General features: G+C 44.9%; 2 protein-coding genes across 2 annotated transcripts; both read right to left on the bottom strand.

Moving 5' to 3' along the window:
* Nucleotides 1–27,704: 27,704 nt before the first annotated feature.
* LOC100415825 (serpin-Z7) lies at nucleotides 27,705–30,385 on the bottom strand. The gene is made up of 2 exons (XM_044587455.1): nucleotides 29,887–30,385; nucleotides 27,705–28,599 (listed from the first exon to the last, which is right to left on the bottom strand). The coding sequence occupies exons 1-2, from the start codon at nucleotides 30,304–30,306 to the stop codon at nucleotides 27,826–27,828; spliced, it is 1,194 nt and encodes a 397-aa protein (XP_044443390.1). The 5' UTR covers nucleotides 30,307–30,385; the 3' UTR covers nucleotides 27,705–27,825.
* A 3,523-nt stretch (nucleotides 30,386–33,908) lies between these two features.
* LOC123168470 (galactoside 2-alpha-L-fucosyltransferase) lies at nucleotides 33,909–36,113 on the bottom strand. Its single transcript, XM_044586356.1, has 2 exons — nucleotides 35,785–36,113; nucleotides 33,909–35,505 (listed from the first exon to the last, which is right to left on the bottom strand). The coding sequence occupies exons 1-2, from the start codon at nucleotides 36,065–36,067 to the stop codon at nucleotides 34,055–34,057; spliced, it is 1,734 nt and encodes a 577-aa protein (XP_044442291.1). The 5' UTR covers nucleotides 36,068–36,113; the 3' UTR covers nucleotides 33,909–34,054.
* Between the last annotated feature and the right edge of the window lie 35,976 nt (nucleotides 36,114–72,089).

Here is a 72,089-nt window from a genome sequence, read left to right as displayed (position 1 = left end):
TATGCATTATTTGGCACAACCCGAACAATTTGGTTTTAATATTTGAAAACTTTTATTGTTTGCCTTTAATTAAATTATAATTTGTTTCGTTTTTGAACTGTCGAGAGTTTATCAACAGTAACCAAGGTGACGTGGCATCATTGGCGGGAGATCACTGTAGCTTAATTATCCGGGCGTCACAGGTATAGTGGACTCATATGGCATAACTTTGGGGTTTAAGGGATTGGATGCACAAGCAGTATTCCGCTTAGTACAAGTGAAGGCTAGCAAAAGACTGGGAAGCGACCAACTAGAGAGCGACAACAGTCATGAACATGCATTAAAATTAATAAACATTGGATGCAAGCATGAGTAGGATATAATCCACCATGAACATAAATATCGTGAAGGCTATGTTGATTTTGTTTCAACTACATGTGTGAACATGTGCCAAGTCAAGTCACTTAAATCATTCAAAGGAGGATACTATCCCACTATACCACATCACAACCATTTTAATAGCATGTTGGCACGCAAGGTAAACCATTATAACTCATAGCTAATCAAGCATGGCACGAGCAACTATGATCTCTAATTGTCATTGCAAACATGTTTATTGATAATATGCTGAATCAGGAACGATGAACTCATCATATTTACAAAAACAAGAGAGGTCGAGTTCATACCAGCTTTTCTCATCTCAGTCAATCCATCATATATCGTCATAATTGCCTTTCACTTGCATGACCGAACGATGTGAATAATAAGAGTGCACGTGCATTGGACTAAGCTGGAATCTGCGAGCATTCAATAAACAGGAGAAGGCAAGGCAATATGGGCTCTTGGTTAAATCAACAATAATGCATATAAGAACCACTTCAACAATTTAATCATGGTCTTCTCCTATCGACCCCCAAAGAAAAGAAAAGAAAATAACTATTTACACGGGAAAGCTCCCAACAAGCAAAAGAAGAACGGGAAATATTTTTGGGTTTTCTTTTTAATTATTACTACTACAGCAAGAAAAGTAAACGAACTAAAAGCTATTACTAAATTTTTTTGGTTTTTCTTAAGGTTTATCAAACACACAAGAAGAAAGCAAGAAAAAGAAAATAAACTAGCATGGATAATACAGTGAAAGAGTATGAGCACCGACATCTAGCAATGAGTGTGTGAGCATAAATGTAATGTCGGTGGGAAATACATACTCCCCCAAGCTTAGGCTTTTGGCCTAAGTTGGTTCATTGCCAAGGATGGCCTGGCGGATACCCGTAGGTGTAGCTGGGGTCGTACTGAGATGCAGAGGCTATCGCCTCCTGAGCTGCAGCGTGGCGGCGAGCTGCCTCCGCCCTCCTCTCGTACTCATCTGCTTCCTCTCTGGTAATAAAATGTCTTCCTTTTGCCTGATAATCAAAGAAGGCAGGAGCAGGGAGAGTAATACAGATAGCATGACGTCTGTCAAAGATTAAGCGATATCGGAGAGGTGATTCATTCCTCTCGACAAACTGGTGGTAGGCCATAGAATTATAGTCTAAATAAGTAGGAGGAAACTCAATATCATCCTCACGAACGTCCACACCAAGAAAATCAGCTAAGCGGGTTGCATAAATTCCTCCAAAGAAATCTCCATTAAATCTATTATTATGCAACCTACGTGCAACAATGGCTCCCAAATTATAAGATTTGTCTCCTAACACAGCACTCCTAAGAATACTAAGGTCAGGCACACACATATGACATGCTTCATCTTTACCATTTATGCACCTACCTATGAGGAGAGCAAAATAATGTATAGCAAGAAAGTGAATGCTCCCTATGGTAGCTTGTGCTATATCTCTAGGTTCCCCCACGGTTATACCAGCAAGAAAGTTTCTAAATTCAGATTTACGGGGTTCACTAACACTACCCCATTGTGGAAGTTTGCAAGCAGAAGTAAAATCCTCTAAGTCCATAGTATAAGATTTTTCATAAAGATCAAACATGACAGTTGGAGAATTACGTGAAGATGAAAATTCAAACCTCCTCACAAATGAACTAGTGATTTGATGGTATTGGCTGCACTTCTCTGCCTCGAAGCTCACAAGATCAGCGTTACGCGAATATGCGTTGAATTCTTCCTTGATTCCCGCTCGATCCATAAAATTTTCTGAAGGCCATTCACAGGGCTACACTGGAGCGTCCCTTGGTGGCTCATCGTGAGCATCACGCATTGCAAGCCTGGGTCCTTGCTTCCTTGAAGAACCACCTTGGTACATTTTCCTAAGCATATTTCTTCCTCTGAAAAATTTCTGAAATTTTTAGTAACTTCAAATAAAAGTGAACCAAGCTCAACAAAATTGATAGCAACTACTCCTACAAGTGCCTAGAGCCTATATCATGCATTAGAACTACTTAGAACCAAATAAATTTGACATGCAAGCTCAAGAACATGGTCACCTAGGCAGCACAAATTTGCAATGAATAGAGCACTAGAACAAAAACTAATTGGACCAATGGAGGAGTCACATACCAAGGAACAATCTCCCCAGGCAGTTTTGTGAGAGGTGCTTTGAGCAAGGAGATCAAAAATCGCAGCAAAATGAGCTAGAACTCGTGCTTGAGCTGGATATTGGTGTTTGTGGGATGAAGAAGGAGTGCATGGGTGCAGGAATAAGTGGAGGAGGGCCACCGTGGGCCCACGAGGCAGGGGGCGCGCCCTGGGGGGTAGGGCGTGCCCTCCACCCTCGTGGCCAGGTGCTTGCCCCTCCTGCTGTGTTCTCAGTGCCAGATATTCTCAAATATTCTAGAAAAAATCATACTTCATTTTCAGGGCATTTGGAGAACTTTTATTTTCGGGGTATTTTTATATTGTACGGATAAATCAGAAAACAGACAGAAAAATACTATTTTTACTTTATTTCAAATTAATAACAAAAAGTAGAGAGGGGGGTACAGAAGGTTGTGCCTTCTAGTTTCATCCATCTCATGCTCATCAAAAGGAATCCACTAACAAGGTTGATCAGGTCTTGTTAATAAACTCATTCCGAATAACATGGAACCGGAGAAATTTTGAATAACACTATGTTACCTCAACGGGGATATGCACATCCCCAATAATAAGAATATCATATTTCTTCTTGACAGTAGGAATAGGAAATTCAAAACCTCCAAATATAATCGATGGAATTTTTCCAATAGAGTTGATACTATGAACTTGAGGTTGTTTCCTCGGAAAGTGTACCGTATGCTCATTACCATTTACATGAAAAGTGACATTGCCTTTGTTGCAATCAATAACAGCCCCTGCAGTATTCAGAAAGGGTCTTCCAAGAATAATAGACATGCTATCGTCCTCGGGAATATCAAGAATAATAAAGTCCGTTAAAATAGTAACGTTTGCAACCACAACAGGCACATCCTCACAAATACCGACAAGTATAGCAGTTGATTTATCAACCATTTGCTAAGATATTTCAGTAGGTGTCAACTTATTCAAATCAAGTCTACGATATAAAGAGAGAGGCATAACACTAACACCGGCTCCAAGATCACATAAAGCAGTTTTAACATAGTTTCTTTTAATAGAGCATGGTATAGTTGGTACTCCTGGATCTCCTAGTTTCTTTGGTATTCCACCCTTAAAAGTATAATTAGCAAGCATGGTGGAAATCTCAGCTTCTGGTATCTTTCTCTTATTTGTAACAATATCCTTCATATGCTTAGCATAAGGATTCATTTTGAGCATATCAGTTAATCGCATACGTAAAAAGATAGGTCTAATCATTTCAGCAAAGCGCTCAAAATCCTCATCATCCTTTTTCTTGGATGGTTTGGGAGGAAAAGGCATGGGTTTCTGAACCCATGGTTATCTTTCTTTACCGTGTTTCCTAGCAACAAAGTCTCTTTTATCATAACGTTGATTCTTTGATTGTGGGTTATCAAGATCAACAGTAGGTTCAAATTCTACATCATTATCATTACTAGGTTGAGCATCATCATGAACATCTTCATTAACATTTTCACTAGGTTCATGTTCATTACCAGATTGTGTTTCAGCATCAGAAATAGAGATATCATTTGGATTCTCAGGTGGTTCAGCAATAGGTTCACTAGAAGCATGCAAAGTCCTATCATTTTACTTTTTCTTCTTTTTAGAAGGACTATGTGCATCTATATTATTTCTCTGAGAATCTTGTTCAATTATCTTAGGGTGGCCTTCAGGATACAAAGGTTCCTGAGTCATTCTACCAGTTCTAGTAGCCACTCTAACAGCATAATCATTTTTCTTACTATTCATTTCATTGAGCAAATCATTTTGAGCCTTAAGTACTTGTTCTACTTGAGTGGTAACCATAGAAGCATGTTTACTAATGAGTTTAAGTTCACCTATAACATTAGCCATATAATTACTCAAGTGTTCAAGTGTATCAGAATTATATTTCAATTGTCTACCAAAATAAGCATTGAAGTTTTCTTGTTTGACAATAAAATAACCAATCTTCTAAGCATTGTCTAGCAGACTTATAGTGAGGAATATCACCTTCATCAAATCTATAGAGAGAATTTACCTTTACTACCTGTGTCGGGTTATCAAGACCATGAGGTTCTTCAATAGGTAGTGGATTAAGGTCATATATTTCTTCAACAGGCGGTAGATTAAGACCATGTATTTCTTCAGTAGGAGGTAAATTCTTAACATCTTCAGCTTTAATACCTTTTCTTTCATAGATTTCTTTGCCTCTTGCATATCTTCAGGACTGAGAAATAGAACACCTCTCTTCTTCGGAGTTGGTTTAGGAATAGGCTCAGGAACTGGCTCAGGAAGTGTCCAATTATTTTCATTTGTCAACATATTATTTAACAGAATTTCAGCTTCATCCGGGGTTCTTTCCCTGAAAACAGAACCAGCACAACTATCCAGGTAATCTCTGGAAGCATCGGTTAGTCCATTATGAAATATATCAAGTAATTCATTTTCTTAAGAGGATGATCAGGCAAAGCATTAAGTAACTTGAGAAGCCTCCCCCAAACTTGTGAGAGACTCTCTTCTTCAATTTGCACAAAGTTGTATATTTCCCTCAAAGCAGCTTGTTTCTTATGAGCAGGGAAATATTTAGCAGAGAAGTAATAAATCATATATTGGGGACTACGCACACAAGCAGGATCAAGAGAATTAAACCATATCTTAGCATCACCCTTTAATGAGAACGGAAATATTTTAAGGATATAAAAGTAGCGAGATCTCTCATCATTAGTGAACAGGGTGGCTATATCATTTAATTTAGTAAGATGTGCCACAACAGTTTTAGATTCATAGCCATGAAAAGGATCAGATTCAACCAAACTAATTATATCAGGATCAACAGAGAATTCATAATCCTTATCGGTAACACAGATAGTTGAAGTTGCAAAAGCAGGGTCAGGTCTCATTCTATCATTAAGAGATTGCTGATTCCATTTAGCTAATAACTTCTTGAGTTCATATCCATCTTTGCAAGCTAAAATAGCTGAAGAAGCTTCTTTATCAAAAACATAACCCTCAGGAATAACAGGCAAGTCTTCATCATCACTTTCATCAATATAATCAGTTTCAATAATTTCTTTCTCTCTAGCCCTAGCAATTTGTTCATCAAGAAATTCACTAAGGGGCACAGTAGTATCAAGCATAGAAGTAGTTTCATCATAAGTATCATGCATAGCAGAAGTGGCATCATCAATAACATGCGACATATCAGAACGAATAGCAAAAGCAGGTTTAGGTGTCGCAAGCTTACTCAAAACAAAAGGTGAATCAAGTGCAGAGCTAGATGGCAGTTCCTTACCTCCCCTCGTAGTTGAGGGATAAATTGTTGTCTTAGCGTCTTTCAAGTTCTTCATGGTGACCAGCAGATATAAATCCCAAGTGACTCAAGGAATAGAGCTATGCTCCCCGGCAACGACGCCAGAAAATAGTCTTGATAACCCACAAGTATAGGGGATCGCAACAGTTTTCGAGGGTAGAGTATTCAACCCAAATTTATTGATTTGACACAAGGGGAGCCAAAGAATATTCTCAAGTATTAGCAGTTGAGTTGTCAATTAACCACACCTGGATAACTTAGTATTTGTAGGCTACAGCAAGGTATTTAGTAGCAAAGTAATATGATAGTGGTGGTAATGGTAACAAAAGTAACGGTAGCAAAAGTAATATTTTTGGTGTTGTGTAGTGATTGTAACAGTAGCAACGGAAAAGTAAATAAGCGAAGAACAATATGTGAAAAGCTCGTAGGCATTGGATCGGTGATGGAGAATTATGTCGGATGCGGTTCATCATGTAACAGTCATAACATAGGGTGACACAGAACTAGCTCCAATTCATCAATGTAATGTAGGCATGTATTCCGAATATAGTCATACGTGCTAATGGAGAAGAACTTGCATGACATCTTTTGTCCTACCCTCCCGTGGCAGCGGGGTCCTAGCGGAAACTAAGGGATATTAAGGCCTCCTTTTAATAGAGTACCGGAACAAAGCATTAGCACATGTTAATACATGAACTCCTCAAACTATGGTCATCACCGGGAGTGGTCCCGATTATTGTCACTTCGGGGTTGCCGGATCATAACACATAGTAGGTGACTATAGACTTGCAAGATAGGATCAAGAACTCACATATATTCATGAAAACATAATAGGTTCAGATATGAAATCACGGCACTCGGGCCCTAGTGACAAGCATTAAGCATAGCAAAGTCATAGCAACATCAATCTCAAAACATAGTGGATCCTAGGGTTCAAACCCTAACAAAACTAACTCGATTACATGATAGATCTCATCCAACCCATCACCGTCCAGCAAGCCTACGATGGAAGTACTCACGCACGGCGGTGAGCATCATGAAATTGGTGATGGAGGATGGTTGATGATGACGACGGCGACGAATCCCCCTCTCCGGAGCCCCGAACGGACTCCAGATCAGCCCTCCCGAGAGGTTTTAGGGCTTGGCGACGGCTCCGTATCGTAAAACGCGATGAATTCTTCTCTCTGGTTTTTTTCTGCTCGAAAGCAAATATATAGAGTTGGAGTTGAGGTCAGAGGAGCTCCAGGGGGCCCACGAGGTAGGGGCGCGCCCTAGGGGGGAGGGCGCGCCCCCCACCCTCGTGGGCAGGGTGTGGACCCCCTGACGTGGATTTTTCTTCCAGTATTTTTCTTATTTTCCAAATAGACATTCCGTGGAGTTTCAGGTCATTCCGAGAACTTTTGTTTTTGCACATAAATAACACCATGGAAAGTCTGCTGAAAACAGCGTCAGTCTGGGTTAGTTCCATTCAAATCATGCAAGTTAGAGTCCAAAACAAGGGCAAAAGTGTTTGGAAAAGTAGATACGACGGAGATGTATCAGCACCCACTGCCGTGTTTTCCCCGGCTCCGCGTCGTCCCCTTCCTAGGCCTCGCCATCGTCCACCGCCCTGGTGCTCTCGCCGCGGCGTGGTCAACGTGGTCAAGGAACGACTTCCATCGGAAGAGTACTGTACGTGGAGAGGCTGATAGCTGGGTCCACGGCCGCAGCAAGGAAGTGCCTCATTATTTTCGCGGAAAATAATGATTCCTCCACCTAATAGCAGGGACCCACCGGATGGGCCACCGTATTTCGCGAAAAAATGTTCCCCCCTGACTGCTGGGACCCACCAGCTACATCTTCGCACACAAGGAAGTGCGTGACAGTCGGGACCCACCCGGTCGAAGCATACGTAGCATTGTCATTCTGGTCGCGAACGTGTACGTACATACTGGTCTATGTAGAGGCGCGCACGTGTGGTAGTAGAGGTGCGCACGTGTGGTAGTAGAGGCGCGCACGTAGCATGTACACGTACGTACAACGGCCAGGGTGCAAGAAAGTAAATACGGCCACGTACGTACATACAGGCGGGGTCTCGAACGCCTACTCGCACATACATACGGCTAGGGCTCGTGTACATGGCTGTGGTTGGGTCGGAACGGAGAAACTGCGTTGTTGTTGTGTTCATGGGGAGGCAACGGAATGCGTCGTGTTCATCGGGAGGCAACGGAACACGTGCTGTTCATCGGGAGCCAACCGGCTTGGACGAAACAGCCGATGGAAACGAGGCCTGGCGTACCGCAGAATGGAGGAAACGGCCTTGTGTTAGACCGGCCACGGTGGAAACGGGATCCTGTTCATCGGGAGGGGTCTGGCGTACCACAAAATGGAGGAAACGGACCTCCTACGATGGAAATGGGGTCCTGTTGATCAGGAGGGGTGTGGCATACCGCAAAAGGGAGGAAATAGACTTGTGTTGGAGCGCTACGGTCGAAACGGGGGTCCTGTTCATCGGGAGAGGTGTGGCGTACCGCAAAATGAGACTCCGCGGGATACTGTTCATCTCCACCGTCGACCTCCTCCAGCCTCCACGGGCTCCTATTCATCCACCGTCGACCTCCTCCAGCCTCCACCTGCGACTGTTCATCCACCGTCGACCTCCTCCAGCCTCCACCTGCGACTGTTCATCCACGGGCTCCTATTCATCCAGCCTCCACCGCGCGCTCCTCCACTGGCTACTGTTCAACCAGCCCTCTCCACGGGGGTCCTGTTCAACCACCCCTCCACGGGCTACTGTTCATCCAGCCCTCCACCGGCTACTCTTCAACCAGCCCTCCACCGGCTACTGTTCAACCAGCCCTCCACGGGGTCCTGTTCATCCAGCCCTCCATGGGGTCTTGTTCATCCACCGGCTCGTTCGACCGGGGTACTGTTCATCCAGTGGCAACGACCTCTACTACCATGGGGTCCTGTTCATCCAACCCCCCACCGGGAAGTGTTCATCCAAACCCCCTCAACAACGCTCACTGTTCATCCAGGGAAGGAGGCAGCAGTGTTCGATCGGCTTCAGTTAGCATCAGTAGCGAAGGAATCACTCGGGTTCAGTTAACAGTAAGGGATCGATCGATCGCTCGGGTTCAGTAATGCGTAGCCTGCAGTGCAATCGCTCGGTTTCAGTTAGAGCCTGCAGTGCAATCGCTCGGGTTGAGTTAGAGCCCAACGCCTCGCACACACGCGCGTACGTACGAGAGAAACGCGCATCGCTCGGCCCCCAACCACCCACCATAACCAGGAACTCCCCGATATTTTCCTCGCCCTCACATCTACCATGTTTTTTCCGTCATGGACGGCCCGAAGAATGTCATGCAGCTGCGTCTCCGGCACGCCCGGGACGAAAAGCCCATTTTCTGTCATGATTTTTTGTCATAGAAGTAGGACCCCACCACATCTATGATGACACCGGGTTTTGTCACAATTATCATCATAGAAGTGTCATAAGTATGACAGAAACAATTTTCGTTCGGCCCAAAATGTCACGGATGTGTCTTTTTTTGTACTGTATCCAAATGAATAGTTTTGATCTGAACAAGATTATTGGCTTGCTGCAATGCTTTTCATGTCTGGAGAAGTTGTATATAAAGGTGATAATTTCACGCACATTGGAAGCCCGCATATAGTGTATTAGAATTAACTGTTCGACTGTTGCTCTTTCGACGCTCTTTTTTTAGACCTTAACTGTTTTCAACTTCATATCTATTTAGGCAACAGGACGGGGTAAGGAAGTTATAACTAATCGGGGGATTCGTAAGCACCAGGATTTTCTCACTTCTCATGACATTCGATTGAAGACAATAACGCTGGAACGATATGTAGCCAACCATGCAAACACTAGATTTGTCACATTCTTCCTGCTGAATGCAAGATTACTATTGTCCATCAAGCTTAAGTTTACTAGTAGCGTGGTTTTGACAGATGGGTATGTTGAAGAGCAAAAAAAGGAGTTTCAGGTGAACAAAAGGGCTTCTGAACGTGTCGGGCTTCTATTTACAACATCTCGTGGTCATAATCCAGTAAATTTTATGACCCAGGATGTTCATTCCATGGACCTGCCCGATCCATTTGACTGTGACTGCCGAAAACAGTGCTGGAGTTAGATGTTGTTGCCCTTTTCAATCTGGATTTTGTCTAAACCTGATGAACAATTAACTCTCATGCTTTTGTACAATTTGTAAGCTGGAGTTAGATGTTGTTTCCCTTTTCAACTCGGCTGTGACTATCATATTTTCTTTGAAACAAGGCAAATGGCTTGCCATTTCTTTAATTAAGAGTGAAATATTGTAACAAATCCCAACCAAGGGAAATAACATCACTCTCGCTGGCTTCTTGAGCTCACTGGGCATTACAGAACCCAAGTGATTAGCCCCCACCAGCACCCACAAACTTATTTTGAACTAGCACACCAAATGGGCTGTAAATTTTCATAAGAAAGGTTGCATGACCGTGACAGATTTGGATTCTGACATTTGGGACCCACGAGGAAAAGGCCTATCCAAGGTGGTGTCGCCTTAATTACTAGTCAAGAAACGATTCTGCCTACCAGCCGTTGGATTGACATCCAACATCTATCGTGTACCTTCTATCTCTTGTCTTCTTCCTCTAGCCGCCCAAACCAAACCACCCCATCGGTTCCGCCTGCTCCCGCCTCCCACGGCCGGATGCGCCTTCGCCGCCCTAACGTACCCTTAAATGTTGGCTAGTCCCTCCCCCTATTTCCCCACACGTCCTGTTATTCTCTGGCGATGTCAGCCGCAACACGCACCCGCACCCGAACCAGTCAACCCTCGTACTGCCCTCTGCCTGCGAATAAACTGGCGCATCTTCCATGGCTCCTGTTTGTTCCGTCCAAGGCCTCATCGTCGTCCTCTGCCTTGGTTCGCTCGCCGTGCGTGCTACCTCTTGAGCACTGCGTTGGTTTCCCCTTGAAGAGGAAAGGGTGATGCAGCAAAGTAGCGTAAGTATTTCCCTCAGTTTTTGAGAACCAAGGTATCAATCCAGTAGGAGGCCACGCTCAAGTCCCTTGCACCTACACAAACAAATAAGAACCTTGCAACCAACGCGATAAAGGGGTTGTCAATCCCTTCACGGCCACTTGCAAAAGTGAGATCTGATAGAGATGATAAGATAATATTTTTGGTATTTTTATGATAAAGATTAAAAGTAAAGATTGCAAAATAAACAAAGATAGAAATAGCTTGTTGACGGAAGATTAATATGATGGAAAATAGACCCCGGGGCCATAAGTTTCACTAGTGGCTTCTCTCAAGATAGCATAAGTATTACGGTGGGTAAACAAATTACTGTCGAGCAATTGATAGAAAAGTGCATAATTATGAGAATATGTAGGTATGATCATGTATATAGGCATCACGTCCGTGACAAGTAGACCGACTCCTTCCTGCATCTACTACTATTACTCCACACATCGACCGCTATCCAGCATGCATCTAGAGTATTAAGTTCATAAGAACGGAGTAACGCTTTAAGCAAGATGACATGATGTAGAGGGATAAACTCATGCAATATGATATAAACCCCATCTTTTTATCCTTGATGGCAACAATACAATACGTGCATTTCCCCTACTGTCACTGGGATCGAGCACCACAAGATTGAACCCAAAGCTAATTACTTCTCGCATTGCAAGAGAGATCAATCTAGTAGGCCAAACCAAACTGATAATTCGCAGAGACTTGCAAAGATAACCAATCATACATAAAAGAATTCAGAGGAGATTCAAATGTTGTTCATAGATAAACTTGATCATAAACCCACAATTCATCGGATCTCGACAAACACACCGCAAAACAAGATTACATCGAATAGATCTCCAAGAGAATCGAGGAGACCTTTGTATTGAGATCCAAAGAGAGAGAAGAAGCCATCTAGCTAATAACTATGGACCCGAAGGTCTGAGGTAAACTACTCACACATCATCGGAGAGGCTATGGTGTTGATGTAGAAGCCCTCCGTGATCAATGCCCCCTCCGACAGGACGCCGGAAAAGGCCCCAATATGGGATCTCACAGGTACAGAAGGTTGCGGCGATGGAATTAGGTTTTTGTGGTGCCCCTCGATGGTTTGGGGGTACGTAGGTATATATATAGGAGGAAGAAGTAGGTCGGTGGAGCCACGAGGGGCCCACGAGGGTGGAGGGCGCGCCCAGGGGGGTAGGCGCGCCCCTGCCTCGTGGCCTCCTCAATGATATCTTGACGTCCACTCCAAGTCCTCTGGATCACGTTTGTTCCAAAAATCACGCTCCCGAAGGTTTCATTCCGTTTGGACTCCGTTTGATATTCCTGTTCTGCGAAACACAGAAATAGGCAAAAGAACAGCAATTTGGGCTGGGCCTCTGGTTAATAGGTTAGTCCCAAAAATAATATAAAAATGTATAAATAAGCCCATTAAACATCCAAAACAGAATATATAATAGCATGGAACAATAAAAAATTATAGATACATTGGAGACGTATCAGTGCGCGGTGCGCCGCCCTCTGGCGTTGTCAACGTCGTCAGCAACCGAGAGGAACAAGGAGATGCCTATACGTGGAGAGGATGACATTAGGGACCCACCAGGGTCATGGCAGTACGCAAGCAAGTGCCTCGTCATTACTAGCCCAAAGAATGGTTCCTCCTAATGGTTGGACATCTGGTCCCATGCCATTGTCAACGTAGTCAATAAACGAGAGAATTACACAATGAGCGGCTCACACCAGGGACCCAGCAGGTCGCGCAGTTGTTATTTACTTTTTTTAGGAACAAGCAGTTGTTATTTATACTAGTTTTAGAGATGGATCAGGGTAGCAACAGGGCTATGCGGTGGCTATGGCCCGTCTAGCCAGGGTATTATTTTATGTTTACCACATGATGAGCCCAGTTGTGTTTTTTCTTGCTGAAAATGGCTAGCCCAGTTCTACTTTTTTAAAAGATATACACAACCGAGGCCTACTTGCTTTGTCAGCCCTGCTGGGCTGCAAATCTTTCAAGACAAGGAGAGTTTCATCCGGCTTGCCCAGAAAAAGGGTGATACGTCCCAAATGTATCTATAATTTTTTATTGTTCCATGCTATTATATTATCTGTTTTGGATGTTTAATGGGCTTTAATATGCTCTTTTATATTATTTTTGGGACTAACCTATTAACCAAGGGCCCAGTGCCAGTTTCTGTTTTTTTGCCTATTTCAGTGTTTTGCAGAAAAGGAATACCAAACGGAATGAAACCTTCGCGATGATCTTTCTTGGAACAAATGCAATCCAGAAGACTTGGAGTTGAAGTCTGGAACTCCGCGAGGCGGCCACGAGGCAGGAGGGCGTGCCCAGGGGGGTAGGCGCGCCCCCACCCTCATGGGCCCCATGGAGCTCCACCGACCTATTTCTTTCGCCTATATATTCTCTTGTACCCTAAAACCATCAGGGAGAGCCACGAAACCACTTTTCCAACGTCGCAACCTTATGTACCCGTGAGATCCCATCTAGGGGCCTTCTCCGGTGATCTGCCGGAGGGGGAATCGATCACGGAGGGCTTCTACATCAACACCATAGCCTCTCCGTTGAAGCGTGAGTAGTTTACCACAGACCTTCGGGTCCATAGTTATTAGCTAGATGGCTTCTTCTCTCTCTTTGGTTCTCAATACAAAGTTCTCCTCGATGTTCTTGGAGATCTATTCGATGTAATACTCTTTTGCGGTGTGTTTGCCAAGATCCGATGAATTGTGGATTTATGAACTTGATTATCTATGAATATTTTTCTTTCTTCTCTGAATTCTTATATGCATGATTTGATATCTTTGCAAGTTTCTTCGAATTATCGGTTTAGTTTGGCCTACTAGATTCATCTTTCTTGCAATGGGAGAAGTGCTTAGCTTTGGGTTCAATCTTGTGGTGTCCTTTCCGAGTGATAGCAGGGGCAGCAAGGCACGTATTGTATTGTTGCCATCGAGGATAAAAAGATGGGGTTTATATCATATTGCTTGAGTTTATCCCTCTACATCATGTCATCTTGCTTAATGTGTTACTCCGTTCTTATGAACTTAATACTCTAGATGCATGCTGGATAGCGGTTGATGTGTGGAGTAATAGTAGTAGATGCAGAATCGTTTCGGTCTACTTGACATAGACGTGATGCCTATATTCATGATCATTGCCTTAGATATCTTCATAACTATGCGCTTTTCTATCAATTGCTTGGCAGTAATTTGTTAACCACCGTAATACATGCTATCTTGAGAGAAGCCACTAGTGAAACCTATGGCCCCCGGGTCTCTTTCTTATTATATTGCATCTCTTTTATTTACATCGCATCTCATTTACTATTTTGCAATCTTTACTTTCCAATCTATACAAAAAAATACCAAAACTATTTATCTTATTATCTTTATCAGATCTCACTTTTGTGAGTGGTCGTGAAGGGATTGACAACCCCTTTATCGCATTGGTTGCAAGGTTCTTGATTGTTTGTGTAGGTACTAGGTGACTTGCGCGTTGTCTCCACTGGATTGATACCTTGGTTCTCAAAAACTGAGGGAAATACTTACGCTACTTTGCTGCATCACCCTTTTCTCTTCAAGGGAAAACCAACGCATGCTCAAGAGGTAGCAAGAAGGATTTCTGGCGCCGCTACGGGGAGATCTACGCCAAGTCAAGAAATACCAAGTACCCATCATAAACTCTTCTCCCTCGCATTACGTTATTTGCTATTCGCCTCTCGTTTTCCTCTCCCCCACTTCTAAAACGATTTTTGAAAACCTTTGCCTTTTCTTCACCTCTCTTCCGTTGGTTTCTTTCCGTTTGCCTCTTGTGTGTTCATCCTTAGTGTGGTTTGTTGCCATCATGTCTAAAACTGGGGAGGTTATCGTTGAAAAAGATAGTAGTAACAATGGGGGAAACTTTGATGCTTTTGTTAATCTTAATGAAAAACTTACTATCTTACACACTAAAAAGCTTCGGATTGGTAGTGGTAATATTATTGGAAAAGGAGTTATTCAAGATTTCTTTACTTTTGCTGGTGCTTTACCCACTATGGGTGGTTCTATTTTTCATAGAACTAGCAGTCTTGCTGATGCTATATCTTTGCTCGTAGTTGAACTTGAAAGACAATTTATCCACATGCATCCTTGCGTACAAAGGATTTTTCTAGAATTTTCCAACATTGAGCATTCTTCTGTTAAGCGTGCAGCTACCATCTTTTTCGCACATGAGTTCAGATTTATAATAAAAAAGGCCAATGAAATTTTTGCGCATTATATGGTGGATGTTGGCTGTCCTCCCATAGAAGCAATCCTTTTTAATCAAGAAGACCTAATGCGTTTATGATCTTTAGATCATGTTGCTTATAATGAAAACCTTAGGAAAAGGGTTCCTACCGATGTTCTAGTTGATAGGATTTCTGAACTCAATGATAATTTTGCTATTCAGAACAATGGGTTAGCTTTTTCTCTTGAACAAAGGCTTATGACTTTTTGCCAAAAGAATGCTTATAATGATGAATTGGTTGTGCAATATGAGGGGCCAAAGGAGGAACCAATACCTCCCGAGCTTGATCTTGGGGAATTTTGTCCCATTAAATTTAGCCCTTTTGATTACTTTTGCCTGCCACAAAGAAAACTTGCTGCTGAATGTAGGGAGTATGAGATGATATTTCGCGATTTGCCTTATCATTATTATGGCAATACCTAGATCTATTCTTGTTTTTTTGCCTAGCTAGGGGCGTTAAACGATAGCGCTTGTTGGGAGGCAGCCCAATTTTATTTTTGTTCTTCACTTTTTGTTCCTGTTTAGTAATAAATAATTCATCTATCTTCTGTTTAGATGTGGTTTTATGTTTTAATTAGTGTTTGTGCCAAGTAGAACCTTTGGGAAGACTTGGGTGAAGTCTTTGCGATCTTGCTGTAAAAAACAGAAACTTTTGCGCTCACGAGATTAGCTGCCATTGTTTACTGGAGAGTGCTTTTATTTTGATTCTTTTTTCAGATGATTGATATACAAATTCCTCACGTCCACCAATTTATTTCAGAATTTTTGGAGTTACAGAAGTGTTCGAACATTACAGATTGCTACAGACTGTTCTGTTTTTGACAGATTCTGTTTTCGGATCTATGAGTAGTATTGGGGGGTATGAACCATAGAGAAGTTGGAATACAGTAGCTTTAACACCAATATAAACAAAGAATGATTTCATTACAGTACCTTAAAGTGGTGGTTTATTTTCTTATACTAACGGAGCTCATGAGATTTTCTGTTTAAGTTTTGTGTTGTGAAGTTTTCAAGTTTTTGGGTAAAGATTTGATGGATTATGGAATAAGGAGTGGCAAGAGCCTAAGATTGGGGATGCCCAAGGCACCCCAAGGTAAAATTCAAGGACAACCAAAAGCCTAAGCTCGGGGATGCCCCGGAAGGCATCCCCTCTTTCGTCTTCATCTATCGGTAACTTTACTTGAGGCTATATTTTTATTCACCACATGATATGTGTTTTTCTTGGAGCGTCTTGTATGATTTGTGTCTTTGCTTTTTAGTTCATCACAATCATCCTTGTTGTACACACCTTTTGGTAGAGACACGCATGAATCGGAATTTATTAGAATACTCTATGTGCTTCACTTATATCTTTTGAGCTAGATAATTTTGCTCTAGTGCTTCACTTATATCCTTTTAGAGCACGGTGGTGGTTTTATTTTATAGAAATTATTGATCTCTCATGCTTCACTTATATTATTTTGAGAGTCTTTTAGAACAGCATGGTAATTTGCTTTGGTTATAAAACTAGTCCTAATATGATGGGCATCCAAGATGGGTATAATAAAAACTTTCATATAAAGTGCGTTGGATGCTATGAGAAGTTTGATACTTGATGATTGTTTTGAGACATGAGGATGGTGATATTAGAGTCATGCTAGTGAATTAATTATGAATTTGAGAAATACTTGTGTTGAGGTTTGCAAGTCCCGTAGCATGCACGTATGGTAACCGTTGTGAAACAAATTTGAAGCACGAGGTGTTTCTTTGATTGTCTTCCTTATGAGTGGCGGTCGGCGACGAGCGATGGTCTTTTCCTACCAATTTATCCCCCTAGGAGCATGCATGTAGTGCTTGGTTTTTGATGACTTGTAGATTTTTGCAATAAGTAGAGTTCTTTATGACTAATGTTGAGTCCATGAATTATACGCACTCTCACCCTTCCACCATTGCTAGCCTCTATAGTACCGCGCAATTTTCGCCGGTACCATTTAGCTTCCTCGAAACAGCCACCATACCTACTTATTATGGCATTTCCATAGCCATTCCGGGATATATTGCCATGCAACTTTCCACTGTTCCGTTTATTATGACACGTTCCATCATTGTCATATAGCCTTGCATGATCATGTAGTTGACATCATATTTGTGGCAAATCCACCTTCATAATTCTTTCGTACATGTCACTCTTGATTCATTGCACATCCCGGTACACCGCCGGAGGCACGCATATAGAGACATATTTTGTTCTAAGTATCGAGTTGTAATCTTTGAGTTGTAAATAAATAGAAGTGTGATGATCATCATTATTAGAGCATTCTCCCGTGTGAGGAAACAAAAAAAAGAGAAAGGCTAAAGAAGCCCAACAAAAAGAGAGAGAGAAAGGCCAAAAAAAGAGAAGGGACAATGCTACTATCCTTTTTCCACACTTGTGCTTCAAAGTAGCACCATGATCTTCATGATAGAGAGTTTCTTATTTTTTCACTTTCATATACTAGTGGGAATTTTCGTTATAGAACTTGGCTTGTATATTCCAACAATGGGCTTCCTCAAATGCCCTAGGTCTTTGTGAACAAGCAAGTTGGATGCACACCCACTTAGTTTCTTTTGTTGAGCTTTCATATATTTATAGCTCTAGTGCATCCGTTGCATGGCAATCCCTACTCACTCACATTGATATCTATTAATGGGCATCTCCATAACCCATTGATACGCCTAGTTGATGTGAGACCATCTTCCTCTTTTTTGTCTTCTCCACAACCACCATTCTATTCCACCTATAGTGCTATGTCCATGGCTCGTGCTCATGTATTGCGTGAAAGTTGAAAACAGTTTGAGAATACTAAAGTATGAAACAGTTGCTTGGCTTGTCATCGGGGTTGTGCATGATTAGAGCATTTTTGTGTGATGAAGATGGAACATAGCTAAACTATATGATTTTGTAGCGATAAACTTTCTTTGGCCATGTTATTTTGAGAAGACATAGTTACTTTGTTAGTATGCTTGAAGTATTATTATTTTTATGTTAATATTAAAATTTTGTCTTGAATCTTTCGGATCTGAACATTCATGCCACAATAAAGAAAATTACATTGATAAATATGCTAGGTAGCATTCCACATAAAAAAAACTGTTTTTATCATTTACCTACTCGAGGACGAGCAGGAATTAAGCTTGGGGATGCTTGACACGTCTCCAACATATCTATAATTTTTTATTGTTCCATGCTATTATATTATCTGTTTTGGATGTTTAATGGGCTTTAATATGCTCTTTTATATTATTTTTGGGACTAACCTATTAACCAAGGGCCCAGTGCCAGTTTCTATTTTCTTGCCTATTTCAGTGTTTTGCAGAAAAGGAATACCAAACGGAATCCAAATGGAATGAAACCTTCGTGATGATCTTTCTTGGAACAAACGCAATCCAGAAGACTTGGAGTTGAAGTCTGGAACTCCACGAGGCGGCCACGAGGCAGGAGGGCGCGCCCAGGGGGGTAGGCGCGCCCCCGCCCTCGTGGGCCCCATGGAGCCACCGATCTATTTCTTTCGCCTATATATACTCTTGTACCCTAAAACCATCAAGGAGAGCCACGAAACCACTTTTCCACCACTGCAACCTTCTGTACCCGTGAGATCCCATCTTGGGACCTTCTCCGGTGATCTGCCTGAGGGGGAATCGATCACGGAGGGCTTCTACATCAACACCATAGCCTCTCCGATGAAGCGTGAGTAGTTTACCACAGACCTTCGGGTCCATAGTTATTAGCTAGATGGCTTCTCTCTCTTTGGTTCTCAATACAAAGTTCTCCTCGATGTTCTTGGAGATCTATTCGATGTAATACTCTTTTGCGGTGTGTTTGCCGAGATCCGATGAATTGTGGATTTATGAACTTGATTATCTATGAATATTATTTGGTTCTTCTCTGAATTCTTATATGCATGATTTGATATCTTTGCAAGTCTCTTTGAATTATCGGTTTAGTTTGGCCTACTCGATTGATCTTTCTTGCAATGGGAGAAGTGCTTAGCTTTGGGTTCAATCTTGCGGTGTCCTTTCCCAGTGACAGCACGGGCAGCAAGGCACGTATTGTATTGTTGCCATCGAGGATAAAAAGATGGGGTTTATATCATATTGCTTGAGTTTATCCCTCTACATCATGTCATCTTGCTTAATGCGTTACTCCGTTCTTATGAACTTAATAGTCTAGATGCATGCTGGATAGCGGTCGATGTGTGGAGTAATAGTAGTAGATGCAGAATCGTTTCGGTCTACTTGACACGGACATGATGCCTATATTCATGATCATTTCCTTAGATATCTTCTTAACTATGCCTATCAATTGCTCGGCAGTAATTTGTTCACCCACCGTAATACATGCTATCTTGAGGGAAGTCACTAGTGAAACCTATGGCCCCAGGGTCTCTTTCTTATTATATTGCATCTCTTTTATTTACATCGCATCTCGTTTAGTATTTTGCAATCTTTACTTTCCAATCTATACAACAAAAATACCAAAAATATATATCTTATTATCTTTATCAGATCTCGCTTTTGTGAGTGGCCGTGAAGGGATTGACAACCCCTTTATCGCGTTGGTTGCAAGGTTCTTGATTGTTTGTGCAGGTACTAGGTGACTTGCGCGTTGTCTCCTACTGGATTGATACCTTGGTTCTCCAAAACTGAGGGAAATACTTACGCTACTTTGCTGCATCACCCTTCCTCTTCAAGGGAAAACCAACGCATGCTCAAGAGGTAGCAAAGGGCTATCAGGAATGAGAAATGAGTTGTACATTTTTAAAACACATCAAACCAGAAATTAGTTTCAAAATTCTTTTTTTTTCATTTCAAGATTTTAAATTTCATTGATTTTTATGCGTGGACAATTATTTGGATTTTATATTGATATAATTTTTTAAATTAGTTTGAATGTGACTCAAAATTTTGGGATTAAAAACAGTTGGGACCGCACTGAAATATACAAAATTTTCGTATAATTTTTAACCGTGGCCACAATATAGGCTGTTACGCTAACAAAAAGAATATGGGCTCCAAAACAATTCTTAAGAATTAGCAAATGGGTTGTTAAATATTAGAAATAATGGCAGATGGGCTGTATTGTGTTTTCCACACATTTGAGGCTGACTTGTGCGCCTACTATAGGTTGACGCGTACGTTTTCCTAAAAAAGGTTGACGCACACGCAATGTCGTATCAACTTAGTCAACACACGAGAGCAGTGACTGTTGGATGTCCATTCAACGGCCGTCGTGCTTCTTCAATCTCTGCTTTTCCTACTCCAGCTGCTCAAACCAGCGCTGGCGGGACTGGCTGCTCCCTCCTCTTGTGGCCGGCTGTGCTGCCGCGCAGGCCGCACCGCTCCACCCTACTCCATCGCTAGCCAGGCCATTCCTCTACTCACCCGCACCTCCTATTATTTTCCGGCGACGGCAGCCGAACCAGTAAACCCTCGTACTCCCCATCGCGTGGGAAACAACTGTCGAGTCTGCCCCGGCTACGGGTCGTTCTCTTCCTAGGCCTCACTGTCGTCCACCGCCCTGGTGCTCTCGGCGCGGCATGGTTAACATGGTCAACGAACGACATCCATCAGAAGAGGACTGTACGTGGAGAGGCTGACACCTGGGTCTACGGCCGCACACAAGGAAGTGCCTCCTTATTACGCGCAAAATAATGAGTCCTCCACCTGACAGCAGGGACCCACCGGAAGGGCCTCTGTATTTCGCAAAAAAAATGTTCCTCCCGCTGATAGCTCGGACTCACCAGCTATATCTTCGCACGCAAGGAAGTGCCTCCTTATTACGCACAAAAAAATTGAATACTCCCCCTGCTATCTGGGAACCACCATAGTTGAAGGCTGACTTGTGGGCCTACTAAGTTGACCCGAACGGAGGGCTTTGTCAACTTAGTCAATATGAATGATTCTAGCTCCAGTGACCGTACGATGTCCATCCAACAGCCGTAGTGCTTCTTCAACCTATGGTCTTATTACTCCAGCCGCCCAAACCAGCGTCGGTCGTGCCGCCTGCTCCTGCATCCCATGGCCGGCTCTACTGCCGCGCAGGCCTCACCGCCCCACTCTACTCCCATCGGTGGCCTGGCCATCCCTGTACTCACCCAGACCTACTGTTATTCTACAGCGACGGCAGCCTCACACTGCAGCCCAACCAGTAAACCCTCATACGTCCCTCCACGTGGGAAACAACTGCCGAGTCTTCCCCGGCTCCGGGTCATTCCCTTCCTAGGCCTCGCCGGTCCACCGCCTTGGTGCTCTCGTCGCGGCGTGGTCAACGTGGTCAAGGAATGACTTACATCGGAAGAGGACTGTACGTGGAGAGGTTGACAGGTGGGTCCACGGCCGCAGCAAGGAAGTGCCTCCTTATTACGCACAAAATAATGATTCCTCCACCTGACAGCAGGTACCTACCGGAAGGGCCTCTGTATTTTGGCTTAGTTGTATTTTGCGAAAAAATTGTTTTCCCCCCTGACAGCTGGGACCCACCAGCTATATCTTTGGACGCAAGGAAAGTGCCTCCATATTAGGCGCGAAGAAATGAATCCTCCCCTTGACAGCTCGGACCCACCATCAATAACTTCACACGCAAGGAAGTGCCTCCTTATCCTCCCTAACAGCCGGGACCCACCTGGTCGAAGCATACATAGCGTTGTCGCGAACATGTACATACATACTGGTCGATCGGTCTCTCTGCCATGATGAATCGTGGCCGAGCAAGCAGCGGCGCGTGTAGTAGTAGAGCCCCCGACGTAGCAGTTCAGGCAGTCCCTTCTAAACCGTGTACACATACGTACAGCCACATGCCAAAAAATACGGCCACGTACGTACATACGGGCAGGGTTTCGAACGCGTACTCGCGCATACGTACGGCTAGGGCTCGTGTACATGGAGAGGCAACATACAACAGCAACGGAGTCCTGTTCATCAAGCAACCAAATGGGTGGGTCGGAACGGAGAAACAACGTCCTGTTCATCGGGAGGCAACACACTGGGTCGGAATGTGTAACGCCCACGATGCGGCTATATCTCCCACGTGTCGAGGCACGACTTAGAGGCATAACCGCATTGTGGTATTGTCGCAAGAAGGGTTATCTTCACACAATCCCATGTAATGAACAAGAATGGGATAACGAGAGTTGGCTTACAATCGCCACTTCACACAATACATAAATTAATTCATACATCATCCAAAATCCACACATAGACCGACTACGGTCAAATCCAAATGAAAATAAGATAACCCCAAATGCTAGATCCCTGATCGTCCTAACTGGGCTCCACTACTGATCATCAGGAAACGAAACATAGTAACGACCACGTTCCTCGTCGAACTCCCACTTGAGCTCGGTTGCGTCATCTGCACTGTTATCGTCGGCACCTGCAACTGTTTTGGTAGAATCTGTGAGTCACGAGGACTCAGCAATCTCACACCCGCGAGATCAAGACTATTTAAGCTTATAGGAAAGGATGGTGTAATGAGGTGGAGCTGCAGCAGGCACTAAGCACATATGGTGGCTAACATACGCAAAAGAGAGCGAGAAGAGAAGCAACGCAACGGTCGCGAAGCTAGAAATGATCAAGAAGTGATCCTGAAACTACTTACGTTCATGCATAACTCAAACCGTGTTCACTTCCCGGACTCCGCCGAAAAGAGACCATCACGTCTACACACACGGTTGATGTATTTTAATTAAGTCAAGTGACAAGTTCTCTACAACCGGACATTAAAAAATTCCCATCTGCCTCATAACCGCGGGCACGGCTTTCAAAAGATAATACCCTGTAGGGGTGTCCCAACTTAGCCCATTATAAGCTCTCATGGTCAACGAAGGATAAACCTTCTCCCGAGAAGACCCGATCAGTCTCGGAATCCCGGTTTACAAGACATTTCGACAATGGTAAAACAAGACCAGCAAAGCCGCCCGAATGTGCCGACAAATCCCGATAGGAGCTGCACATATCTCGTTCTCAGGGCAACCGGATGAGCAGTCCGTACAACTAAAACCAGGCCTCAAGTTTCCCCGAGGTGGCGCTGCAAAGGGCTCTAGTTTGGACCAGCACTCACAGGAACACTGGCCCGGGGGTTTAAATAAAGATGACCCTCGGGCTCGCGAAAACCCAAGGGAAAAAGGCTTAGGCGGCAAATGGTAAAACCAAGGTTGGGCCTTGCTGGAGGAGTTTTATTCAAGGCGAACTGTCAAGGGGGTCCCATAAATCACCCAACCGCGTAAGGAACGCAAACTCAAGGAACATAATACCGGTATGACAGAAACTAGGGCGGCAAGAGTGGAACAAAACACCAGGCATAAGGCCGAGCCTTCCATCCTTTACCAAATGTATAGATGCATTAATTAAATAAGAGATATTGTGATATTCCAAAATGTCCATGTTCCAACATGGAACCAACTTCAACTTCACCTGCAACTAGCAACGCTATAAGAAGGGCTGAGCAAAAGCGGTAATTTAGCCAAAGAACGGTTTGCTAGGAAAGGATGGTTAGAGGCTTGACATGGCAATATGGAAGGCATGACATAGCAAGTGGTAGGTAGCGCAGCATGGCAATAGAACGAACAACTAGCAAAACAAAGATAGAAGTGATTTCGAGGGTATGGTCATCTTGCCTGCAAGGTTCTCAGAGTTGTCGAAAGCTTGATCCTCGTAAGCATACTCAACAGGTTCCTCGTTCACGAACTCGTCTCCCGGCTCTACCCATAGCAAGAACACAAGCAATGGAACCACAATCAATCACGGCAAATGCACAAGCAACATGATGCAATACATGCATGATATGCGAGATATGATATGCGATGCGTATGCGTGCTCCGGAAGAAAAAGGATGAACAAGGCAGTAACTTGGCAAACCAAGTATGCCACTGGAAAGATGAGATGATTTTGGTCAAAATCGATATAAAGATCACAGGAAACGGATGCACGGTTTGCAAATGGCAAGCAAAACAAGAATGACACGATTCTGCGATTAACAGCATGATAGCACTTAGAATATAATAAGTAACTATGCTACAGCACCCCAACATGGCAACAAAGCATATGAAAGTAATCTACAGAAGATGCTTGAGAAAAGATGAACACTGAGCTACGGCTAGATCACACAATAACAGTTTCAAACAAGCATGGCAAAAGTGCAAAAGATATCAGTTTCACAGACTTGGTGAAATTACTGGACATGGCAGAAACAGCATCAGGTAGCAATGTTCAGAGCAAGGAAAACACATGCTGCAGGAACTTAACATAGCAGAACAAGGCATGGCATGAATATACTAAATGCATAGAACAAAAGTCCCTTACTGATCATGAGCCAAAAAGGCAGAGAAGCTATGATGGCACCCATGTAAACATAGCAAGTTTCGTTAACAGGTTTCAGACATAGCAGAAAACAGAACATGGCATTAACAGATATTATGAAGGCATCTTGGTGAGCTTGATTCACTCATCACAAAGCAATGCATGACAGAACAATCATACCTACAGCAAGACGGCATAGTTATGAAGCTAACCATGACAAGAGCAAGTTCATAGCATGTATGGATCAACTACAACAACCTTGGCAAAATTGAATATCATGATAACAATCTGCCAGGAATATTTTATAGCAAAAGTAGAGCAAGATTAAGACATGCTAGGACACTCCATAATTGCAAACAGGGGCATGGATTGACAAAGCACAACTATATCTGCAAAACATCCTTACTGAACATACCCAAAAGAAGCATGGATCTAACTATAGACACATGGATACATGGCAACAAAATAACAGCAGTAACAGACAGCAAAATTCTAAGTCCCTGAAAACAGAAACATCACGAAGCTTAGTTTGCATGCTTGTGCTAGTCACCACATAGATCACAAAACTACATGGCATACACCTCTGTAAAGATGGCATGGCATAGATCAAAACACCTGTAGAGCTCATGCCCATAAGATGCACACACGAAATGCAATGAAAAAGACAAATCACCAAGTTCTGTAAACAGACAGCAGTTAACAGCATATAGCACTCTTGCACCAGAGATTTGGGCATCGAGATGAACTCAAACAAGCATGGCACAATGGAACAAAATGAAGAGCATCTCGTGATGAACATTTCGATATATCATACGCATGAAAGGGAGCAGTATGCAAGGAGATATGCCATGATGAATAATGCAACATATTGTGAAATATTCGGGACGGAGGAAAACGAGGGGAAAGTCAACCTCTCTCAGATCTGGATCGGGCAGGCACGCGAACCGAGGTTCGCCGATTCCTCGCCGGAGATGGAGTGGAGGAGGCCGGAGGAGCGCTCGGGGAAGGAGGAGACGGCGGGGACGGCGTCGCGGGCGGAGGCGGCGGGGACGGGCGCCGGGCGGTGGACTGCGGGCGGCGGACGGCGGAGGCGGTCGGGGACGGCGCGGGCGACGACCGGCGGGCGGCGGGGGAGCCGCAGGAGCGGGGAGGCGCTAGCGGGCGCGGCGGCCGCGGGTGCGGGGACGCGGGAGGAGGCGGAGGCGCGCGGGCGGCGGGGGAGCCTCGGGTGCGGGCGGCGGCGGTCGGGCCCCGCGGGGCGGCGGTGCTTCCACGTGGAGCGCGCCGATAGGCTCGGGGCGGCGGCGGCGATTCGTCCGGCGGTGGCGGACGTGTCCGGTGGCGGCGGAGGGCGATTTTTTAGGGTTTGGACGCAAATTTCGGAGGGGGAGGTGTTTATATAGGCATAGGGAGCTAGGAGAGTCCAAATGAGGCACGGTTTTCGCCCACACGATCGTGATCGAACAACCGAGAGCATGGAGGGGACTTAGATGGGTTATTGGGCTGTTTGGAGGGGGTTTTGCTGCAACACACAAAAGGCCTTTGCGGTTACCCGGTTAACCGTTGGAGCATCAAACGACCTCCAAATGGAACGAAACTTGACAGGTGGTCTACCGGTGGTATACCAAGGCCACTTGACAAACCTCGGTCCATTCCGAGAACGTTTAACACCCGCTCACGAAAAGAGACAAGAGGGGGTGCGCCGGTGCATGTGGGAGTGTCGTGCAAAACGGACAACGGGGAAAATGCTCGGATGCATGAGACGAACACGTATGCCAAATGAGATGCACATGATGACATGATATGAGATGCATGACATGAACGAAAATGCAAAACGAAAGACAAAACCCGACCACGACGGGAATATCATAACACATAGTCGAAAATGGCAAGAGTTGGAGTTACAAATATGGAAAGTTACATCCGGGGTGTTACAGAATGCGTCCTGTTCAACGGGAGCCAACTGGCTTAGACGAAATAGCCGAAACGGGGTCTGGCGTACCATGGTACGGAGGAAACGGCCTTCTGTTCGACCGGCTACGGTCGAAATGGGGGTCCTGTTCACCGGGAGGGGTATAGTGTACTGAAAAATGGAGGAAACAGACTTGTGTTGGAGCGCTATGGTCAAAACGGGGGTCCTGTTAATCGGGAGGGGTGTGGCGTACCACAAAACGGAGGAAACAGACTTATGTTGGAGCGCTACGGTTGAAACGAGGGTCCTATTCATCGGAGGGGTGTGGCGTACCGCAAAACGGGACTCCACGGGCTACTGTTCACCCATCGTCGACTTCCTTCAGCCTCCACCTGCACTGTTCATCCACCGCGTCTTTCCTCCTGCCTCCACCAGCTACTGTTCATCCACGGGCTATTATTCATCCAGCCATCCACCGGCTACTGGTCATCCAGTCCTCCATCGACTACTGTTCAACTAGCCCTCCACGGGGTCCTGTTCATCCACCCCCAATCAACTCGGCTGTGGCGGCCTCCTCTCGAGGTCCTGTTCATCCAGCGACAACGGCCTACTACTACTACCACGGGGTCCTGTTCATCCAACCTCCATTGGGAACTATTCATCCAACCCCAACCATGTATGTCTCTACTCGTTCAATCAACCCCCACGTTCACTGTTCATCCAGAGACAGTAGGTTCCATTGGCTTCAGTTAGCAGCAGTAGCGAAGGAATCCCTCGATCGGGTTCAGTTAACAGCCAAGGATCGATTGATCGCTCGGGTTCAGTAACGTAGCTAGTGCAATCGGTCAGGTTCAGTAAGCGAACGCCTCTCTCGGGTTCAGTTAGAGCCCAATGCCTTGCACACACGTGCGTACGTGTACGAGAGAAACGCGCAATCCCTCCGTGCATCGCTCGGCCCCGACCACCCACCGTAACCGAGAACTCATCGAAATTTTCCTCGCCCTCGCTTCTACCCTAATTTTTTCCATCATGGACGGCCCAAAGAATGTCCTGCAGGTGCGTCGCCCGCCCGCCCAGGACAAAAAGCCCATTTTCTGTCAAAGAAGTAGGAGCCCACCACATCTATGATGATACCAGATTTTGTCACAATTTATCGTCATAGAAGTGTCATAAGCATGACAGAAAAAAAATTCGTTCGGCCCAAAATGTCACGGATGTGTCTTTTTTTGTAGTGCCAGATTGATATTAAATTATGTGAAGACCATTTCATACTTAGTTAAGAAGCATTTCATCAGGATGCTTAACTAATTTATTAAGTAACTCAAAGCACAAGGCTCCACAACAATCCTTGATTACCACCCTTCTGCAAACCTCGCACAACAAGCAAGACATTCTGAAAATCAGAACCATTTATTGGATTGATTGCACAAGCAACCTTATTGGATGTTGAAACCCTTCCCTTACATGTAATAGTTGAGGCAACTGCCAACACACATATTTAGGGCAAACATATTATGAAGACACGAGGGGATTGGCCACATGACCGATGAAGAGAACCACACCAGTGACGTCTTCTCGGATAAGGAAGAGGAAAGGGTGATCTGCAACGAAGTCCATCACAATGGGCATCTGTTGTTGTTCGATCGCTACACTAGTTGCTGCTGCAGCCTCAGTTCCTTGTTCATTCACTTCGACAAATGACTTGTGGAAAACAGATGAGAGGAATAGGTCCACCTGAGAATTCACCATCTCTGACAGGTTTGCCTCCCTGCTAAATGGCAACTGAAGACCCAAACTCTTGAGCAAATTGGTTGCTTCAAATCCAAATGATATCTTGAACTTTGGAAGCATGAACTGATCAACTACAACTTTCTCCGTTGGTATATGCTTCTCGATGAACTCTGATTCAGTGCTCAACCTTTTGGCCAAGGTCCAGAGATCATCACGTCTTTCAGGAAGAAGAATGTACATGGAGAATTGCCTATTGTCTCCACCTTTCTGATATGGAAGCTTAAGTACCTTCAAGCCGTCGGAAGATGAAATGTATTGCTTATTTGTACTGGACATGAATGGTGTTTGAACAGTGTTCCCATTTAAAAGGTGGAACTTGTCGTATTTTGTCTTAGATTCGTCAAATTTCTCAGTCCAAAGTCCCTTGAAATAAAGGGCATTACCAAGAACCAGTCTAGTGGTGTAGTCAATAGACCCTTCAGGGAGGATCTCTCTGATGAGACCTGTTGTCACATTCTCTACCCATGAGTTCACTTGACTAGCAATTTCAGGAGCCTGGACCATGGCAAAATACATCAGCACTTGGCAAAACAAAATCAGAATAATATCTATTTGCAGTTTCTAGAATGATAGAAACCTAGAAAGTATAAGATTGTGCAATAAAATAGGTTAAACTGTACATACTGTTGTGCCACCATGACCAAAGTTTTGACTAACCAGATGCTATTTCCTTTTCAAACAAAATTTACAAGAACAAAAGGTAACAATGGCACAGAGAATCAAAGACGGTGTACCAGCATCTTTTATACATAATTTCTATGTAAAAAGGTCACATACGCAGTTGATGACAGAAACAATATTAACGGGTAGATGGTCATAACATCTACAATTTCCTTTGTAGTACTACTACTGATCTTTCCATGATTATAACTGATTGTTGATTTATTTCGTATATTTTCTAAGAGACGAGAGAATCCCATGATGGCAACGAAAACCACGTAAGAAACATGGCACAACTTTTCACCATGAGGAGTCTGGCAACACACCCTATTTGAAAAAGGGTTGCATATTCAAATATACAAAAAGGCCGTAGCCATTCCTAATGATCCGATAAAGTACCTAGCAGTAAAATATTGAAAAAAACCTAAAGAAGGTAAAATATCAAAAAAAATGTGGACAACAGGTAAAATATCAATTGTATACTAAAAGCACAATACAAGTGAAAACAAGAGATTGCTTAATTATATATTTTAAAAATGAAAGTAGAACATCCGACCATTCATTTAGTTGACCATTTGATTATTATTGGATCGCAAAATTTTAAATCATTACAATTGTAAATAAGCATACATATGTACCTAATTAAACAAATCGTGATCATTAGAACTTCATAATTGTACCTAAATATATAATGATCGATAGATCTTCATAACTGTACCTACACAGATCACGACCTTAGATCATCTCGTGATTATGCCTAAATATATCACCGCCATTATATTCATAATTATACCTAAAATGTCATGATAGTTAGACCTTCATAATTGTACTTAATAGTAGGTCAAGACCATTAGATCTTCATAATTATACCTAAACGTATCATCACTGCTGGATCGTCATAATTGTATCTAATTAAGTAAATGTTCGAAAAAGCATTTGCATGGAAACCAGTAAATTAAAGATCTAGAGTGGTGAAAAGATTTAGCAGAATGTCAAAGGATACCCATCTCTACATTACTATATCAGAACAAAACTACCGCTTTCAGGGTAACAACGACATATAGACATGTAGAAAGAAAAGTATCACTTTTTGAACTAGCAGTACAAAGGAAGGTGATCAACCTTATTCTGGAAGTCCACGGATTGGACCTCAGACTTATAGTTGCACACGGCGAGCTCCTGGAAGGAAGGCTTGAGCGAGAGCGACGCGTCTACAAAAACGCCGTTGGCGAAGGCGACGCGCGGGTCGCCGGTGATGGACGCATCGGCAAGCACTAACTGTACCACCTGCTCGGCGAGCGAGTGGAGTCCCTCGGGCCCGCCTGCATTCTCGTTCCCAAGTATGGCTACGAGCTGGTCGCGGGTGGTGCCGCCAGCGCCGGCAGTAATGAGGCTGAGCGCGACATGGAGTGAGACCGGGGAGAAGGCGACGTTGCCGGTAGCAGATTCGGGGTCGGATGAGATGGCGGAGGCGAGGCGGAGGGCGAATCGGGTCTGGTGCGCGACCGAGAGGCAGACATCGGTGGCAAGGGTGGTTGCCATGGCCGGGGTGGTGGTTCGTCGGACTTGTGGTAGACTCGAGAAGAGAGGAAATGAACAGGCAGTACAGTTTGCATGGGTGTTATGTAGTTAGCACTACTATTTAACAGGTGCCTGAAGAAAGTGTACACGGCTTTTTATCTTTGGAAACATCTGCGGATGGCACAAGAAATCGAAATAAAGTGGTTTTATTTGCTTAGTTCAATTAGGCATTGTCGTGTCATTTGGTTCTATCATACCTGAAGCCAAGCGTTCCGCTTTGGGTGTGATATATCCGCACTTCTGAATTCTCTAGAACATCGGATTTATGTGGACATTGCTACACGACTGGTGACCTTTTAGGTGTTTGTTTTGGAAGCATCGTGTTTTCTACAGGTTGGGATTGCGATGCCAATGTGTAAAGTTTAAAGTAGGATAGAAGATGGAGAGTGGTTTTTCTATACCCAGGGTTGGTGCACCCACACTGCACCCATTATCTAGCCCATCCATGTTTGCTGCTTTCCTCGAGATACATTTCAAGAACTGAGATTAAAGCAGTGCGTGAATAGTAATTTAGGCAGGAGACATAGGAACAGAATAGGGTACTGTTCACCGCACAACCTGACAAATGCATGCACATCTCTCTCCCCTCACGCCACTTTCTGTCACATGCATGTACAGTTCCTCTCTCAGCTCCTCTCTCTCTCTCTTCTCACGTCACCTCTCTCTTAAAAAGTTTACTACTAAATATGAGTACCAAAAGTTTGACTTTCTTTGACAAATAGAAAGGGAGAGGAAAAGCTTTTGATAGAAAACTGTAGTTTTTCGTAGTTTTAAAGAGTTGAGAGAGCTGGTGAGATAATTTTTAATGAGAGAGAGAGCATTCATGTACACCATGCGAGTGGAAAAGTGAGCATGCATGCTGTGCATGTGAGAGAGCATTTTTTAGAACATGTCAGAGAGCTTGAGAGACAGAGGGCGTGAGGAAAGAGAGTGTGAGAGAGATTGAGCACGCATGTGATAGGTCCCACACTTTGTGCAGGCCTACTAGTACATAGCTGTGCTACTGCTAATCACCTGGCACACCTTCAGACAGTTCGGCCCGCAGTACGAATCTCACGGCAAATGAACGCTATGGATAAGGGGGTGCAGCGAACGTGGGTACAGATATGCACGATATTGCATGACAGAACATAAGGGGGATTTGCATGACAGAACATAAGTGGGATTTATGTGGAGATTACTACACGTCTCGTGACATTTTAGCTGTTTGTTTCAAAAGTATGGTGTTTCCTAATATCACAAAACTAATTAGTAGTACTAAATTCCAAGGTTGAGATTACGATGCCAACCTGTAAAGTTTCAACTAGCGTGAAAGATTTGCAGGATATATTTCATGACAGAGCATAGTGGATTTACATCACTGCCGTGGGGTGTGGACTTAGCTTAGCTGGTGGTCCAATTAAAGTGTTAAAATCCAAAGCAGAATATGGTTCCATTCTCCAACTTCTCTAGAGGATAACCATCTATGTTTTCCATATGACTGGCCCTAGTTCCCTTCAACCTTGCCTTTGGAGGAGATAGGGGCTTCCTCATGCTCAAGAAATTTAAGGAGGGTGTGGGGGTGGGGGGCAATAATTAAATTAGATAATTTCAGGGATCTACTGTACGTCTTAAGTCCAAAATAAATATAAATGATATCACTGATTAATGTGAATGCGTAAACAATGGAGTGAGGAAACTAAGCTTTGACAATAATATGGTGGTTAGGGTGAGAACAGTTGCTCAATGGTAGGAGTCAGATGGGTGGGCTTCACCCAACTAATGTTGACGCTCTCGAAGGGAAGTGGCATGGGAGCAACAACGAGGAGGTGAGTCAGGGTTGGGTATCTGATGTGTACCAGAACTGGCGGCGACCGCAATTGTGGCATTGCCCTGCTCAGAAACCATGATATGATCAGAGTCTATATTGATCATACGATAAGGTGATAGAAAAACTTAGTGTGCATAGATGGGCGGCAACACAAGCAATGATTTATTCCCCCTCATTGTAGAATAACATATAGAGTACAATGTGTAAGAACATTTTAGATATTCGATGTGACCCAAGGTTTTGGTTACCGAATGAGGCAATTTTACCGAGGGTGACTGATAAACGTGGTTACCACGGTTACCGGGAAATACCGAGAAATACCGAGAATATTTCGAACGAATTTTATAGTTGAATTTTGAATTCAAATAAATGAATGAACGAACATTCAAACCAAAGACCTGTCAAAACAGGAACTAGGTTGCTATGAAGACGTCAGAATCAACTCTCCTTGCATTAATTAGATCCTAGGCACTTTACTACAAATCGAGCGTTAAAATTCAAAATTTTCAAAAATAATGGTATTTTTTGCTCGGTATGTGGATTTACCGAGGGGCACGGAAATACGCGGTAACCATGGGAAATCTTGAAATTTCGACTGGTAACCAAAACCTTGATGTGACCCACATAATTTACCAAAATCACTCTCATAAAATGACGCCTAGCATGATGATTACTAGAAATAAAATAACTAGAATTATGGGTTCAAATACCCTCTTCTCCCTCTCCCTCTCCCTCTCTCTCTCCTTCAAATTAAATAAATTATATTTTTAATATTTCAATAAATGGAGTTATGTCATTTATATTTTTAATATGTCACATGCAAGGAAGGAACAAAACAGAAACAATCCATGTGAAAAAAGCTTGCCCATTCTTTAGAATTGTAGTTATGTCATTGATTTGAAATAAATTATGAAACGAATCCATTACATCTACCATAATTCTTGCCTTTTCTCAAGAGAAAATGAATCGCTAAAGCACATCTAACACCATGTGCCGACTCCCAATCGAGAACTAATATCTTCATACAAGAATTTGGAAACATTATATGCAAAGAAAAGTTCAATTAACCATGCACTCAAATGTGGCAAATATTTTTTTAAGCTTCAAATAGTAGGAGAGGCTCCTCCTGTGCTATATTAAAACACAAGATATGGTTACAATATATACACTAGATCATCGAGATGGCGCGGGTTGCCGCGACCGTCCATTTTGGCGATAGAATGTACTGGTAGTAATTTGCAACGAGGCCTGTCATACACGAGCGTGATGCATACATGATCAACTATATATTCAACTTATAATGTCCCGAGAATTTGGTAGTGCTTCTAGTAAAATAATGTTGCAAGATAACATCTCGTGTGTGGATGGAACTACTCGCAACAGGCAAAGTATGTGATACGCCAGCATACCTAGTGGTTCAACAAAATCCGCGGGTCAGTGATCGTCTCCTTTTTTCCCCTAGGGCGAGTCGAGCCGCTATAATGCATGTATTTTTTTGTGATATGAAAGGGCATCTGTACAAAAATGTACAAAAATGAAGGGACATGCCTCTCCCGCCGCGCCAGGGGCTTTTTTGTGAGCGAGAAAATATCTAGGGGCTTTTAACAAGAACCCACACGCCCCGTCTCCACCTTCCGGGCGCTGATTGCGGCCCCATGACACGTTGGCACACCTAGTCAGCGTCGGAGGTTTATGCAACAACGATTTGCATCGCTAAGGCAAGTTTCCGAACCACTTATTTGTAGGCTACAAGTTTAGCACTAAAGTGATCAAAGTTTTAGCACCAATGGGCAATTACCTCTTTTATATCGAGGGGGTAATGACATGCCTAATTGCGTACGGAGTAAGATCTTCATTGTCAATTTGTGATCCGAGTGTTTTTCATTTTACATGGCCCATTCAGTTAAGTACTATTTCGGCCGGGTGAACAAGTTTCAGCCCCCAGCTCATGTCTTCGCAGTGCCGGACATGCGGCACAAGCTTTCCGGTATCGGCGCCGCGCCTGGCCCTGCAGTCGTAGAAGGGAGGCCCGTGCAAGCACGGCTCCATGGAGGCGGCCCGGCGACACGGCGGGTCGGGCGTGGTGAGGTTCTCGGGCTTGAACATGATCCACGGGGTGAGGCCGCCGAGGCCGTGGCCGACGTAGCCGAACGTGGACCAGCCGCTGGTGACGACCGCGTCGGTCATGCTGAGCAGGTACATCTCGGCCAGCGCCTTCATGTCGTGCGTGGCCTCGCCGATGAGCTGGTGCTCCTCGTGGCTGGGCTGGTGCACGCTCACGACCTCGCCTGCGGCCGTGGCCGACTGCCAGTACCTCCCCCGGATGCTCTCGAAGTACCATGAGCTCAGGCCGGTCATCAGGACGGCCTTGGACCGCGCGCCGGCGGTCGAGGCCGGCGGGCCAGGGTCCTGCGCCACCACCTCGGGCAGCAGATGCTCCTGCGAGGTGCACGCGAGGATCTGGTCCAGGACGTGCTTGAACGGCGTGTCGCCGTCGAACACCCTCACCTGGATGCCCAGCCGTTCGTCCGAATTTTTCAGGTACGAATCGTAGAACCTGGTGATGAGTCCCCACACTTTGTTCGTCGGGTGGAAGAGGTAGCGCGCCAGGAGGTAGAACACCGAGTCCTTCCGCGGGAACAGCTTGTCGAGCTCCTCCTGGTACGCCGGGTTCAGGAAGAGCGCCGGCACGAAGTAGCCGTCCGTCCTCATCACCAGCCACGGCGCACGGTGGAGGAACTCCCGGTGGTCGTCGCAGTAGAAGAGCTTGTCATGGTAGGTGCAGGCGTGGTCGAGGTCGACGAAGACGTAGGGGAGCTCGGACACGGACGCGGCCCGGCCGTACTCCCGCACCAGGTTCCGGTAGCTCTCCGGCACCTCGCCGGTCAGGTTCTCCAGGTCCCTGAGCGGGAAGTCCGGTGGCAGCAGCCACGACGTCTCCTGGAACGGCTCGCAGAAGAGGTCGGGCAGCGAGGTCCCTCTGTGGACCAGCAGCACGCGGTCGGTGAGCATGGCGTAGAGGAACGCCGAGGCCATGGCCAGTATCCGGTTCCCTAGGCCCCGGTAAGGCACCAGCACGAGGTACTTGCAATCGTCGTCGTCCTCAGCATGGGTTGTGCCAGTGCCGTTTCGTCGGGGCTCCAGCCGCTCCGCCGCTCGCCGGTATGTCTCGGTGCCCGGGCCGCACCGCCTCTGCAGCGCCTCCTGCTCCCGCAGCCGCTTCACGAGGTGTGTCGACGGCGAGCGCGCCAGCTTCTTGAGGTGGGAGGTGGACTGGTACCGGCTGATGCACGATTGTTCGTCGAACCAGGGGACAAGCAGGCCTCCGAGGAGCCCGTCCTGATTGGATTCTGCAAGGCAACACGTGAGAGAAATCAGCGCCTCTTCTCCCCAATTTGGCATCGTGTAACGCATATCTCCTACGTTAAACACCAGCGCGAGATGCGCAATGTCTGTCATGAGTTTCATGGCAATCAGCAATCGATTGGCCTTTGGTGTTCAATGCAAGTTCTTCTCGCCGTGAAATAGATTTGTCCGGAAACATGGCACATGCAAGATTAAACGCGCCATGACGAGACGGCGGAGGAAGATAAAGAGAGCGGCGCATTTATCGGCTCGGCGGTTCCTACCTCGGCGGTCGTACGTCGTCCTTGCCGTCGCCGCGGATGTCCAGCCGGACGCGAGCGGCAACGGCCTGTCTCGCCGGCTAACCATGATCGCCAGGAACGGCAGCGCGACGAGGCAAACCGCAAGCGACGAGATCCACTTCCTCGCGATCCATGGCTTTCCTTCGTCCTCCTCCTCGGTCTCCCCGTCGGCGCGGTGACCGGCCGTCTCCACGGCGACCGAGCAATTCTGCGGCGGCCGCTTGATTATGCCATTGCCAATGCCAGCACCGCCCTCCAAGGCCATTGCTACCTGGTGGATCGTGCGTTTTTCCCGGGCTCACGGATCTCATCCTGACAGATGCTAGGAATTAGGAAAGGCTCCACTATTTGGAAAGGGGCTAAAAAGGAAAAATATCCGCTGTAAAAATGGAATTTTATATTATCAATAAAGGGAAGTAATCGTGCAGCGTTACGGTTGCCTATTGTTTGTTGCCTTTCGCACTTCCTCCGGCCTACAAAATGTTGAAATGATCCTTTATGTTCTACTAGCACATATGCCCGTGCGTTGTAACGGGAGTAAAAGTTTTATATGCATTCAAATTTAATGAATACGATGAAGCTAAATTCCTGCTGACTGTAAATTCGCAACAGATCCGCACGCATCCGATGTCGTCCGTTTTAGATCTAACGGTTCGCAGCGTCTCAGCGCGAGTTGCCGTTTCCTTCCCATAGCCTTACTGTGTCTGCGTCGATGACAAGTGGGGCCGATCGAACCACCCCTCTCGCCCAATGCGCGCATGAACTCCACTCCCCCATCCTCATCGCCCGCATTACTTCTCCCCCTTTCGTGCATTGCGGTTGGCATTCGACGCTGTCCCCTCTCCCCTTCCTCATCTCTCCATTGTCCGCAAGTTCTCCTGGGGGCGGCGCGGTCAGCCTCCCGGCGGCGGCGGCTGATACGGAGGTGAGGGACGCATTTCCCCGTGCCCTCTGTTTTCCCTGTTGCTTATCCCATTCGTCCCACCGCGGATTTATCCGTTTCCCCTTCGAATCTGCGCGGGTTGTTGATGATATTAGGGTCGATTAGGTCATCCGTATAGTCTACGTGTAGAAGCATGCTCGGATTTTGGTTCAATCCGTGTGGATTTGGTCAACGGGTGGGTGGTGTATAGGTTTTCGTGGCGGATTGCAGGTTTAATTTTCCATGGATTTTTCCCATGGGTTTTCGTTCTGTTGACATATGTGGTTGTGGATTATGATGTGCAGTAGTGTATGTGTATTTTGAACAGCAACCCTGAAATTTCCCCACTAGCTGCCCTCGTGCCAGATATATCTAGGTTATGTGTATTTTGAACAGCAACCCTGACATTTGTTGTTGTTGATTAGGGTCATGCTGGTAAACTTCGATTATCAGTGTCGTTGTGCTATTAGTTATCAGGATCATGGTATTGTACTTACCAGTGTCATTGTGCCTAATTTACCAGTAGCCCAACAGTTCTGTATTCACCAGTTTTTGTACGTGCTATTAATTACCATGACCGTGGGATTATACTTACCAGTGACAATGTGCCCAAATTACCAGTAGTGAAACAGTGTTGTTTTTCACCAGTGATGATATATGTGCATACAATTTCAGTGGTTGGTATTTTTTTGTACCTACCAGCATGACTGCGTTTGAGTTACCATGGGAACATTTCTAGGTTTATCATCAGTTAGTATGTTGATTATGTGCTTACCGGCAGCACATTGGCCGATTTATCATGTGTTCAGTGCTTTATTTACCATGTTCATTGTGTTTGTATGTTGTTGTAAATGGTTTCATTCCAATGTTCAGTGCTTTATTGTGTTTTTCGTTCCTACGTGACAGGACACAATGCCGAGGAAGCGCAAAGGAGATGGTGATGGGATTGATGAGGTTCCTTCGAAAAAGGCGAAGTGCCCTCCTCCGCGGAACAGAGCCTCATCCAGTTCGCTTCTTTTAGCTTGCAAAGACATGAATGATGACAGGAAGGTTGCCATTGATGAGATGGACTTCACAAGCCTTCAGAATATCCAGTGTGACCATCTCTTCAACAATCTCAGTGTGTGGCTTGCTGATCTGTACAATCCCGATTCCCGTGGGGTGGTCGTACCAGGGCGGGGCAGGCTTCCGGTTAATGAGGAATATGTGCATCGTGTTATGGGCGTGCCGCGTGGAGGGGAGGATGTCCCTTACAACCTCCCTACAGAAGCTGATGTTGAGTTAGGGCTTGAGTTGTTTGGCGAACTTGGATATGCCCCTAAGATGACTGATCTTGTTGATCTCATAAAGGGTTCTGAAAATGCTGATGATACTTTCAAGCGTATGTGGCTTTTTCTTGCGGGGAATACAATCATTGCCCCGACCACCTCCAACAAAGTGAGCCCTAGATGGTATGCTGTGCTGGTAAGTGGTTATATAATTCTGTCATTTCTTTCTTGTGTGCCTGATAATTTTAATGTATGTCAGTGTGGTAACTTTCATAGTTTTTGTGTTCCATTCGGTGAACTTCAGCTTCTTTGTTCAACTTGCAACGTGACATCAATGGTATTAAAAATCTCAATTGGTCCAAATTCATTGCTGACGAATTACAAAGGGCGCTACTGAAACGCAAGCCTACCAGGGGTTGCCTTCTCTTCTACAATGTAAGTGATGATGCTTTCCTCTTATCTTCTTTCTTGTCATTTGTCGTCTTTTTGTCATTTTGTCTTTGATTTTGTTCGTGTTTACCATGACGCTTGTATTTTTCTTATCAGCTATTGTACATTCATGCGATTGATCTTTTTGGACTCGGCATCGTATTGCCTGATGGTCCTTTTCCTATCAATGTCTAGACGAAGAAGCTGATAACTCTTGTCCTCAACAAGGATGTTCAGGCTGACAAAGTTTCTTTCAGGAAACTACCGGTAATCTATCTATGTTTTCAGTTCACACACTGCTTGCAATTGCATTTTCTTTTCATTGTTTTTTGTTATTACTTATCTGACTTGTCACTACATTTTTTTGCAGTTGAAGCCTGAGTTTGCATGAATTTCTATCTGTTTGGTGGTCTGGAAGGTCTTGATAAGTTTATGCGTGTTCATGCTGCCCCAAGTTGCAGTCAGGAGGTGTGCATGTAACCTCGTTTTTGTTTTTTTGCTATTCTATGTTTTTTCATATATAGGCTGATAACTTATTTGTTGCACTCAATGTGGTAACTCTCTTTTGATGTCAACTTTACACTCTTAAGTAATGCCATAATATATTGTTCTTTGTTTCCCAATGTGGCATATGCTCTATAAAGGATAATAATTTGGGACAATTCCATTTATCCCCCTAACTTGAACCCACACCTGGCATTTACCCCTAATTTTCGAGTATGCTCAAAAATACCCCTCTTCCGTCTGGTACTGTTATAGGAATGCCCTTCCGTGCCGTTTCCGTCGGGTCAAAGGGCTTTGACCGTCTCCACGGCGTTTTTGGACAATTATGCCCCTCCTTACAAGTGGGGCCATTCAGTAGAAAAAAAATTGACGCCCTCCTTCAACCTCCCGGCGCACAGGAAACGGAAGAGAGGAGCTCGGGCTCCGGCCATCGCCGGAGACTCGCGGCCATGGAGCGCTCCTAGATGACCATAGCGAGACCGCGACGTCCTGCCACACCCTAGAGAGATGAGCCCTGCCCTCGGGGGCCAAGGGAAGCGTTGCTCTACTCAACAGATGCGCGGTCATGGCGGGGCGCCGTCGTGGTCCAACCCACGGCCAACCATTTGGAGAGGGATAATGCTTCGCCACGACAAGGGAGCTGCCCTGGCGGAAGGAATCAGAGAGGGGAGGCCCCAAGGCTCGGCATCGACGGCGCACTTCTTCTCTTCCCCAACTCCGTCGGCGTCGTCTTTCATGCGTGTGGCAAACGGGCTCCCAGAGCTCAAAAATCGCGTCCATGATCTTTGCCATAGTTAAATTTGTCTTCTCGCCGAAGGGGTTGGCCCGGGATAGCCCTAATCGCTGGCGCCCCTTTCCTTCTTCCTCGGCTCCGGTCCATCGCCGCCGCGGCCGATCTCCGGCCATGGTGAGCCCCCGGTCTCTACGCCATATTTCTCGCGTTCCTTGGGGTTTCCTGAAGTCATTCTTGTCGTTTCTTTGGAGCCGCACGACCCCGAGCACGTCTTCCTGCAAGCTCCATGCTCCGCCGCCCACTACCCTCGTCGCCGCTGCTCGAGCTCACTGATGCCCGTCCCCCGCCACCCCACGCTCTCCGTCCACCCAGGTTCCGTCTGGATTCGGGCCAGCAGCCTCGCCAGATGACTCTGCAGCACCTAGACTGCCGGCATCCTCGTGTATGTCGCCGCCGTGCCTTCGTGCACGCGCCGGTGTTTAACCACTATCGTTAAAAACTTGCTTAATTAGCCTAACCCTCTCTGTTAATTATTACACTGACCCATGGGCCCTTAGTAACAAATACAGGTAATAATATCTTAAAGAGACAATGACATATGGGCCCCCAACACTAATTTGACTAGTCCCTGTTGACAGGGCTTTATTTTTTTTCTTCTGATTGACCCCACTTGTAAGGAGGGGTATAATTGTGCAAGAAACGCCATGGAGACGGTCAAAGCCCTTTGACCTGACGGAAATGGCACGGAAGGGCATTCCTATAACAGTACCAGACAGAAGAGGGGTATTTTTGAGCATACTCAAAAATTAGGGGTAAATGCCAGGTGTGGGTTCAAGTTAGGGGGAGAAATGGAATTGTCCCTAATAATTTTGTTGCAACCTTGTGATAATTCTTATTACAATGCCTTGATAACTTTGTGATGTGAAACTCATGCCATCATGTTTTGTTTTGTTTTTTAATGACAGCATATATTCTCAAATATCTTGATAACTTGGTTGCATTACTGTGATGATTCTTTTTGTAAAGTATTTGATAACATAAGTTTTTGCTGATATCTAATTGTGCTATTTTAGCTTTGTCGTATATTGTACTTCATTTTTCATGGTGACTGAATGTTTGTTAAATCATGAATACATTCATGTGTTTATTGCAATGACACGATACATTTGTTTGGTATTGTTCATGTGTGTGCTTTTTTGTGAACTCCTGATAACTTCTGTTGCATTTTGGTGATAACTTATTATTTCTTTTTTTGCATTTTTCTATTGAGCAGAAATTTTCCAAATCTACTCAGATAGTTGCTCGATTCACGTCCGCCATGGCTGCCATACTAGGCGAACTTGTGCAATCATTCACCGCTTTGGATGATGAGGGCCATTCAGATGCCTCCCGTCAGCTAGACGCTGGATTGGATGTTCTTTCTTCTGCTGCTCGTACGACGGCAAGGACCATGCGCTCATCACAAGGCAGGCGATTAGAAAGCCCCGGAAAGAACATTGCTGATGATTCTGATAGTGATGACGAGTACCACGGAGGTAATGATGCTGACTCCGATGATGATGATGGTGGTGATGATATGGATTGTCGAGTTGTTCGTCGTCGCCGTAAGGATCCTTTCGTTGCTTCAGGCAGTGGTACCGCGAATGTAGCTACGCGCAGCGGGCCAGCTGATGATGACACCACACATCTGGATGATGCAACTGTCAAAGCTCATGAGAGCACAACACCAAATGTTGAAGACACGCCTGTCCGTACTGTCAATGAGAACCTTAATGAGTCTTAGATCATGCTCACTGGCACCTCTCACGCAGCATCAGTCGGATCAGGTGATGGAGGGCTTAGCTAGCGCGATTTGACAAACACGCAAGCTAAGGCGGTCACTGAATCTTCTGTCAAGCGGTGTGGTTCTTAGCTTCTAAAATTTTTGGCTTACCATAGGCGGAAGAAACCGAGGCTATCATCACCCCCCGTCCAGCTTCACCAACTGTGCCGCTCCGTCCAACTTCACCAGTTGTGCCCCCCAGCCCATCGCAAAGGCCGTCTTCACCAAATGCACCGTCAGTTGCTGAAACTCATTTAACTATGAAGAAAGTTGTGGTCCAGGAGCTTGGTATACGTGTGGCTGAAAAGGAAAATGGCGTCGCCGTCCCACTATCCACCATGCAGAAGGAGGCTCCACGCAGGTGAATGATTCTTCCATGGTTTTTTATTAATGTTGTGCCTGATACAACATGGTAAATCCAGTTGTTTGAGTATGGTAGTTTGGGTAGTTTCATCCCCATAATTAGCTTGCTCATATTTTTTAGCAACTTCTCTCTTTTTTTTCCTGTTCTGATTAACCTTGTTTTCCCTTGCAGGGCACCTGGCAAACAAGCTGCTGCTGCTAAGGATTCAGAGATTGCACCAGTAAAAATGTATTCACATTCTTTTCTACACCTCTTACTTTCGTTTATGTTCAGTAGTTCTTTGTTGTTTTTCTATACTATTTTCATGTGCACTGAAACTATAGTTAGGTTTTACACCTACCAACACGCTGGTAATTTTGTTCTTTTTGTCTGATAACTTATTTTGATGAACATTGATAACTCGATTATGCCTTCCTGATAATTAACACTTACCAATCTTGGTAACTGTTTGTGCTTGTAACATTTGGTTATTTTTTTTTCATGCAGTGCACCTATGAAACAAGTTGCTGCTGCTAAGGGTTCGCCAAGTGTATCAGGAAAAAGGTATTTACATACCTTTCTTGTTTGCATTTCCCACGTACATTCTTATTCATTGCACCAAGTTATTTTCTGTTTATAGTAATACAAAACAAAATGCTGGTTTTTTTGTTCATATCATTTGATAACTTTATATTGCTAGTCCTTGATAACTTTGTAATTTTTTCCCTGGAAGTTATTTACACCTGAAGTATGTGACAACTTTTTTTGTTGGTAACATGTGGTAACTTAAGTTTAACAACATGTGTAATCTCACTACTACTCTTGTGTACCCATATTTCAGTCGTTCAAAAGATAAAACCGCTATGAAAAAGGTGCAATTCGCCAAGACCAGATCTTCTCCATGACTAAGGGCAGCATTGCCGCAGAGAACATCATCGCAGACAACAGAAGTTATCCATCTTGATGAATCGCCCACGGCAACGTCTCCGTCCGCGGTCGAAGTACTTGATGCGACGGGTGGTTCGTTAGCTTCTGATAAAGCAGCAGCAGCTAGCTTGGGCGCATCTAATGTTGTTGCAGCGTCATCAGCTGGTGTTTCTGATGACCCTGTAGATCAGCTCGCTGCAGCGACCATTGTTACTGTTGTTGGTGAAGATATCGCCAGCGCGGCTGAGGCTGGTGAAGGTGAAGATGAAGTCGTTGCCAATGTAGGGCATGATGAAGGTGAAGCTATAGGTTATTTATGTCTCCCATCACCTTTTTTTCTTGTATGTAGTGATGATTTATGTTGACGATGTGTTTAATCTTTTTCCGCTGCAGCCGTTTGTTTCATTGAAGAAGTTGTGGGAGGTACCCGAGTCAATATGCCTATTGATACGACAATAGCTGAAGGTCAAGAGAATGATGCCCAGAATCCTGCGGCCCCAGGTTGGTAACTTCACTTTTTTCTGTTGATAACTTGTCTGTTTAAGCCATGATAACTCATGTTAATGTTCTGACATTAACAAATACAATGTCCATTCATGTTTATCTGATGAATTTTTTCCATTTTGTGTGTTACTTTTGGTGTTTATTGCAGTAGTTGACCCTGTGTTGGAGTCGAGCACCCCTGGAGCTGGAGAAGACGCCGATGTGTATATAGCCTATGGTGATTTTACGCCACCCAGCTGCTCTCTTGGGCTTGATGCCATCTTTGGTGCGAATCCACAAGTGCCACCATCTATTGAAGCATCTCCAACAGTTCAAGCTGCACCAGCATTGGCTCCTACGGGTGAAGCTGCACCTCCATCACTAGATGCTTCAGCGGCGGTGGCATCAGCTCAAGTTCCACCTGCGGCACCAGAAGCATCGGCGGCGGCTCCATCGGCTCAACTACCACCTGCAGCACCAGAAGCATCGGCGGCGGCGCCATCTGCTCAAGTTCCACCTGCCGCACCAGAAGCATCGGCAGCGGCGCCATCGGCTCAAGTACCACCTGCAGCACCATCTACTGGCCATGTCGTGGTTCTAGGGCTTGCATCCCCTGTTGCTGCTGACTCCAAGGGCAAGAAGGGAGGGAAAGTTATCGATGCGCAACCGGTTGCTTGGGCTCCGCCACGCAACTCTGGTAAGTGAAGACCTTGCGTCTTCGCTTTCGGCAGCAAGAGTGGTGGATTGACATATGTCAGTGTATAGCTTTTGTTTGTGGTTGGGTGTGCTCCCAATATTTATGTGTTTGGAATTTTCTATGCTTTCGTGTGTATGGATGAATGTAAGACTACTTCTGTGCTTTTTGTGATGAAAATGAACATCTGTGCTTTCAGTACCCAGAATATATTTTCTGTTGTGTTCCCTAAAAATATTGTGTACGGCGCTAGCCTAGATGATAACATACAATATGTTCCCTTTGCTGGCATCCCCTCCTCCTGGTGATAACTCCAACCTCTTTCCCCCTGGTAGCTTTGTCATTTTTGAAAGTTGTTCTTATCACACCAACCATGTGCCTTGTAACTGAACCACTTTTACCTATTACTAACTTTATTGAGCGTGTGATACATACATCTCATATCATTGCCTATTTATTTTCCTTAATTTTTTGTCATGCTTACAAAACATGACTGCACTGGTAGTAGCAGGTGTGTACTCTTATTCATCTGAAATTTGTTACTATTCCCTCATTTTTAATTATCCTGATAAGTCTTTTGCCACAATCTTAGTAACTCAAATGTTCAAATCCGGATAATTTCTGAACCATGGACATTATAACTCCAGCCATATATATTCATTACCAATTCTGGGCTATAAAGTTCTTTTGGTCTTCTTTTTAATACATGTTTTGATGTTATCACACCTTGATACGTCTCCAACGTATCTATAATTTTTGATTGTTCCATGCTGTTATATTATGAATCTTGGATGTTTTATAATCATTTTATAGTCATTTTATATCTTTTTGGGTACTAACCTATTGACATAGTGCCAAGTGGCAGTTGCTGTTTTTTCCATGTTTTCTACATCGCAAAAAATCAATATCAGACGGAGTCCAAATGCCATGAAACTTTATGGAGAATTTTTATGGGCCAGAAGGAACACAACGGGCCCTGGCTGCGCCTGGGGGGAGTGCCCCGAGGGAGGCAGAACCCACCAAGGCGCGCCAGGAGGCCCAGGCGCGCCCTGGTGGGTTGTGCCCACCTCGGGTACCCCCCCCGGACCGCCCTCTTTGCTCTATAAATACCCCAATATTCTAGAAATCCTAGACACGTCGACGAAATATTCATCCAGCCGCCGCAGAGTCCAGAACCACCAGATCCAATCTAGCCACCATCTCGGATGGGGTTCACCACCTCCATTGGTGCCTCTCCGATGATGCGTGAGTAGTTCGTTGTAGACCTTCGGGTCCGTAGTTAGTAGCTAGATGGCTATCTCTCTCTCTCTCTCTCTTGAATTCTCAATACAATGGTCTCTTGGAGATCCATATGATGTAACTCTTTTGCGGTGTGTTTGTTGGGATCGATGAACTTTGAGTTTATGGTTAGATCTATCTTTTTATATCCATGAAAGTATTTGAGTTTCTTTGATCTCTTTTATGCATGATCTCTTATAGCCTCGTATTTCTTCTCCGACATTTAGGTTTTGTTTGGCAAACTTGATCTATTTATCTTGCAATGGGAAGAGGTGCTTTGTAGTGGGTTCGATCTTACGGTGCTTGATCCCAGTGACAGAAAGGGAACCAACACGTATGTATCGTTGCTACTAAGGATAAAACGATGGGGTCTATCTCTACATAGATAGATCTTGTCTACATCATGTCATCGTTCTTATTGCATTACTCCGTTTTTCCATGAACTTAATACACTAGATGCATGCTGGATAGCGGTCGATGTGTGGAGTAATAGTAGTAGATGCAGGCAGGAGTCGGTCTACTAATCTTGGACGTGATTCCTATATAATGATCATTGCCTGGATATCGTCATGAGTATTTGAGGTTCTATCAATTGCCCAACAGTAATTTGCTCACCCGCCGTTTGCTATTTTTCTCGAGAGAAGCCAGTAGTGAAACCTATGACCCCCAGGTCTCTTTCTCATATATTTGCCTTTGCGATCTACTTTTTCCTTGCATTTATTTTCAGATCTATTAAACCAAAAATACAAAAATACCTTGCTGCAATTTATTATTATATATTTTATTTGGCGTTCGATCTATCAATTTACTACAAATTTATCTCACGTCCGTATGCCTACTTGAGGCGCCGTACCTCGGAAGGGAATGACAACCCCTTTAACACGTCGGGTTGTGCGGATTTGTTATCTGTGTGCAGGAGCTGTTTACGTTGTGTTGCTTGGTTCTCCTACTGGTTCGATAACCTTGGTTTCATATCTGAGGGAAATACCTACTGCCGCTGTGCTGCATCATCCCTTCCTCTTTGGGGAAATACCGACGTAGCTTCAAGCGACATCAAAAGGAATTTCTGGCGCCATTGCCGGGGTGGATCTTCAACATATACCAGGTTCCTAATCACAAATCTCATCTCCTTGCAATTTACATTATTTGTCATTTGCCTCTCATTTTCCTCTCCCCCACTTCACAAAAATTTACCGTTTTATTCGCCTCTCTTTTTCGTTCGCCTTTTTCTCGCCAGATCTATTCTTTGCTTGCAATCATGAGTGATTTCGGTATGGCACCAACAGATGATGGCCTAACTCCTAAGATTGGATGTTATGGGAAAAGAACGTATCCAAGAATTTTTCAATTGTGTGTGAAATTTGAGTCTTGATGATGCTCCTATACTTAAAACTACTAGATCTTATGCGGATGCTATTTCAGCAGTAGTTCTGAAACTTGAAAGTAAATTTATTCGTACCCATCCTACTTTGCGAATATTGTTTTTTGAGCTTCCCGTTATAAAGAATCCTAGGGCTAAAAAGTTGGCCACCCTTGTCCTTATGAATTAATTTGATTACATAATACGGGAAGCTAGGGAAATCTTTGATTTTTATGGTATGAATCGTGAAAAAACTGTGATAGATGAAATTCTTTACAATAGTGACTATGCTTTAAGACATTTTCTTGGGGATAATAAAATCTTTGATGAGAATCTTAAAAAGGAAGTCCCCGTTTTAGACATAATCCAACATGTTTTCAATAATGTTAATCAACATTATTCTTGGATTGTTGCGGGGAATAAAAAATGTTATGATGAACACCAACTTTTGAACGCTAAGGTTTCTATGGATAATATGTTTTATGTTGTGTTTAAACCCCGTGATGAAAAAACCTCTAAGAAAGTTAAGAAGAAAGATGACAAAACTTAGATCCTTGCTTTATGCCTAGCTAAGGGCGTAAAACTATAGCGCTTGTTGGGAGGCAACTCAATGAATAAAATTTATTTTTTCTTTTTGCTTTCTGTTCTTGAGTGTTAGCACAATTATGCTACTGTTATGATTGTGTTTTTTGTGTTTTAATTAGTGTTTGTGCCAAGTAAAGCCTTTAGGATCTTCTTGGGTGATAGTTGTTTGATCTTGCTGAAAAACAGAAACTTTTGCGCTCACAGAAACAATTCTCATTTTTTACGAGAGCATGATAAAATACCAATTCCGATTGCAGTACATTAATATGAAAATTTCTCAGGTCGTCCTAATTTTTCAGAATTTTTGGAGTTCTAGAAATTTTCGAAATAGTCAGATTGCTATAGACTGTTCTGTTTTGACAGATTCTGTTTTCTTTGCGTTGTGTGCTTATTTTGATGGCTCTATGGTTTTCTTTGATGAGTTTTTGCCATAGAAAAGTTGGAATATAGTAGATATAATGCAAAAACAAAATATGAATTGGTTTGGTACAGTACTTATAGTAGTGATTTGCTTTCTTACACTAACGGATCTCACGAAGGTTTTGTTGAGTTTTGTGTGATTGAAGTTTTCAAGTTTTGGGTTATCTTACGATGGATGAAGGAATAAAGGATAGAAGAGCCTAAGCTTGGGGATGCCCCAACATCCCAAGCTATTATCCAGAGATGAGCAACCAACTAATCTTGGGGATGCCCCCGAGTGGCATCCCCTCTTTCTTCTAACGACCATCGGTATTTTACTCGAAGCTTTATTTTTATTCGTCACATAATATGTGTTTTGCTTGGAGCGCCTTGTATGATATGAGTCTTTACTTGTTTTATTTTGTGTTTTAAGTCTTGATCCCTTGCTGGACACACCTATTTGAGAGAGCCAAAATTATGTCATGACTTGTTAGAATTGCTCTCTATGCTTCACTTAAATTTTTATGAGCTATGGACTTGCTCTAGTGCTTCACTTATATCTTTTTGAGCACGGTGTGCTTTAGTATTTTTAAAGAAATGCTCTCTTGCTTCACTTAGATTTATTTGAGAGTTAGTAAAATTTTCAAGAAATTCTCTCTTGCTTCACTTAAATTAATTTGAGAGAAAGAAAGAAATTTTATGCTCATGATCTTCACTTATATTTGTTTGAGCTTATGAAAAGCAACACATGAAAATTAGTCCCAAAGTGATAGATATCCAAGAAGGATATAATAAAAACTTTCATGAAGATCATTGGACAAAATAAACTTGATTCTTAGTAATAGTTTTGAGATATGATGATGTGATATGTGAGTTATGTTGATGAGTAATTATGCTTTAGTAAGAATATTGGTGTTAAGGTTTGTGATTCCCTATGCAAGCACGAAAGTCAATAGTCATGCAATGAAATTATATCCTACTTGTGGTGCATTATTCGGTGTTATTTATGCTTAACTTGCTTATGAGATTATTCGTTTCTTGGTTGGTCGCTTCTCAATCTTTTGCTAGCCTTCATTTTGCACTAAGTATGATCTCTACTTGTGCATCCAAAAACCTTTAAACCAGTTTTGCCCCATGAGTCCACTATATCTACCTATATGCGGTATTCTTTTGCCGTTCTAAGCAAATTTGTATGTGCCATCTCTAATTTTCAAAATAAACTCCTCTTTTGTGTGTTTGTTTCGCTCTCGGAGCGGTGAGGGGTGGCTAATATTTTCCATGCTAGATGTGTTATTCTCAAGATGAGTGTTTATTCACTTGTCATTGCACGAGAGTAAGGCATAGGTATTAGGGATGCCGAGTCCCGAAATGAAAAATGAATTTACTTTATGTTGTCAAATAATAAATTCCTTGGAAAGTGTTGGTATGGAGGGCAACCGTGGATACGGCTAGCCATGGAAAGTGAAAGTATGGTTGAAAAAGGAATAATATTTATTTTCTATTTGGGAACCGCCTATGATATATCTAGCATGGAAAGTGTTGGGAACTCTAAGTCGTTTTCGTTGGTGGGATGGATACACCTCCCAAAATGTTTTTACCTCTAAGTTTTTTTCTTTGAGCTCTGACACCTCTACAAATCCCTACTTCCCTTTGCGAAGGGCCTTTCTTTTACTTTATGCAATTTTTATTTTTGAGTCTCCATCTTCTCTTACAAAAGCACCAACTAGGAGGCAATATGATCGTACTTAAGTATTAGGTGTAACTAATATGCGAGTGTGTTTCTTGAATGGATCAATGGTTGAGCATGATGGGCTAGGGATAACTTATTTTAGCGTTGATATTTTGAAAGACATGGTTGCTTGTTGATATGCTTGAGTATTTAAATTATCATGTCAAAACTAGACTATTGCTTTGAACAATATAAAAGTCCAAATGTCCATGCTATAAAGAAAAGAAAATATGATATGACATGATAGGCAGCATTTCACATCAAAAATTCTGTTTTTATCACTTCCCTACCCGAGGACGAGTAGGAGTTAAGCTTGCGGATGCTGATACGTCTCCAATGTATCTATAATTTTTGATTGTTCCATGCTGTTATATTATCAATCTTGGATGTTTTATAATCATTTTATAGTCATTTTATATCATTTTTGGTACTAAACTATTGACATAGTGCCAGTTGCTGTTTTTTCCATGTTTTTTACATCGCAGAAAATCAATATCAGACGGATTCCAAATGCCACGAAACATAACGGAGAATTTTTATGGGCCAGAAGGAACACAACGGGCCCTGGCTGTGCCTGGGGGGGTGCCCCGAGGGAGGCACAACCCACCAGGGCACGCCAGGAGGCCCAGGCGCGCCCTGGTGGGTTGTGCCCACCTCGGGTGCCCCCCGGACCGCCTCTTTGCTCTATAAATACCCCAATATTCCAAAAACCCTAGACACGTCGATGAAATATTCATCCAGCCACCGCAGAGTCCAGAACCACCAGATCCAATCTAGACACCATCTCGGATGGGGTTCACCACCTCCATTGGTGCCTCTCCGATGATGCGTGAGTAGTTCTTTGTAGACCTCCGGGTCCGTAGTTAGTAGCTAGATGGCTATCTCTCTCTGAATTCTCAATACAATGGTCTCTTGGAGAACCATATGATGTAACTCTTTTGCGGTGTGTTTGTTGGGATCGATGAACTTTGAGTTTATTATCAGATATATCTTTTTATATCCATGAAAGTATTTGAGTTTCTTTGATCTCTTTTATGCATGCTCTCTTATAGCCTCGTATTTCTTCTCCGATATTTTTGTTTTTTTGGGCCAACTTGATCTATTTGCAATGGGAAGAGATGCTTTGTAGTGGGTTCAATCTTACGGTGCTTGATTCCAGTGACAGAAAGGGAACTGACACGTATGTATCGTTGCTACTAAGGATAAAACTGAAGGAAATATGCCCTAGAGGCAATAATAAATTTATTATTTATTTCCTTATATCATGATAAATGTTTATTATTCATGCTAGAATTGTATTAACCGGAAACATGATACATGTGTGAATACATAGACAAACAGAGTGTCACTAGTATGCCTCTACTTGACTAGCTCGTTGATCAAAGATGGTTATGTTTCCTAGCCATAGACATGAGTTGTCATTTGATTAACGGGATCATATCATTAGGAGAATGATGTGATTGACTTGACCCATTCTGTTAGCTTAGAACTCGATCGTTTAGTATGTTGCTATTGCTTTCTTCATGACTTATACATGTTCCTGTGACTATGAGATTATGCAACTCCCGTTTACCGGAGGAACACTTTGTGTGCTACCAAATGTCACAACGTAACTAGGTGATTATAAAGGTGCTCTATAGGTGTCTCCAAAGGTACTTGTTGGGTTGGCGTATTTCGAGATTAGGTTTTGTCACTCCGATTGTCGGAGAGGTATCTCTTGGCCCACTCAGTAATGCACATCACTATAAGCCTTGCAAGCGTTGTAACTAATGAGTTAGTTGCGGGATGATGTATTACGGAACGAGTAAAGAGACTTGCCGGTAACGAAATTGAACTAGGTATTAAGATACCGACGATCGAATCTCGGGCAAGTAATATACCGATGACAAAGGGAACAACGTATGTTGTTATGCGGTCTGACCGACAAAGATCTTCGTAGAATATGTGGGAGCCAATATGAGCATCCAGGTTCCGCTATTGGTTATTGACCGGAGAGGTGTATCGGTCATGTCTACATAGTTCTCGAACCCGTAGGGTCCGCACGCTTAACGTTACGATGACGGTTATATTATCAGTTTATGTGTTTTGATGTACCGAAGGAGTTCGGAGTCCCGGATGAGATCGGGGACATGACGAGGAGTCTCGAAATGGCCGAGACGTAAAGATCGATATATTGGACGACTATATTCGGACTTCGGAAAGGTTCCGAGTGATTCGGGTATTTTTGGAGTACCGGAGAGTTACGGGAATTCGTATTGGGCCTTAATGGGCCATACGGGAAAGGAGAGAAAGACCCCAAAGGGTGGCCGCACCCCTCCCATGGACTAGTCCGAATTGGACTAGGGAGGGGGCGCTCCCTTCCCTCTTTCTCCTTCTCCCTTCCCTTCTCCTATTCCAACAAGGAAAGGAGGAGTCCTACTCCCGGTGGGAGTAGGACTCCCCCCTTGGCGCGCCCTCCTCCTTGGCCGGCCGCCTCCCCCTTGCTCCTTTATATACGGGGGCACGGGGGCACCCCAGAGACACAACAATTGATCTATTGATCTCTTAGCCGTGTGTGGTGCCCCTCTCCACCATATTACACCTCGATAATATCGTAGCGGTGCTTAGGCGAAGCCCTGCGTCGGTAGAACATCATCATTGTCACCACGCCGTCGTGCTGACAAAACTCTCCCTCAACACTCAGCTGGATCGGAGTTCGAGGGACGTCATCGAGCTGAACGTGTGCTGAACTCGGAGGTGCCGTACGTTCGGTACTTGATCGGCTGGATCGTGAAGACATACGACTACATCAACCACGTTGTGTTAACGCTTCCGCTTTCGGTCTATGAGGGTACGTAGACAACACTCTCCCCTCTCGTTGCTATGCATCACCATGATCTTGCGTGTGCGTAGGAATTTTTTTGAAATTACTACGTTCCCCAACAGTGGCATCCGAGCCTGGTTTTATGCGTTGATGTTATATGCACGAGTAGAACACAAGTGAGTTGTGGGCGATATAAGTTATACTGCTTACCAGCATGTCATACTTTGGTTCGGCGGTATTGTGAGATGAAGCGGCCCGGACCGACATTACGCGTACGCTTACGCGAGACTGGTTTCACCGTTGCGAGCACTCGTTGCTTAAAGGTGACTGGCGGGTGTCTGTCTCTCTCACTTTAGTTGAACCGAGTGTGGCTAAGCCCGGTCCTTGCGAAGGTTAAAACAGCACCAACTTGACAAACTATCGTTGTGGTTTTGATGCGTAGGTAAGAACGGTTCTTGCTAAGCCCGTAGCAGCCACGTAAAACTAGCAACAACAAAGTAGAGGACGTCTAACTTGTTTTTGCAGGGCATGTTGTGATGTGATATGGTCAAGACATGATGCTATATTTTATTGTATGAGATGATCATGTTTTGTAACCGAGTTATCGGCAACTGGCAGGAGCCATATGGTTGTCGCTTTATTGTATGAAATGCAATCGCCATGTAATTGTTTTACTTTATCACTAAGCGGTAGCGATAGTCGTAAAAGCAATAGTTGGCGAGACGACAACGATGCTACGATGGAGATCAAGGTGTCGCGCCGGTGACGATGGTGATCATGACGGTGCTTCGGAGATGGAGATCACAAGCACAAGATGATGATGGCCATATCATATCACTTATATTGATTGCATGTGATGTTTATCTTTTAGGCATCTTATCTTGCTTTGATTGACGGTAGCATTATAAGATGATCTCTCACTAAAATTTCAAGATAAAAGTGTTCTCCCTGAGTATGCACCGTTGCGAAAGTTCTTCGTGCTGAGACACCACGTGATTTTCGGGTGTGATAGGCTCTACGTTCAAATACAACGGGTGCAAAACAGTTGCACACGCGGAATACTCAGGTTAAACTTGACGAGCCTAGCATATGCAGATATGGCCTTGGAACACGTAGACCGAAAGGTCGAGCGTGAATCATATAGTAGATATGTTCAACATAGTGATGTTCACCATTGAAACTACTCCATCTCACGTGATGATCGGACATGGTTTAGTTGATTTGGATCACGTAATCACTTAGATGATTAGAGGGATGTCTATCTAAGTGGGAGTTCTTAAGTAATATGATTAATTGAACTTAAATTTATCATGAACTTAGTCCTGATAGTATTTTTTTGCAAATTAGGTTGTAGATCAATAGCTCGCGTTGTTGCTTCCCTGTGTTGATTTTGATATGTTCCTAGAGAAAATTATGTTGAAAAATGTTAGTAGCAAAGATGAGGATTGGATCCGTGATCTGAGGATTATCCTCATTGCTGCACATAAGAATTATGTCCTTGATGCACCGCTAGGTGACAGACCTATTGCAGGAGCAGATGCAGAAGTTATGAACGTTTTTGCTAGCTCAATATGATGACTACTTGATAGTTTAGTGCACCATGCTTAACGGCTTAGAATCGGGACTTCAAAGATGTTTTGAACATCATGGACCATATGAGATGTTCCAGGAGTTGAAGTTAAATATTTCAAGCAAATACCCGAGTTGAGAGATATGAAGTCTCCAACAAGTTCTATAGCTAAAAGATGGAGGAGCATAGCTCAAGCAGTGAGCATGTGCTCAGATTGTCTGGGTACTACAATCGCTTGAATCAAGTGGGAGTTAATCTTCCAGATAAAATAGTGATTGACAGAATTCTCTAGTCACCATCACCAAGTTAGTAGAACTTCGTGATGAACTATAGTATGCAAGGGATGACGAAAGTAATTCCTGAGCTCTTCATGATGCTGAAATCGACGAAGGTAGAAATCAAGAAAAACATCAAGTGTTGGTGGTTGACGAGACCACTAGTTTCAAGAAAAGGGCAAAGGGAAAAAAGGGGAACTTCAAGAAGAATGGCAAGCAAGTTGCTGCTCAAGTGAAGAAGCCTAAGTCTGATCCTAAGCCTGAGACTAAGTGCTTCTACTGCAAAGGGATTGGTCACTGGAAGCGGAACTACCCCAACTATTTGGTGGATAAGAAGGATGGCAAAGTGAACAAAGGTATATTGGATATACATGTTATTGATGTGTACTTTACTAGTGTTTATAGCAACCCCTCGATATTTGATACTGGTTCAGTTGCTAAGAGTAGTAACTCGAAACGGGAGTTGCAGAATAAACAGAGACTAGTAAAAGGCGAGGTGACGATGTGTGTTGGAAGTAGTTCCAAGATTGATATGATCATCATCGCACACTCCCTATACTTTCGGGATTAGTGTTGAAACTAAATAAGTGTTATTTGGTGTTTACGTTGAGCATGAATATGATTTGATCATGTTTGTTGCAATACGGTTATTCATTTAAATTAGAGAATAATTGTTGTTCTGTTTACATGAATAAAACCTTCTATGGTCATACACCTAATAAAATGGTTTGTTGGATCTCGATCGTAGTGATACACATATTCATAATAATGAAGCCAAAACATGCAAAGTTAATAATGATAGTGCAACTTATTTGTGGCACTGCCATTTAGGTCATATTGGTGTAAAGCGCATGAAGAAACTCCATACTGATGGGATTTTGGAATCAGTTGATTATGAATCACTTGATGCTTGCGAACCATGCCTCATGGGCAAGATGACTAAAACGCCGTTCTCCGGAACTATGGAGAGAGCAACAGATTTGTTGGAAGTCATACATACAGATGTATGTGGTCCAATGAATATTGAGGCTCATGGCGGATATCGTTATTTTCTCACCTTCACAGATGGTTTGAGCAGATATGGGTATATCTACTTAATGAAACATAAGTCTGAAACATTTGAAAAGTTCATATAATTTCAGAGTGAAGTGGAAAATCATCGTAACAAGAAAAATAAAGTTTCTACGATCTGATCGTAGAGAAGAGTATTTGAGTTACGAGTTTGGCCTTCAGTTAAAACAATGTGAAATAGTTTCACTACTCACGCCACCAGGAACACCACAGTGTAATGGTGTGTCCGAACATCGTAACCGTACTTTATTAGATATGGTGCAATATATGATGTCTCTTACTGATCTACCACTATCGTTTTGGGGTTATGCATTAGAGACAGCTGCGTTCACGTTAAATAGGGTACCATCTAAATCCGTTGAGACGACATCTTATGAACTGTGGTTTGGCAAGAAACCAAAGTTGTCGTTTCTTAAAGTTTGGGGTTGCGATGCTTATGTGAAAAAATTTCATCCTGATAAGATCAAACCCAAATCGGAGAAATGTGTCTTCATAGGATACCCAAAGGAGACAGTTGGGTACACCTTCTATCACAGATCCGAAGGCAAGATATTCGTTGCTAAGAATGGATCCTTTCTAGAGAAGGAGTTTCTCTCGAAAGAAGTGAGTGGGAGGAAAGTAGAACTTGATGAGGTAACTGTACCTGCTCCCTTATTGGAAAGTAGTTCATCACAGAAATCTATTCCTGTGACTCCTACACCAATTAGTGAGGAAGCTAATGATGATGATCATGTAACTTCAGATCAAGTTACTACCGAACCTCGTAGGTCAACCAGAGTACGATCCGCACCAGGGTGGTACGGTAATCCTGTTCTGGAAGTCATGTTACTAGACCATGATGAACTTACGAACTATGAGGAAGCGATGATGAGCCCAAATTCTGCGAAATGGCTTGAGGCCATGAAATCTGAGATGAAATCCATGTATGAGAACAAAGTGTGGACTTTGGTTGACTTGCCCGATGATCGGCAAGCCATAAAAAATAAATGGATCTTCAAGAGGAAGACGGACGCTGATAGTAGTATTACTATCTACAAAGCTAGACTTGTCGGAAAAAGTTTTTTTGACAAAGTTCAAGGTGTTGACTACGATGAGATTTTCTCACTCGTATCTATGCTTAAGTCTGTCTGAATCATGTTAACAATTGCCGCATTTTATGAAATATGGCAAATGGATAAACAAAACTGCATTCCTTAATGGATTTATTAAAGAAGAGTTTTATATGATGCAACCAGGAGGTTTTTTCAATCCTAAAAGTGCTAACAAAATATGCAAGCTCCAGCGATCCATCTATGGACTGGTGCAAGCATCTCGGAGTTGGAATATACGCTTTGATAAGTTGGTCAAAGCATATAGTTTTATACAGACTTGCGGTGAAGCCTGTATTTACAAAAAAGTGAGTGGGAGCACTACAACATTTCTGATAAGTATATGTGAATGACATATTGTTGATTGGAAATAATGTAGAATTATTCTGCAAAGCATAAAGGAGTGTTTGAAAGGAGTTTTTCAAAGAAAGACCTCGGTGAAGCTGCTTAGATATTGAGCATCAAGATCTATAGAGATAGATCAAGACGCTTGATAAGTTTTTTCAATGAGTACATACCTTAACAAGATTTTGAAGTGGTTCAAAATGGAACAGTCAAAGAAAGAGTTTCTTACCTATGTTACAAGGTGTGAAATTGAGTAAGACTCAAAGCCCGACCACGGCAGAAGATAGAAAAAGAATGAAAGTCACTCTCTATGCCTCGGCCATAGGTTCTATAAAGTATGCCATGCTGTGTACCAGATCTATTGTATACCCTACACTGATTTTGGCAAGGGAGTACAATAGTGATCTAGGAGTAGATCACTGGACAGCGGTCAAAATTATCCTTAGTGGAATAAGGATATGTTTCTCGATTATGGAAGTGACAAAAGGTTCGTCGTAAAGGGTTACGTCGATGCAAGTTTCGACACTAATCTAGATGACTCTAAGTCTCGATCTAGATACATATTGAAAGTGGGAGCAATTAGCTAGAGTAGCTCCGTGCAGAGCATTGTAGACATAGAAATTTGCAAAATACTTACGGATCTGAATGTGACAGACCCATTGACTAAAATTATCTCACAATCAAAACATGATCACACCTTAGTACTCTTTGGGTGTTAATCACATAGCGATGTGAACTAGATTATTGACTCTAGTAAACCCTTTGGGTGTTGGTCACATGACGATGTGAACTATGGGTGTTAATCACATGGTGATGTGAACTATTGATGTTAAATCACATGGCGATGTGAACTAGATTATTGACTCTAGTGCAAGTGGGAGACTGAAGGAAATATGCCCTAGAGGCAATAATAAAGTTATTATTTATTTCCTTATATCATGATAAATGTTTATTATTCATGCTAGAATTGTATTAACCGGAAACATGATACATGTGTGAATACATAGACAAACAGAGTGTCACTAGTATGCCTCTACTTGACTAGCTCGTTGATCAAAGATGGTTATGTTTCCTAGCCATAGACATGAGTTGTCATTTGATTAACGGGATCATATCATTAGGAGAATGATGTGATTGACTTGACCCATTCCGTTAGCTTAGCACTCGATCGTTTAGTATGTTGCTATTGCTTTCTTCATGACTTATACATGTTCCTGTGACTATGAGATTATGCAACTCCCGTTTACCGGAGGAACACTTTGTGTGCTACCAAACGTCACAACGTAACTGGGTGATTATAAAGGTGCTCTACAGGTGTCTCCAAAGGTACTTGTTGGGTTGGCGTATTTCGAGATTAGGATTTGTCACTCCGATTATCGGAGAGGTATCTCTGGGCCCACTCAGTAATGCACATCACTATAAGCCTTGCAAGCATTGTAACTAATGAGTTAGTTGCGGGATGATGTATTACGGAACGAGTAAATAGACTTGGCGGTAACGAGATTGAACTAGGTATTAAGATACCGACGATCGAATCTCGGGCAAGTAACATATCGATGACAAAGGGAACAACGTATGTTGTTATGCGGTCTGATCGATAAAGATCTTCGTAGAATATGTGGGAGCCAATATGAGCATCCAGGTTCCGCTATTGGTTATTGACCGGAGAGGTGTCTCGGTCATGTCTACATAGTTCTCGAACCCGTAGGGTCCGCACGCTTAACGTTACGATGACGGTTATATTATCAGTTTATGTGTTTTGATGTACCGAAGGAGTTCGGAGTCCCGAATGAGATCGGGGACATGACGAGGAGTCTCGAAATGGCCGAGACGTAAAGATCGATATATTGGACGACTATATTCGAACTTCGGAAAGGTTCCGAGTGATTCGGGTATTTTTCGGAGTACCGGAGAGTTACGGGAATTCGTATTGGGCCTTAATGGGCCATACGGGAAAGGAGAGAAAGACCCCAAAGGGTGGCCGCATCCCTCCCCATGGACTAGTCCGAATTGGACTAGGGAGGGGGGGGGCGCTCCCTTCCCTCTTTCTCCTTCTCCCTTCCCTTCTCCTATTCCAACAAGGAAAGGAGGAGTCCTACTCCCGGTGGGAGTAGGACTCCCCCCTTGGCGCGCCCTCCTCCTTGGCCGGCCGCCTCCCCCTTGCTCCTTTATATACGGGGGCAGGGGGGCACCCCAGAGACACAACAATTGATCTATTGATCTCTTAGCCGTGTGCGGTGCCCCCCTCCACCATATTACACCTCGATAATATCGTAGCGGTGCTTAGGCGAAGCCCTGCGTCGGTAGAACATCATCATTGTCACCACGCCGTCGTGCTGACAAAACTCTCCCTCAACACTCGGCCGGATCAGAGTTCGAGGGACGTCATCGAGCTGAACGTGTGCTGAACTCGGAGGTGCCGTACGTTCGGTACTTGATCGGTCGGATCGTGAAGACATACGACTACATCAACCGCGTTGTGTTAACGCTTCCGCTTTCGGTCTACGAGGGTACGTAGACAACACTCTCCCCTCTCGTTGCTATGCATCACCATGATCTTGCGTGTGCGTAGGATTTTTTTTGAAATCACTACATTCCCCAACAAAAACGATGGGGTCTATCTCTACATAGATAGATCTTGTCTACATCATGTCATCATTCTTATTGCATTACTCTGTTTTTCCATGAACTTAATACACTAGATGCATGCTGGATAGCGGTCGATGTGTGGAGTAATAGTAGTAGATGCAGGCAGGAGTCGGTCTACTAATCTTGGACCTGATGCCTATATAATGATCATAGCCTGGATATCGTCATGGGAATTTGAGGTTCTATCAATTGCCCAACGGTAATTTGTTCACCCACCGTTTGCTATTTTTCTCGAGAGAAGCCACTAGTGAAACCCACGCCCCCAGGTCTCTTTTTCATATATTTGCCTTTGCGATCTACTTTTTCCTTGCATTTATTTTCAGATCTATTAAACCAAAAATACAAAAATACCTTGCTGCAATTTATTCTTATTTATTTTATTTGGCGTTCGATCTATCAATTTACTACAAATTCATCTCACGTCCGTTTGCCTACTTGAGGCGTCGTACCCCGGAAGGGATTGACAACCCCTTTAACACGCCGGGTTGCGAGGATTTGTTATCTGTGTGCAGGAGCTGTTTACGTTGTGTTGCTTGGTTCTCCTACTGGTTCGATAACCTTGGTTTCATATCTGAGGGAAATACCTACCGCAGTATTGCTGCATCATCCCTTCCTCTTTGGGGAAATACCGACGTAGCTTCAAGCGACATCACACTTGCTCCTCATTATGCACCAATGCTATCAAATTTGTTTTTAAAAAAGTCCATACCAGTGTGCTAGTAATCCACATTCACATCACCTGGTATTTTCTGCAATGTGTGCCTGATAACTTAATGTATATTGACTCAATTTTTAATACGTGTTTCTTTTCAATATATTATCTTGCTTATCACTACTGTTTATGTCCCCATCCCACTTTTTTTTATGTAACACCGGAAGGTTGTCGTGTGCAAGTGCTGATGTCGAGATTGATGATGATGAGGTTCTCATGTGGTGGGAAGAATTTGAACATGACAATCCAGCATTAAAAGGGAAATCGAATGTTCAAATAGGTGATTTTTTTTCTGCTCCATGAACATTGCAACCCTTTCATAAATCCTTTTTTTTTGTTTTTCAACTATGGAAAACATGCGACAGTTGATAAGTTATGACCCACCACTTGATAATTCTTTCACCCTTCTGCTGATAACTCATGTTTTCAATGTTTTATTTTTGACTTTTGCTTACTCATGTCCTTGTTACATTATACATCTTAGTTATGTTTTTTCTGTTTTTACCAGATAACCCTCAAAGTCCAACTTTTCTTACACCAGAGTTACCACCTCGCACAGAGCATTTAGTACGCAGTGCAACCCCTACATCCTTTATTCGGAAAGTTAGGGTCACCCACCCGTCCAAATACCTGCTCCTGCCTTTTGCCACCCTCAAACCGACCGAGGAGGAAGAGTTTGTTTACAATGAAGTTATCAAGCATACTACTGATTCTAACTCCAAGACTAAAGAGTATGTTTCCATCTTTTTCTCATTTTTTAAATATAAATCACTATTTGTGTGCCATCTTTTGAAATGTATTTTTAAATCTTTTTTGTATTGTAGTGTTAGGGTCATCGACATTGATGGTAGGTGGGTCACCTCGGTGAGCTTGCCAATTGTGTGAAGGGAATTGGGCAACTATCAACCAACATTGCTGAGTAACATGTTCGCATTCTTCAGTATAAGGAAACCCCAAACAGGCTCATCTTCCCTTGGCTGTTGTCTGTGTATCTGTTGATAGGAGACTTCAAATCCAAGTGTGTATTGAAGTATTTCCGACGGGACCAATTTTACATTCTTAGTCACCAGGATCGGGCATGTTATGTTTGTTGGATCTGGTATGTTATGTTTGTTGGCCCTGGTAACTTTACAGTTAGAGTCTTGGTAACATCCTGTTAATATCAGTAATCTTATCTTTTTTACCCTGACATTGTTTATTCTTCATGTCATGATAACCTCTATCCCTTACACTGGCAACTCTGACCTTTATGCCCTGATAATTTTTTCTAGTTGCCTCCCATGTGAATTTCAGAACCATTTGTTATCTTGCTAATTTTGTTCGCTCTCCCCTTCCATGCTTACTGCCTTTTATTTTTTTGTAGCTGCTATTCCCTGCTTTGCAAAAGTTGGGTCTCGGTCCAAATGACGGGCATTGGTATGTGTTGTCACTAAATCTCAGGGCGAAGCGGTTCGAAGTTCTAGATTCATTGCGTGAACAAGATAGTCCTTCTCTTCTCGAGCATGCGACAAGATACATGAATGCTATAAAGAAGGCTTGGTTGATAAATTACAAGGACTCGCATAAGCAAATTCAGGACTACGAACTTGTGTACATTGATGTGTTGAAATAGGATAATGGATTAGTTGTGGATTATTCACTCTCTTTTTAACACCCCATTATATGTTCTTATCCCTATTTATTGACCCGGTCGAAAACTCCAATTAAACTAATTGTGTGTTGTTTTTTTCATCACAAATGTTTCAGGATTGATTGCGGATTTTTTTGCCTGCACGTATCTTGAGGTGAGGGATGGCAAAAATGTTCCGGCCTTAACTCATGAACAAATTCCAGCTCTCCAGAAAATTTTGACATTGAGGTGGTTAGATCATGATCATAACAAATGCAAGCAGTGGCGTTATCATCTGTTCGGCAGTGGGTGATGAGGTGATATTTTTTTACGACAGTGTGATAACTTCTACCAAACTATGCTGATAACTTTTTTACATGAATCTGTCATGACAATGTCATAAAGCAAAGTGTTGACATGCTGTTTTACTATAGTATACAAAGTCCAAACTCACTGACCAGATGATAAATTCATTGCTATCATTATAATTTGGATCACATTTTATTTGATAACTGCAATCATCTTCTGGTCGAAGACCGGGATTACTTGCTTCTAATTTTTAGAAGTCCAAGCAGGCGTAATTTTTTGTTCATAAGTAATACAATGCAGTGCCGGTTGATACGTCTCCAACGTATCTATAATTTTTTATTGTTCCATGCTGTTTTATTATCAGTCTTGGATGTTTTATAATCATTCCAGAGTCATTTTATATCATTTTTTGGTACTAACCTATTGACATAGTGCGAAGTGCCAGTTGATGTTTTTCCATGTTTTTTACATCGCAGAAAATCCTTATCAAACGGAGTCCAAATGCCACGAAACTTTACGGAGATTTTTTATGCACCAGAAGGAAGAAGTTGGGCCCTGGTAGCACCTAAGGGGAGTCCCGAGGAGGGGACAACCCACCAGGGCACGCCAGGAGGCCCAGGCGCCCCCTGGTGGGCTGTGCTGACCTCGGGTGCCCCCGGACTGCCTCTTTGCTCTGTAAATACCCCAATATTCTATAGACCCTAGGGGAGTCGACGAAATATTCATCCAGCCACCGCAGAGTCCAGATCCAATCTAGACACCATCTCGGATGGGGTTCACCACCTCTATTGGTGCCTCTCCGATGATGCGTGAGTAGTTCTTTGTAGACCTTCAGGTCCGTAGTTAGTAGCTAGATGGCTTTCTCTCTCTCGCTGAATTCTCAACACAATGGTCTCTTGGAGATCCATATGATGTAACTCTTTTTATGGTGTGTTTGTTGGGATCTGATTAACCTTGAGTTTATGATCAGTCATATCTTTTTTTATCCATGAAAGTTATTTGAGTTTCTTTGATATCTTATATGCATGATCTCTTATAGCCTCGTATTTCTTCTCCGATATTTGGGTTTTGTTTGGCCAACTTGATCTATTTATCTTGCAATGGGAAGAGGTGCCCGGTAGTGGGTTCGATCTTACGGTGCTCGATCCCAGTGACAGAAAGGGAACCGACACGTATGTATCATTGCTACTAAGGATAAAAAGATGAGATCTATATCTACCGCCATATAGATAAACGGATCCTATCTACATCATGTCATCGTTCTTATTGCATTACTCCATTTTTCCATGAACTTAATACACTAGATGCATGCTGGATAGCGGTCGATGTGTGGAGTAATAGTAGTAGATGCATGCAGGAGTCGGTCTACTAATCTTGGACGTGATGCCTATGTATTGATCATTGCCTGGATATCATCATAATTATTTTAGGTTCTATCAATTGCCCAACAGTAATTTGTTTACCCCTCGTTTGCTATCTTTCTCGAGAGAATCCACTAGTGAAACCTACGGCCCCCGGGTCTTCTTTCTCATATATTTGCTTGCGATCTACTTTTTCCTCGCTTTTATTTTCAGATCTATTAAAGCAAAAATACAAAAATATCTTGCTGCATTTTTATTTATTTGCGATCTATTTATTTAATCTATTACAATTTTCTCCCGTCCATGCACCAATTTCTGGCACCGTACCGTGAAAGGGATTGACAACCCTTTTAACACGTCGGGTTGCGAGTGGTTGTTATTTGTGTGCAGGGGCTGTTTACGTTGTGATTGTTTGGTTCTCCTACTGGTTCGATAACCTTGGTTTCATATCTGAGGGAAATACCTACCGCCGCTGTGCTGCATCATCCCTTCCTCTTTGGGGAAATACCGACGTAGCTTCAAGCGACATCACTGTTAGCCTACAAAAAATGTAGATATAAATTTTTTGGATTTATAAATCCATGACAACTTCATCATACATTGCTGGTAACTGGCATATTAGGGTACTGATAGCTTGCATAAAATATAGATATACACTTTTTTGCATTACAAAGCCATGATAACTCCATGATACAATGCTGATAACTGGAATGTTATGGGGCTTGTAGCTTGCACATTATGGTCCATGAAAAGACTGTAAGCACCATCATTTATGCATTTGCATTTGCTAGGGGAGATTTTCATTTGCGTTTTTCGTGGTTGAAGCCCCCGCACACACCACATTTCCTTTTTGGCTTGGGCTTTGCAATCTCAAAACCCGACTGCTTCCTTTTTGACTTTGGCCGCCCCTTCGTTGTAGTCTTGGGAGGTCTAGTATCAACTTTGTGTTTGAGGACGGAGCTGCATCAGGATGTGGGGGCTGGATGACAAAAAGCATGATTGTTTTTGCTAGCATGTATCGTCACACACACACTTTCTTGCTGTGTGGCGGGGTTACCCTGTCGCTGCACATTAGTAGCACTTTCTTGTTGTGTGGCGGGGTTCTCCTGTCACTGCACATTAGTGGCACTTGTTTGCTGTGTGGCTGGGTTCTCCTGTTGTTTTGCATCGGAGGCGTTTTGGTGTTGTGTGGCGGAGTTGTCTTCATTCACCCGCCCCACAGGTATCTAGGAGGGATTCGACTGTCCTTGAAATGATCCTTTTGCTTCTTCCTTTTCCTTTCTTGCTTTTCTAAGTTGACTGTTCTTCAGGGTTTCAAGCTCCTCCTTGAAATTATACAGGTGTTTTCTTGCCAATCTGGTTCCATCATCTATTAGGCAAGCATCTTTGGCTGATGCCTTAAATTCTTTAAGAATTGACGTATATCGCATGACGCTTTTCCCCTTCTCTGGCATCAACTTCTTAACCGTTGGCTGTTCGAAATCAGGTTGAATAAGATCCTCCTCTGGATCCCAAGTCCACCTCTTTAGGATGTACTTTTCAGGTATCTCGTAAACCCCAATTTGGTCCAGAAATTGTAGTACGTGTGCGCACAGTAGTCCGTCACGATCAAACTTGCAGCAAGTACACAAGTATGTCTCTTCATCCATGTTTGCTTGCACATGGTAGTCCCTTTCCCCATATTTTGGTATTGTCCCCCGCACCGAGCTGACCTTGAAGGTACTATCATCCAATGTGTCGCATCTGTAGGCTGATTTCACCTTCATCTCCACCTGGAACTTGCAAAACAGGTTATGCTTGTATAGCCCCCGCACCTGCATCTCCAGGGGGTTCATCGAGTACATTTCAGTTTCTTTGTATATAATTAAAGTTTATGAAATAACATATATCATAGGCCTTTCGAATTGGAAATTTTGAAATATGAAACGTGCAATTCAAATTCTCAGCACAATGGTTCAACAACGAATCCATAAATAAAATTGTCAGTACAATATGTTCAGTAATTATAGGATTGTAGCAATTAACTATGATGAACCACAATATTTAAAGGCGGTAAAGGTGAAGAGACAAGTTAAATCATTTTGATTGCCAATGGTGTTGAAGAAGTGGAATGCCCATAATGTGCCTTCCTGCATGCCATAGGCACGAACCACTTTTGTCCAACCCCTTGTGACGATCGCCCGCCCATCCTTCACCGCCTTTAGGAAGACTTCTAGAGCATTATCATGGTAGGATGAATTATATACTTTAACCTTAGTTGCCTCCACTCCGGTCATGTAGTTTGCAAGGTAATCATCAGTAAAGAGCTTCGGAAACCACTGAAAAGAGAAAAATATCAGATACGGAGGTCTAATAGAGTAACTTGTTGTTGGCAGGGGGAAAGGCAACACATTACTTACCATCCTGAAGTTCATTGTTGTCTTGGACAAAGTGTAAATAAAGTGCTTAATTCCAATCACCCGTTTCTTTCGCCTAACAATCTTTCTTAGTTTCCTTACTTGACGCTTGTTCATGAATATCTCATTGCCCCATACGCAAAAGGGATCGAAGCGTGGATCAGTACCACTCATATATGTACCTACAAGAAACCAGTAAATATTAGAAGCTAAACTGAGATTGCACAAATGATGTAAAATACAACTACCTATGTTCCTAAGTACAAGTATTTTTTAGGGATTTCAATATGAACTACATACGGATGTATATAGAATTATAGATATAGTTTAGATTAGTATCTAGATTCACTCATTTTGCTCCTTATGTAGTCTATATCGGAATCTCTAAAAATACTTATATTTAGGAATAGATGGTGTATAAGACATGGGATGCAGCTAACCTCGACGGCAAACAACAGCATCACCCATTGTAGCCCTGTGTAAGTACATGGAAAGCCAATGTTAACTACAACAGGGTTAACATCCCCCAAAAATAGCAAATAGTAATAAAATGACATCGTCTGTAGTGATATCTTCATTGTGAAAGAGTAGCACGGTAGCAAAGGGACGGATTAAAAAATGGATACATCTGTTAATTGCAACAGGCTTAACAACATCCTAATTCATGTTCTGTAAGTTTGTAGACATTGAAATACAACTCTTTAAAAATGGATACAACTGTTAATTGCAACAGGCTTAATGACCATTGAAACCGGTACTGATAAAAAATGCAATTGTCAAAGTTAAACATCACAAGGCAGGTGCTGGCAGGGCAGATAATGGCCCATTTTTCTATACAAAGGTAGGGAAAATAGCTAAAATGTATTAGGCATGTTCACTACAACATGCTTAATACATCGACCATATAAAACATAGCCATTAATTGCAACTAGTATTGGTAAGATTGAACTGGTGAGTACATACTTGGTAAGTCCTGAGAGGTAGTTGCTGGGGTACTTCATCTTGGCCAGAGCCAGCCCAAAGTCAGCGGCGGCAGAGGCGAGCTGTTCCTCCGGGTTGTCAGGGGAAACAACACCTACGGGTTCACAAGGAATCCCTTTTGCTACGGTTGGTGGGCGCGGGGCTATGGAAAGAGCAGGATTGAGAGATCAACGCGGGGGGGGGGGGGGGCGGGGTTATCCAGGTTCGATCCGCAAGTGATGCGTAATACCCTACTCCTGCTGGTTTTTGTTTATCTGGTGTTCTTGGAGTAGCTACAAGGCGTGCAGGGTCCAAAAAGTCCGAATCCTCTCCTAGTACGCCGCGGCCTCCTTTTATAGACAAAGGGGCTGCCACAGTGGCACACAGGAGGTGGAAAGCTATACAGTGGTCGAGTCTACCCTCTAGCACCGTAGGACAAACACATTTAATGCGCTGCTGACGTGCCCTTCTTGCTTTATCGGGGATGGCAAGGAAGCTTGTCCCAGCTGTCGCCGCCTCGCCTGGCTTCGACGCGCATCCGGACTGACGAGGCAGGTAGTGCCACGCCGGCTGGCTGGCTGCTGAGTTGGTACGATGGCAGAGCCTTCACGAAGATCTGCATGCCACCACGTAGGTGCTTGCTGAGTTGGCCTAGAGGCTGCATGTCGCCACGCAGGTGCTCGCCTAGTTGGTGGGCTGGCAGCTGCATGGGAACGGCGGCGGAGTCTTGGCACATGTGGGCCTGGCTGCGGCCCCGCGAATGTCTTCGGCAAGGGTCTTGCCAGGGCCCCGGCAAGGGTCTTGCCGCAACGTCGTGGGCGTCCTCGGCAAGGGTCTTGCCAGGGGGGCCTTGTGGGTATCCTCGGCAAGGATCTCGCCGAGGATCTCCGTCTTCTGATTCTCATCTGATCTTGCACGTTCTTGGTCTTCACAAAGATCTGCATGCCACCACGGAGGTGCCTCCCGAGCTTTGGTTCCAATGTGGTTGAGGGCGTCGGAACTCTCAGGCTCAAGGGTGGCAGCCCTGCTGCGCGTTGGGCAAGTTGCCCCGGCAAGGCTCTTGCCGGGGCTGTGGAGGCTGCCCTAGCAAGGGCCTTGCCGGGGGAGTCCACCTCGCCCTTCTGTTCTTTGTGTTTCCGGCTTGGCGTTGATCTAGTCGTCTTGTGCCTTTGCTTCCTCTGCCCCGCCAAGCGTGGCCAGGGGCGTGGGGCTGCGACTGCCCGCGCACAAGTAAATGGGTGCAAAAAAGGGACCCCTACTTTTGTACACCGACAGGAGCCCCCGGGCCTGGGCCACATATAAGCGCGGGGCGTTATTGGGCCAGGCCCAGAACGGTGCGCGAGTGCGCGTGCGGCGGAGTTTTTACCGCAGTAACTCCCTCGCTCGTTGCGCTTCCCTATGACCCGCGTTGAATGTGCGACGTGGGGGTCGTGTGTGACGTGGGGGTCATGCGTGGGGCGGTTGCTGCCCTCATGCGTCACATCATAGTAAATGGTAAAGAGGCGGCCCGCGCCTTCCCCATAAAAAATAGGAAAACGCAGGGGCGCGCCTCATTTACCCTCCGCGCCTCATCCAACCTCGGAACCGCGTTCCTCTCTTCTTCCTCAGGCGAAAGATTCGAATTCGCCTCTGCTTGCCGCCGCCGCCCCCATTGCTCTTGATCCTTCGCCCCCTTCCAGCTGCCATGGCGCCCAAGACCAGTAGGGGCAAGGGAGCGGCTAAGGATGCCCGGGAGAAGGAGGCACCGGAGAGTGAGTCGGCGGTGCGGCGGACGCAGCTCGCCTACTTCTCGTCGACGGTCGATGCGGTCGACCTCAGGGACTACTTCTTGCCCCTGTGGGGGTGGAAAGCGACGGGGCACCCTGCCACGCACGTCGTCCCCGCCCATTTTGCCAAGGACGGCCCAAACCGGTACCCCTTCTTCGTTGATTTCTTCTCTTGCGGGCTCTGCCCCCCTTCGCTGACTTCTTCAACGACGTCATGCACACCTACGGCTTCCATCTTTTGGATCTCACGCCGAATGCCGTGGCGTGCATGGCTTTCTTTGCCCACCTCTGCGAGGGCTTTGCCGGGGTGCTCCCTAGCACGGCGCTCTTCCGCCATTACTTCTCCCCTCGCCTTCAACCAGGGGTGCCATCTCCAGCTGCATTGCCTGGATCCCGAGGACCTAGGAGAAAAGCATGTATCCGGAGGGTGCTCAGAAGGAGAGGTGGGAAGAATGGCGGGGCCGGTGGTGCTGGATCGAGGAGGAGGACCCGCAGGAGTTCTGTCGGGTTCGTCAGAGCCCGCCGACCCGCCGCAGGGACTGGAGCGATCTCGACGCCAACGACGAAAAGCTCACAGTCGCCTCCACCAGGATCCATCGCCTCGCCATGGCCGGGCTCACCCTCGAGATGATCGGGGCCGACTTCATCCGGCGCCGGATCGCTCCGCTGCACAACAAGGGGAGGCCGGCCTGGGATTTCCGGAACGCGGCCGACATTATGAGGCTCCGCCCCGGTCTGAAGCACAATTTTAAAGTGTTGGGGCACGCCCACTTCTGCCAAAGGCTCTTTCAGCTCGATGTGGATGGCAACGGCTGAGCTGGGAGGACCGTCAGGGCCGCGAAGGTCGGCAAGGCCGTCAAGGGGCCCCTGTTCGGGTTGCCAGCGGGAGTGGTCCTACTGAGCAACAACTCTCGCCGGTCCGCCATCATCGCCATGATGCCGGACTTCAACGCGCCCGGCCTTGACCCATCCTGGGCCGAGCCGCCAGCGGAGAAGGTGCAGGAGTTCTTCGACACTTTGTCGGAGGCTTATGTCCGCGACGAGCCACTGCTCATCCAGGACACCACCCAGGCGGAGCTGGGCTACATCGCTGCCAGGGCGGCAGAGGCGGCGCTCGCCAGGGAGGCCAGCAGCGCTGGCAGCATGGAGGACGAGGCCGACGCGGCCGCGGAGGAGAGGGAGCTCGCCCAGTGGGCGGAGTCTGCCGGGAAGGCTAGCGGCGCCAATGCCGAGGCCCCCCTTGTTGAAGATGTGGGCGATGAGTCGTCCGCAGAGGAGGTCGAGGTGAACGACCCCCCCCCCCCCCCCGCGGTCGTGGGGAGGCAGCGCATCCTGAGGCGGGCCAGCTCTGGTGAGCCGATCCGGCCCGGTAGGGTCACGCAGCGGCAGCCGCCCCAGGAGCAGCTCGTGCGTGAGAAGAGGGCGATGAAGGCAGCGGCGGCGACGAAGGCGGCGAAGAGGAAAGCGACTGCTTCCTCCTTGTCCAAGCAGTACTGGACCCCATCTCCTTCCCCTTCGGGCCGCACCTTGGAGGCCGAGTTTGACCTCGAATCTTTCAGCCCGGCGAGGAGCAGGAAGCTAGTGGAGGAACAGTAAGTATTTCGCCCCCCGCATCATCTCCTGACGTCACTCCAATGTTATCCTTTTTTTGGTTTGGTGTTATCTTCGCAGGGACGTGGAGACGCTGGCCCAGAGGGTGGCGAAGAGGGCCAAGGCCTCGACGGTCGACAAGCCCCTAGCGGGCACCCCGCACACGCCGGTGTTGGTGGATAGCAGCCCGGACAGCAGCCCCCGGCGCAGCCCCCGCCTCAGCCCCCAGCGTAAGCTTACCACTCACTCCTCCACTGATGAACACTAGGGTATGAATCCTCGATGCTGACCTTGCCGGGCTTGTAGGAGAAGAATGGCAGCAGGAGGAGCCACTGAGGGCCACCCCCATCACGCCGCTCCCCTCGACTATGCCGCCCCGAGGGGCGTCCCCGGCAAGGGCATCCACCACCGAGCCCACGCCTATGGAGGAGGAGGAGACGAACTTGGGTGCCGGTGGTTCTACCCCGGCAACGAATGTTGGCGGGGAGGATGCCACTTCTTCCCAGCCCGGTGCTGGTAAGTTTGCTTACTTCCCATCCCTGTTCTTTCTTCTTCTTTTTGAACTTCGATCTTGGCTCTGCCTTATTCTCTTTCCTGTCATCTAGACGCTTCCTCGGCGGACCGGGATGACATCAACATCATCATCGAGGAAGTCGCCAGGGACGCCGAGGCAGACAAGATCGCCGCTGAGGAGGCCGCCAAGACCGCCGCTGAAGAGGCCGCCAAGGGGCCTGCCGAGGAGGTCGTCAAGGGACCTGCCAGGGAGGGGGTGGTCGACGACCAACCTTCCTCCTCCGCCGCCTCTGGCTCGGGCAAATATTTGAAGGTGGCCGACGACCTGTTCGTCCACGCCGCAGGAACGGCGAGCACCTAGGCGCCAACCGAGGGGGAGGTGTTCGATGACGAGGCGCTCGCCGCCGTCGGGCTCGAGGTTGTTGACGAACCAAGCGCCGGTGGCGGCGGTTCCCAAGAGGAGCGGCTCCTTCGGGCCATGGGCGCCAACTTTCAGAAGCTCAAGGCGCTTCACCGTGCCCGCCTGGACAAGGCAAAGTCCAGGATGGCACCGGTGGATAAGGCGGAGGCGGATCTCGAAGGGCGCGTCGCCGAGATGCAGGCCTGGTTCCGCCAGGACCACGAAGAATTGAAGATTGCCCAGGATCTGCTGGCCGAGCGCAAACAGGAGCTCTTCCTGAAGCAGACCGATGTTGAGAAAGCTCAAGAGGCGGCGAGGGAACAGGCCGCCAAGGATGAGGCCGCTTGACATCAGCACCAGGCCGAGATGAACTCCCTGGAGGAGGACCTTGCCGCTCGTGAGGAAGTGCTCGCCGCCACACTCCGCGGCAAGGATGAGGAGATCGAGAAGCTTGTCGCGCAGCGGACTCAGGAGATGGAGCAGAGGCACAGGGAGGCGCTCAATGCCCAAGCCCTGGTCCATGCCGGCAAGGTGAAGGAGTTGGAGGTGGAGTGGGATGGCCTGAAGAGATAGGCCCTGGAGGTGGCGAAGGAGAAGGACATGCTCAACGACGCCTTGGTGGAGGCGCAGGCCGCAGTCCTTGGCAAGGCTGAGCAGCTCTCCAAGGCCAACAACTCCATCAAAGACCTGAAGCTGAAGCTGGAGGGTCTTGAGGGGACGCTTCGGAGGTCAGGGCCCGGGAAGAGACCCTGACCAAGGACCTGGAGGAGGAGAGGCAGCTGCGGAGGAATGACGCCGCCGAACACAAGGAGTACGCGGAGGGCATAAACCATTGGGTCAGCCGCCTCGCCGACGTAGCCGGAAGGATCACCACGAAGCTGGCTACCATGGGGTTGCCGAATGTGAGGTACGCCCCGGAGCCGAACGTGAGTCCCAATGCCAAACTGACTCTGTTCTTCGAGGGCGTTCTCGGAGCCCTAGAGCAGCTCCGCTCCAACCGGGCATCTTATCTCGCCAACGAGTCCCGGAGGCTCTGTCGGGGTACCCTGACCAAGGTGCTCACCAAGGTGGCGTTCTGGAACCCCACCGTCAACTTCGCTGACGCACTGGAGAGCTTGCTGGAGGGGACAGACCTCGCGGCGCTCAAGGAGCGTGTCAAGCCCATCATCAACTGCGTCGATGGAGTTGAGAGGGTGGAGGGCCAGCGCCGGGACTAGGCACCCCATTTCTCGTTGCCGCTGCGAGTTCAAGACCAAGACAATTTTATCTTAAGTTAGAAACGCAGCGATTATTTGATGTAATATAACTCTGCAATACTTTAATATCACGCATGCTATCTTTCCGTTAAATCTTTCTCTGTATGTTTGCACCTTACGCTTGTTGAGATAAGGCTG

This window comes from Triticum aestivum, chromosome 7D, assembly GCF_018294505.1.
Source record: "Triticum aestivum cultivar Chinese Spring chromosome 7D, IWGSC CS RefSeq v2.1, whole genome shotgun sequence".
Classification (NCBI taxonomy): Eukaryota; Viridiplantae; Streptophyta; class Magnoliopsida; order Poales; family Poaceae; genus Triticum; species Triticum aestivum.
Note: the sequence above shows the minus strand (reverse complement) of the source record. Positions and strands in the feature narration are given on the sequence as shown.

What these genes read in the sequence shown, in the direction of transcription:
- LOC100415825 (XM_044587455.1), bottom strand. Translation starts at nt 30,306, where the DNA reads ATGGCAACCACCCTTGCCACCGATGTCTGCCTCTCGGTCGCGCACCAG. An exon ending in CCGTGGACTTCCAGAATAAG is followed by an intron (nt 28,600 to 29,886) that starts GTTGATCACCTT and finishes GCCATGGTCCAG; the next exon opens with GCTCCTGAAATTGCTAGTCA.
- LOC123168470 (XM_044586356.1), bottom strand. Translation starts at nt 36,067, where the DNA reads ATGGCCTTGGAGGGCGGTGCTGGCATTGGCAATGGCATAATCAAGCGG. An exon ending in GACGACGTACGACCGCCGAG is followed by an intron (nt 35,506 to 35,784) that starts GTAGGAACCGCC and finishes GTTGCCTTGCAG; the next exon opens with AATCCAATCAGGACGGGCTC.